Here is a 71,743-nt window from a genome sequence, read left to right as displayed (position 1 = left end):
GACTCAGAATTCATTTGTTGGGCACTTTGAACTACCCAGCCACAGGCGGAGCTATTTTCATTAGTGACAAGGAAAAATGATTAAACACTGCCACCAGCTCAGGTCAGTTTTTGTTGAGGGAGGGTTTGGCCACATGGCCGAGCAAGTAGGCATTTGCTGGGGGATTCCACTTGCTCTTTATTTTCCTTGCCTCTTTAATAGAAGAGAGAAGAAACAGCAAACAGGAAATATGCCCTGCCTGCTTCCAGAAATTCTCCAACCTGGCCTCAAGGGCATGTGATCTGGGTTCATGTGAGAAGTCACTAGATTTTAGATGCAGTGTCTTTCCAGGAAGAGACTGGAATGTGGGCAAGCTGTTGGATGGTGACTGCTGGAAACTGAGTTGCGTCCCCCATGGGCCTCTCCAAAGAAAGACCAGAAGCCTGGACTCAAGGTCCAAGCATGTGCAATGAACTCACACTCAACACAACTGGCAGCACACAGCAGCCAAGCCACACAGGGAAGCCGGGCTGAGCTTGCATTGAGCAGCCAAGCTCAGAGGTGCAGTCCACGTGACCAGACCCCAGCAAGCAACCTGGAAAGGGACTCAGGACCAAGGAAGGCAAACTGGTCACACAGATGGGGTGAGGAAAGGGGCCAGTCTTGGACATTCACACTGAGGATGGAGAGCAAACCACTCTAGAGTCCATATGCTAGTGAGGAAGGAATTCCTTGCATTCTTCCAGTGCTTAGAAAGGGAAGGCTTTTACTGCCCACAGCTCGGGGAAGCAGCTTCAGTCAGGACCCTTGACGTCGCCTCCTGAGTGAGAGGCCCCACTACAAAGTTGTCCAGGCCAGGACTACTCCTGGGACAACATCCCCAAACAAGTGTCCCTGCCCCAAGCCTGGTTTTACCAACCCCTGTGCCCCTGGACACACACACCACAGCCAGAAGATTCCTCCTTGAACTTGTCCTGTTCCTGCTTACAACCTCTGAAAACCCATAAAGTGCTACCTGCCACACACACCAAGAGGTCGGTGTCCCCAGTGGTCCTCATAGGACCTGTTTATGTCACTGCCCAGGACTTCAGAGGGCCCCAGAGCTCCTGGTAAGATCTCAATAACCAGTCAGAAAATGGAAGAGGATGAGAGGACCGACGTGCAACCACAACTGTGAATTATTTATTAATAAATTTAACAGAAAATATGCACAATCTATACATTTTCTAATTACTAAATAGAAGTGAAAAAAATAAAAGAAAACCTAAGAAATGAAGGGACATATCTTATTACTGGATGGAAAGTCTTAATCTCTTTAAAAATCAATCTCTCCAAATTGATCTATATATTTATTTCAATTCCAAGTGAAATCCCAGGACATTTTATGTTTCTGGAAAGACAAATGATTCTTAATTCGCATGGATATGTGAAGACCTAGAGTAGGCAAGTCACCTTGAAAAAAAAGAACAAAGTTTAAGGACTTGCAGGACCAGATCTCAAGACTTACTAGAGAGCTATAGTAATTAGCAGTTCAGGTTTGGGCATAAGAATAAACAAGGGTACCTGAAAGTTTTCAGAAAGGGAAAATAAAAATGGGCCTCAGCCTGGGCAACATGGTGAAACCCTGTCTCTCCAAAACAAAAACAAAAAAAAAATTAGCCAGGCATTGTGGCATGTGCCTGTAGTCCCAGCTACTTGTCTGGGGGCTGTGATGGGACAATCGCTTGAGCCCAGGAGGTAGAGGCTGCAGTGAGCCAACATGATGCCACTACACTCCAGCCTGGGCCACAAAGTAATATCCTGTCTCAAAAAAAATAAAAAATAATAAAAATAAATAAATTTAAAAAAAAAAAAACTGGGTTTCCTAGCAAGGAGGTAAAACCATTCACACTTCTGGCTCTGCATCAACCACACTAACCGCTAAAAGATTATGAAGCAATGCCTTTAAAATCCTGGGAGAAAAATTTATTTTCAACCTGAAATTTCACACCCATACAAACAGTGAAATGTCAGAAAGGAATAAAGGCCATGTTTACAGATGCCAAGGTTTGGAAAGTGACTTGCCTCACACCCTTTCTTATGGTTACTTGAGAATGGACTCCAGCAAAACAAGGGAGGCAACCAAGGCTAAGGAAGACACACTGCACAGGGAGTGCTTGAGCAAGCCCAAGAAAAAAAGGAAGGCAGTGCCCAGTGCCAGCTGCAGACAGTACTGAGAGCCAAAGCCCAGGTCAGAAAGGAGGATGGGGGTTCCAGGATGTAAAAAAAGGAACATGACCATGGTGAATTTTTGGGGTTTTCTTTTTGTTACCATATATTTCAGACTAGGCACCAGTGAGCCTGGAGCCCAGAAGGGCCAACAGGCAAAAAGAAAAACAAAAGAGAAACAAATGAACAAAAAGCCCATCTCTGGCCAAAATACAAGGTGTCGGCAAACCTTCCCACAGCTGTAGCACCAGCAGAGCTGGGAAGAGGAGCAGCCCGCCCGCTGTTTTACACTCAGGAGTAGCAATGAATTCAATGCGCCCATGTGTGGCAAGCAGGGCCAGGGCCAGGCGGGCCCATCCATATCCTGCCTCATACAGGCCAGCAGCATTGGGCCTGATCTGCCTGCAGATGCAGAGCCAGCAGAGCCCAGTGGGAACACCCTCTACTGCTTCACAACAGCCAACAACAGTGGTCCAATCTGCCTGGAGCAGTGTTGACAATGGGGCTGGGGGCCAACCCATTTCCCATATCACACCTATGTATTCAATATCTGTGGCAGCAGATTACCATAAAATTAGTGGCTTGAAATAACACAAATTTATTATCTTACTGTTCTGTAGGTCATAAACTGGTTGTGAGTCTCACTGGGCTAAAATAAGGGTTTTGGTAGAGCTGTGCTCCTTTTTGGAGGCTCTAGGAAGAACCTGTTTCTTGCCTTATCCAGCTTCCAGAGGACACTTGCATTCCTTGGATCCTGGCCCCTTTCATCGTCAAAACCAGCAATGGCCAGTCAGATCTTTCCTATGCTGCCATCTCTTCCAATTCTGCTCCTCTATTAAAGGCTCTGTGATTACATTTGGGCCCACCAGGGTAACTTCCCTATTTTAATGTCAGCTGATTAGCAATCTCAATTCCATCTGCAGCTTTAATTCCCTTTTGCCATACAACATCACATATTCATGGATTCTAAAAATTAGGATGTAAACACCTTTGAGGAGCCATTATTCTTCCTACCACACCACCTACAGTGGCAGGCCTATCTCCCCACATCAGCCATGTCAGCAGAGCAGGGAGGACTGCCAGAACCTGCATGCTAAACCTAAACAGAAAAACATCCTGCTAAAATTGAAGATTCAAATAAAATCAAGAGTGTCCTAACATAATATCCAGAATATAACTGAAAACTACTTATCATACCAGAACCAGGAAAATCATAACTTAAGAAGACAATAAACCAATATCAATAGAGAGATGAATCAGATATTGGAACTATCTGACAAACATTATAAGGCAGTCATCATAAAATTGATTCAACTAATAATTATGAATTCTCTTCAAACAAATGAAAAAATATAAAAGTTCAGCAAGGAAATTCAAGTTACATAAAAACCATAAAACTGAAAAATACAAAAAATTTAAAACTTACTGGAAAGGCTCAATAATAGGGTAGAAATGAGAGAAGATAAGATAAATGAACCTGAGGATAGATAAATAAAATGTATTCAACATAAACGACAGAAAGTAATTAGACTAAAGCAAAAAGCTAACAGAGCCTCAGGCCACATTGGACATTAACAAAAGATCTAAAATTCACATCAATAAAGTTCCCCCAAAACTGGAGAAAGAACAGGTGACTTAAAAGTATTTGAAGAAAGAATGGGTGAAATCTTCCCAAGTATGGTGAGAAACATAAACTTACAGATTCAAGAAGCTAAGCAAACTTCGAATAGGACAAATCAAAAGAAAACCACATCAAGATGCATGACAATTAAACTTCTGAAAATTAAAGACAAAGAACAAAACCTTAAAAGTATCCAGAGAGAATGAAAATGAAACTTTACTTAATTATGGTAGATTTCTTATCTGAAACTATGGAGTCTAGGAGGAAATGGAACATTTTCCATGTGCTAACTGAAAAAGACTGTCAACCTCAAATTCTATATCCAGTGAAACTATCATTCAGGAGAATTTGTAGCACTGAATGCTTACCATAGAAAAAAAGAAAAAGTTTCAAATCAATAATCTAAGTTCCTACCTGAAGAAGCTAATAAAGAAAAACAAATAAGCTTTAAAAAGTGAAAATAATGAAATAATAAAAACAAGAGCAGAAATCAATAAAATTGAACAGGAAAACAATAGAGAAAATCAATAAAAACAAAAACTTACTGCCTAAAAAAATTACTAAAATTGATAAACCTCTACCAGGACTGATAAAGATAAGAAGAGAGAAGACACAAATTACCAATATCAGGTAGAAAAGAAGAGATTTCACTACAGATTCTGCAGCCATTGAAAAGAAATTTTTTTTAAATGCTACAAACAACTTAACACTCATGGATTCAACAACTTAGAAGAAATTTGACCAAGTTCTCAAAAACCACAACTATAAAATTCAACCAAGATGAAATAAATAACCTGAATAGTCCTATAACTATTAAAGAAAATGAATTTGTAATTTTAAAGTTCCCAAGAAATAAATCTCCAAGCCCGATGTCTTCACTGGATAATTTTACCAAACAGAATTATATCAATTTTATACAATTTTGACAAGACAGTGGAAGAGGGAATAATCCTTAATTCATTTTATGAAACAGGTATTGCCTTGATACCAAAACCAGACAAAGATATCACAAGAAAACTATAGACCAAAACCTTATGAAATTGGATGCAAAAACCTTCAACAAAATAACAGCAATTCTAATTCAATGATGAATAAGAATAATTATATACTACAACCAAATGGAGTTTATTTTAGCTGTGTAAGACTTCTTCAGAATTTGAAAATGAATCAATGTAATCCACCATATTAACAGGCTAAAAAGAAAAATCACATGATCCTATCAATTGACACAGGAAAAATATTTGACAAAAGACAACACCCTTTTATGATAATAACAATTAAAAAAAAACTCCCAGCAATTTAGGAATAGAAGAGAATCACCTCAAGATGATAAAGAGTATTTACAAAAAAAAAAAAAAAAAATGTACAGCTAACACTATACTGAATAGTGAAAAAAAGTGAATCCTCTCCCACCAAATCAAGAACAAGGTAAAGGTGTCCGTTCTCATCACTCCTATTCAACAAAGTATCAGAAATTCTAGCCACTGCAATAAGATAAGAAAAATAAATAAAAGGCATACAGATTGGAAACAAAGAAATAAAACTGCCCCTATTTGCAGATGCATAATTGACTACATAGAAAATCCCAAGGAAACTACAAAAAAAATCTAAAACTGGAGAGTTCATGAAGGTGGCAAAATACAAGACCAACACACAAAAATAAATTGCATTGCTACATACACAAATAAATATTCTGAAACTAAGATTAAAAACATGATGTCATTAACAATTGCTCCAAAGAAAATGAAACACTTGGGCATAAAATTGACAGTGTCTATAAGATCTGTATGCTGATCATCATTAAATGTTGAGGAAAGAAATCAAAAAAGACCTAAATAAGGGAGCTACATCATGTTTATGGATTGGAAGACTCGCCATAGTAAAGGTGCCAGTTCTTCCCAAATTAATCTATAGGGTTAATGAAGTTACTATCAAAATTCCAGCAAGTTTTTTGTAGACATAGACAAAGTATTCTAAAATTCATGTATACGAACCTCAAATAAAATAACTCAGACAATCAAGAAAAAACAGAATGAAGGAGGGTTAATCACTCTACTCAATATTAAGTCTTACTCTAGAGTTACAAAATTCAGCCATTGTGGTATTGGTGTGGGATAAATACATAAAACAATGGAATGGAATAGAGAACACAGAAGTGGACCCACATAAAATGTTTGTGTCCATCTTCTAGAAGTGCCATAATAAAACACCATGATGAGATGGCTTAAACAACAGAAATTTGTTTTCTCATAATTCTGGAGTCTGGATATTCAACATCAAGGTATCCACAGAGTTGATTTCTTTTGGTGAACTCTTCTTGGCCTATAGGTGGCTGTCTTCTCCTCATGTCTGTGTCCTCAACTCTTCTTATGAGGACACCAGTCTTACCAGATGAGGACCCACTCTAATGACCTCATTTAACCTTAATCGCCACTTTAAAGACCCTACCACTAAATACAGTCACATTCTGAGATACCAGAGGTGGGGACTTCGATACCTGAATTTCAGAGGGGACAGAATTTAGCCCATAATAAGTCCAGCTGATTTTTGACAAAGGTACAAAAGCCACTCAATGGAAGAAACAGAGTCTTTACGACTGGAGCAATGAGACATCCAAATAAATGTCTACCTAAGTCTCACATCTTATACAAAGATTAACACAAAACAGTGGACTGCAGACTTCAATGTTAAACAAAAAACCCTAAACCTCTTAGAGAAAGACAGGAGTGAATCACTGGGATCTGGAGCTGGACAAAGAATTCTTAGATTTGACCCCAAAAGCACCAGCTATATAAAGAAAAATGATACAATGATACAATGAGCCATGTCAAAATTTAAAACTTACTCTACAAAAGACCTTGGGAGGATAAAAAGACCTGGAGAAGATATTTGCAAATCACAGATCTCACAAAGGACTTATAGCTAAGTACAAAGAGCTTTAAAACTCAAGGGGAACAAAGCAAATAATCAAATTTTAAAATGGACAAAAGACACGAATTTTACCAAAGAGGATACACAGATAAAAAAGAAAACACACAAAAAGATGTTCAGTATCAGTAATCACTAGGAAAGTGCAAATTAAAACTAAGGAGAGCCATCACTACATACCTATCAGATTGGCCTTTTACAATCTTTAAAAAGTGATGCAGAGAAATGGATCACTCACATATTGCTGACAGAAATATAAAATAGTACAGCCACTCTGGAAAACAGTTTGGCAATTTCTTAACCAAGTAAATATGCAATTATCATATGATCTGTCATTGCACTCTTGGCCATTTAGCCCAAAGGAATGGAAATTTATCTTCACACAAAATCCTGTGCCTGTGACAGCCCAAGTCCAAGGCTTGGGAAGTGGTTGGGTAATGTGGAAACTGACCAGTTCCAAAGGAAAGTGACGATGGATGACCGATGGAGAACCCTGTTTAGAAGGAATGTGTGGGTGTGACATTCATGGCATTTGTTTTCAGGAACACCCCTCATTTCATGCTGTTCAACACTTTCTGTGCCCCACTGCCTATCTGTATGTCCAGACCTCTTGGTTTAGTCACTGCTGCCTCAGCCTGTGACAAACTAGCAGTTTTCAACCTACTTCGGGAACAGCATCTTCCTCTCCTGGACCCCATACCTTAGGCCTCTCTCGCTTTCTGCCTCAGACCCTTCCTAATGCCAGAGCATGTGGGGACTCCTGTGGGGATCCACTGTGCATTCACACAGGTACAGTCCCAAAGTGCAGGGGTGTTAATACCCAGGACCACCCTTGGCCTATGGGAGGAGAGGAACCAAAAGATGAAAGACTCCCTACCTGAGCCCCAAGAAGACAGTTCTGAAAGGCATTTCAAAAGGCTTTTCAGAAGATTCCAGCCAGTGGAGTACCAGTTCTCTCCCTTAGCTGTGAGCAACCCTGTTATGAATCCTGGAAATGTCTCTGACTTTTTATCTGCCCAGTCCCCAAGTCCTAGACTTGGCACCCCTGGAACACTTCCGAAATGCACTGCCTGTTTTTGTCTGCTGGGATGACCCAAAATAAGATGCCTAGCAAAGATTTAACAATGGCTGCTGAGTACCACAGCCAAAGAAGCCTACCCTGTCCCTCACTGCCTCTGAGTAGTGTCGGTCCCCTTAAAGCCACTGGTGCCAAGGTTAAGAAGTAACAATGGAGCAGGTCAGACAGGGAGAGAGAGACTGGGTACTGAGTCCAGCCCAGGTGGAGCTAGTTGAGGCCAGAAACCAGGTCGGTGACAAGAGACATCAAGCCTAGATGGAGGAGGGTGGACACCACCTCCAAGGGGCAAGTTCAAGGTCAGAGCCAGCAGATGAGTGACAGGCAAGGCAACAGAATCAGGGGACTCACAGAGAACATTGCACAAGAAATAATCTAGGTGTAGTCAGTCCCCTCTCAAAGGTCTTCTGACCCACCTGACTCCACCCAAGAGCTTCCACTGGTTTTAAAGGACGAGTATCAGACAGAATCCAGCATCTGGCATCCAGGGGCTCCCATGGCACAGGTAAAAAGACGCAGCCTTGAGAGTGCCGGTGGCATTTTTGTCTTGCTGAAAGACCTGGCTTTGAAAGAATGAATACCCTCTGGGAGGTGACCAGCTGGCCTATAGGTGAGGTTGTGAACTGGCCTGAAGATTCTGAGTTACCAGATGGTCACTCCAGAACCAATGGGGCTCCTCACAAGGGCAGGGAGTTTGGTAGGGTGTGGTCCTCCTGATCCAAAAGGCTGAAAACTGATATTGGATGAAGGAGAAACTTGTCCAGAAACCCCAGATATCTTGAAGAACAACCTGTCATATCAAGTGAAGAAAGAGACTTGACAATGTGCTAGCCGATTTTTAAAAACAATGACCCAAGGAAAGAATGGGGTCAGGAACCCACATCACACAGCCTTGTACGCCTGCTTGCAACAGTGAGAGTGTGAGTAAAGTCCAAGATCACAATACTATCCATCTGTCCATTCATCCATCCTACCATTCATCCGTCCATCCACCCATCCATTTGTCCATCCATTCATTCATTCACCTGCCTGTTCATGCACTCATTCATCCATCTATCCACCTACCCACTTATCCATCCATTCATCCATATGTCCATCCACCTATCCATCCATCAACCCGCCCATCTGTCCATGCACCCATTTATCCATCTATCTATTCATTCATCCATCCACCCATCCATCTGTCCATCCCCCCATTTATCCATCTATCTATTCATTCATTCATCCACCCATCCACCTGTCCATCCACCCATTTATCCATCTATCTATTCATTCATTCATCCACCCATCCACCTGTCCATCAACCCATTTATCCATCCATATATCTATCCATTCACTCACCCACCCATCTGTACATCCATCCATCCATCCATCTGTCCATTCATTCATCTATTCATTCATTTATCCATCTGTCTGTCAATCTACCTGTCCATCCTTTCATTCATCTATCCATTCATTCATCCATCTGTCCATCTGTCCATCCATTCATTCATTCATCTGTCCCTCCATCCCCTCACGCACTCATTCATCCATCTGTTCATCCAACCACTCATCTGTCCATCTATCTATTCTTTATTTCATTCATCTATTCATCCATCCATCCATTCATCCATTCATGTATCCATCCACCTTTCCATCCATTCCTTCATTCAGCAGACCTTTGCTACATTCTGGGAGCCCACATGATGCCAGGCCCTGGAAGATATCAATGACTATGACACAGTCCTTGCCCTTGAGCAGTTCATGGCCTCTCCAGGGAGGTGGATGCCACATCCAGTGCCCTTGGCTAACGAGATACCCCTCCTTTTCCTCTCATTGCATCCCACGCTTCCCTCATCAAAGAATGCCACAATTGTTTGTATGACTTCCCCCTGGGCTGTGAGCTGTGTGATAGAAGAAGCTCACCCTCACACAGACGAACACCCATAGCACCATCCTCAGTGCTCTGCATAGATAATTCTTAGCAACCCAAAGAAGCAAGAACTTCACAGCTGAGGAAAATGAAGCCCAGAGGGGTGGAGTGATTGGCCCAAAGTCACAGAGGTAGTTCAATCCAGACACTCTGGCTCCAGAGCCTGTGCCCTGGTGCATGACCTTTAATGTCTGGTAGGAAAGCTGGCTGGGATGCTGTGTTCACTGCAAAATCCCAGAACCTTGTGCAGTGCTTGGCCCCTCGAAAGGCTCAGCAGAGCAGTAAGTACAAGGTGCACAGCAGCACAGGGAAGGGGTGTGGCTGCCTGCTGGGTACCAGAAGGGAGAAGAGGGAAGGGAGAGAGGATGGGGGAGAGAGAGGGGAGGTGGGAGGGAAGGTAGCAGCCTTGAGCAGGGCTCCTGGGACTGGGATGTATGACTTGAAAGAGGATCAGTGACAGTGATATGAGATGCCACGTGAGCAGGGTTGATTCTGAGGGGCTCCTATCCAGCAGGGGTGAGAAATCATTCACACACTTGGGCAGGGAATGTGACAAAATCAGAGCATCAGTGGCAGGGCTGTGTGACATAAGCCAGCAGCAGGGAGCCCGGGGCAGGCAGAGTGGTCAGGATGCGGTTGCAGGGACCTGGGTGAGGCTGCGGGAGCAGGCCAGAGTTGGGTGGCACCTGGGGAGAGGGGAGGGGAAGGGAGGCAGTGGAAATGTCCAAGCTTGTGTGAATGAGTGTGTGATGGTGCCCCCAACCCCCAAAATCAAAACTACCATTTCCTGAGTGCCTACTATGTGCCAGGCCCTGGGGCAGGCCCTGACATAGCATCTAGTTTTGCAATGGCAACAGTGCTACAAGTGTGTTTTTTCCTTCTCATTTTATGGAGGAGAAAACTGCCTGAGCTTCTGGAAGGTCCCATGGGCAACTCACGATGTGGAGGATGGGGCGGGGGGTCTGTGTGACTCCAGGGCACCATGCCCCAGGAGGCCACACTCAGATCATCTTCACTCAGCAAAGAGCATGACACGGGGACAGTTGACCAGGCTTTGTGAGTGGCGTGGTGGCCAAGAGCCAAGCTACAAATCATGCCACGTTGCCACGAATCTATGTGTGGTCTGCTTGCTCCAGCTGTCTCAGCTCAACCGGATCTATTGACGATTCACTAATCCAGCCGATAGCTGGGCAGCTGACCCACAGACTTACGCTGCCTGTTCCAAGGCGCCACCAAGCCTACTCCCAAGCCCTCAGATTAGTGGGTGTTAGTTCATCATTAAAGAGTCGCCTTCAGCATGATTTACCTTGCCCAGGGTGCCCTGGACAGCGCAGCAGCAGGCACCCCGAATGTCTGCTTTCCTCTGTGGCATATCTCTTCCCTCGAGCATCCTGGTTTAACCCATCTGTCCATGGCGGTCTCAGTAAACTTTATTCCTGACAACAAGCTTCAGTGGCCTGAACAGTGGCCCCCAAAAAGATATGTTCAGGTCCAGATCCCCAAAAATATGTGGAGGTGACTTTACTGGGAAAAAGGGTCCTAGTAGGTGCGATTAAGGATCTTGAGATGAGGAGGTCATCCAGTGAGTTCTACATGCAATGACAGGTGTCCTTGCCTAAGAGAAAGAGGGTGTTTGAGACAGACGGAAGAGGCGGAGGCAATGCGACCACAGAGGCAAATATTGGAGTGATACAGCCCCAAACTAAGGAACAAATGCAGCCACCAGAAGCTGGAAGAGGCCAGAAAGGATGTGCATCTAGTGCCTTCAGAGGGTGCCTGCTTCCACCTCGCTCGGACTTCTGGTCTCCAGAACCATGAGAGAATGAAGTTCTGTTGTTTTCAGCTGTGCAGCATGTGGGTAACTGGTGACAGCAGCCACAGGGAAGTAACTCTCACACAAGCTGACTTGGGTTTCTGACTGGAGTGTGAGTTGCTATTTGCAGGAGAATTTGTGATCTCATCCCTCAGGCCCACGAGCTGGTCGGGTCCTGTTCTGCCCTTGGCTGGAAAGGGAATCCCGAGGTTGCATCTGCTGCTTGGGTGTGGAGCTCTGGGCCGGAGCAAGATGAGAAATGGGCCTATTTATAAACGAACAGAGCCAGAGGGCAGGCGTGGGGTCGGCCGAGGGCTTCACCAAGGTCAGAGGCCCAGTCCCAGGGGGACAGGAGCATTACAGAGAAGAGCCATGCCCTGAGAGGAAGGCGGGGGTGGTGCCAGGGCACTCGGGGCCTCTCTGAGTAGCGGGGCTGTGGTCTCTTTCTGAAAGGCCTAACATAGGAATGTCCAGCTGGCTTCCAAGTCATATCTGGTGTCTTGGGCAAAGGGCAGGCCCCAGTGGGTGGGAGCAGATTCTTTCCTGCTGCCTCATTGCAACTCTGAGAAAGGAAGTGTGAGTGCCCAGGGCGGGCGCCCTGCACAAAACCCGCAGCCTGTCTGTGGGCAGTTGAGCCTGCCGTCTCGGGGGGATGCTGTCACGGTGAGTGGGCCTCTGTGCATCTCTAAGTTTCCTGCTCTCTTGGCAAGGCCAGGTTGGAGGGACTTAGTGGGCAATGTCTCAGCCTCGGGCCATCACACAGAGGGCAGGCAGGAAGCACAGTGCCAGGGATGCAGGGGGACAGGGACCCTACTGATGAGTGACTGAGTTGGACCAGGGTCCACCCTCAGCCCGTCTGGTGCTGGGCACAGCTGGGCGAGAGGAAATCCGGGCACACTGGCTGGTTTACTCATCCCCTCCCACAGCTCTGTGCCGGGAGGCGCCTGTGCACCAGGGGCCTGGGAGCTGCAGAAGGCTTTCTCCAGGGCAGGAGTGGCCTCTGGCCCAGCTACCAGTGAGGAGCCCTGGATTCCTTCACATCAGTGACCATATCATGTGTATGCCTGAGTCTTACAGGCCTTCAAGCACCTCTACCTGAAGGAGTCCATCGCTGACTGAGGAGCTTTAGCAGGAAGAAGAATGGTTGCAGCCTTTTACCTGCTCAGGCCTAGAAGGGACAGCTTTAGTAAGCCTCGAATCCCAGCTCCATGCCCTCCTTAGCTGTGTGACATTGGACAAGTCACTCAACCTTACTCAGTCTCGTTTCTCACCTGTGAAATGCAGATAACAGGCCTACTTCGTTGAGCTGCTAGGGAGGTTAAATGAGACAGTAAATGTGACCAAAGTTCTAATCTAATGCAGATGTAATTACACTAAGAATCTTGAAATGAGGAGATTATAATTATCCAGGAGGGCCCTAAATTGAGTGGCAACGTGCCGTTATAAGAAGAGACACACAAAAAGGAGAGAAATGCCTGGACAGGAGAAGCCAGGTGAAGATGGGGACGGAGATTGGGGCAATGCAGCCACAGCCAAGGAAGCCACCAGAAGCTGCAAGAGTCAGGAAAGGATCCTCCCCTGGGACCTTCAGAGGGAGCACGGTCATGCCAAAACCTTGAGTTCAGACTTCTGGCCTCCAGAACCATGAGGAATAAACTTCTGTTGTTCTGAGCCACCTAATTTGTAGTAATTTGTTATGGAAGCCACAGGAAACTAATACAACAACCTGCAAAATGGGCTAGTAATACGTACCTCTTACTTTTGTGGGAGGATTTTTTAAGTGTTCATAAAAGAAAAAACCTAAAGATCCAATCATCAGAGATAGGTATAGATTATCTGCACATTGACACAAAGGAATAGCATGCAGTCATACAAGGAAGAAGTTTGTAGTTAGTAACCAGGCAAATGTTCACATTCTGGTATCACATGGGAAAACAGAACATCAGAATATAAAATTGCAAATGTCTCTGAATCTAATTTTGTTTTTTAAAAATATGCTGACACTTTGGCAGCCTGAGGTGGGTGGATCACCTGAGGTCAGGAGTTCGAGACCTGCCTGCCCAATGTGGCAAAATCCCGTCTCTACTAAAAATACAAAAAATTAGCTGGGCGTGGTGGTGGGCACCTGTAATCCCAGTTGCTTGGGAGACTGAGGCAGGAGAATTGGTTCAACCTGGGAGGCAGAGGTTACTGGGACTGGGATGTATGACCTGAAAGAGATCATGAGATCATGCCATTGCATGCCAGCCTGGGTGGCAGAGTGAGACACTGTCTCAAAAAAAAAGAAAAAGTATGCTGAAAAAGGAAAAAAAATAACACTGACCACCGCTGGGCAATATGATACCATGTTCTTTACTTTCTTTGTTGTTATTTTTTCTCAAATGCTTCTCAATGAATGTGTTACTTTTATTTTGAAAAAAAAAATGGAACTGTTCTAAAATGATTTCTTCCTGCAAATATCACATAATTGTGCAAGAGTCACTGCAAGCCCACTTTCTTTCCACCTGCAATCTCATGAGAGCCTTATAACAGCCCCAAAAGAAGGTCATTATTCCATTATCCTATTCTGCCATTATTCCATTCTGTAGGTGAGAAGGCCAGGCTCTGTGAGGAACTTGTCCAAACACGGAGACAGCCTGTGGCCCAGCCTGAGGGTCAAACGCAGCCTTGTCAGCTCCTGGAGCCCATGTGAGGGAAGCCACATCCCTCATCCCAAAGACAAGGGCTTCTGCCCCAGCCAGGCACTGGCTGCCACCATCGGCCTCCCTCTTTCCCAACCACGCCCAGGACCTGGCTGTGTCCATCAAGTCGGACAGCAAGTAAAAGTCTCAAGTGCCCTCCAGGCAGAGATAAATAATGGAGAGCAAGATCCAGGGATTCTGGTTTCTGATGTTTAAATAGAATGAAGGATAAATCATTTCTGCTAACTGTTTTTACCTGGCTGTGGGAAATGATGCATCGCCATCTTTTAAAAGAAAATTAAGCCTTTAATTCCATGGCACATGTAATAAAATGGTACTTCAGCTCTCTGCGCTGAATATATGGCCCATCCTGTCCTAATTTACTATTTCGACACAGCCTGAAATGTTCTGAAGTTATTAATGTGGCAATATATTCAAGCACAAAACCCAGCCTTCAAAGACTGTTGAAGCACTCAATTAATGCAATGGACGGCTGTGTGGGAGCCAAGGGGGGCAAATGGCAGGAGGCACCATCCTGGGAGCTGGGTGCATGGCTCACTCTGCCACCGAGTGCTGGGGTGAGCTGGAGCCTCCATTTCTTCTTCTGTAAGGCAAAGACTATGGTTCTTAACTCACAAGCGTGAGGTGCCTGGATCTCACCCTTTTCCTCCCTTACCTGCGCACCAGGTTGCACCAGCTAGCTCATTCTCATTCTCCTCCAACACTGATTCAAATGCTATCTTCCTTCTTCAGACTGTTTGACAGCCCACGGGAGGACTGCAAATGCACACATATATGTGGAACTGCCCATCCCAAGGCTCTGAGCTGGCACTTTCACTGTTTTTTGAAGAATAGGCCTTTGTGAACAGAGAGTTGGCCCAATGGTCCATGGAAAAACATACAGGGACAAAGTTTCAGTGTACGGTAAAGGATAGGGGCTTGGTAGATTCTAGCCCCTGAGTACTCTCTCTTCTTCTGCCCTCAGGTGATGCTGACCAGAGTAGCCACCACAGCCGATGGTCAGCAGATCCCACAAGCCCTCCCTGCTCCTTAGCAGTTGAAAGAGCCACTGCTTGGAGACATCTGGATGGGGACACTGTGAGTGGCAGCCCTCTGTCCTGCAGAAACTTCCAAATGGGCTCAAAAATACCACTAGGGTCTCCAGGGTCAGACCCTCTCCTCAGCAGAGGGGCCCGTGCAAAGCAGTCCAGCCACCCCATGCGTTCTCCAGGGCAAAGCTCACCTCCTGTTTAAGGGACAGGATTTGGGGTAGTTAATTTAGCTTTTAGCAACTCATAGGGGAATTACAAACCTATGTTTGAGGGGGGAAAGCACATATCGAATTCTCAATTACAGACCTGATCCTGCAGCAATGGAAGTGAGCGAAGACCCTCAAGCTGGTGACCTGAGGCGAAGACAATGGCCACTGATAAGACTAATTTTCCAAAGGAGCCAGGATGCCCGGGCTCCTGGCCAGGCGACCTTAAGCAAATTATTAGACAATAATAGTACCTCACTCTTAGGATTACTATGATGATTAAAAAGGGTCAATATGTGACAATCACTCAGGGCTGTACCTGGCACATGGGCCCAGTCACCATGTGCTAGCTGTGGAATGTGCCAGCTTCCCAAAATTTCACCAGACCATAAGTGACATCCCCACATTCACAGAGAAAGTAAGGGTTCAGCACTAGGAGTCTCACTCAAGCTCATCTTCCTCATCTCTCCCAGGTAAGCCTTCGGCCAGTAATACATACTCATTGAGAAGAACTGGAAAATATGTAACAAACCTGCACATTGTGAACATGTACCCTAGAACTTAAAATATAATATAAATAAATAAATAAATGAAAAAATAAAAAATTCTGTCCCAAATGACCCCTTCCCTGCCCTCCATGAGCCTCAGGGCCACCTTTCCTCCCACCAGACCCCTGCAGTGGCTTTCTGACTGACTTTCCTGCTCAGTCTCATCCTACAACAGCCTGCTTTCTATTCAGGGCAGTCTTCTTAAAATGTGTAGTAGGTCATATCGGCCCCTGATTGGAGCCACCATTGGCATCCTGTAATCGAATGAAATGCATATCCCATGCCCTCGCCTTTGAGGTTTTATGTGGCCTGGCCCTGTCTGCTCTCTGCTCTCCTCTGGAATCCCTTGCTCCAGCCCCCAAATGCAAATGCCAGAAAGCAAGGACTCTGTCTGTCTTGTGCACTCCTGTATCCCCTATTGTCTGGTTCATGGTGATTACAAAACAAATTCTTCTAGAATAAATGGATGATTCAAATCCATGTGAACAAACTGTACTGCACTGCACCACTGGATACAGGGAATGAATGCTAATAAAAATAAATCACTTCATCTTAGCTCCTTTCAGTCCCTCCCGCTAACCCAGGAGCCAGTGGGCCCAGATGAAGAAGTTTGCATATAGCCAGGTTGTATCTCCAAGGAACAAGGTGGCCCGAGAGGGTCCACTGCATCAGCTGCACAGACTGTGGGCTGCACAAATCCGGGGTGTGCCGTTGGCCCAGAAGAATACTCCTGGAGTTTTAGATGGAGCAGTAAAGTACAGTAGCCCTGGATCTCCCAACCTCTCTACCAGGGAATGCCCCCACTAAGACCCACCCCCTCAGCCCTGCCCAGACCCAGCTGTGCGTCTCTGCCTCAACTGGTTCCTTCCTTGAGAATTCTCAACCAATAAACCAGGGAACACCACAACTGATCATCGCTTTGGAGAGGAGGCAGATTGGGGAGAGGGGAGACTGTGATACTATCAAACGTGCTTTCAGTCCCATTTACATGGGCTGTGCACCGCGAGCTCACCATTTTTCTGAGCTTTGAGCTCTGAGCACATAGAGATCTCAGAACATTTTGACTACACTGAAATGGATCTCTGTGTGGCAGGGCTGATCATAAAGCACATACCTTGTGGCAGACTCAGTATACATGAATTCCACCAGTGTGAGGCTCTTCGGTTCAGCCATAGTGGACTTGGCCTCACTTCCCTTTATGCACTATAACAGCCAGTGTGAAGCTACCGCTACTCCTTCCTGCAGATGAGGTCACTGGTGGCCCAAAGAGTTTCAGCGGCTGCCCAAGATCCCAAGCTGCTGGTGGTAAGACAATGACAATGGGGCTCTGCTGATGTGCCCAACAGCTCCCAGTGGGCAGCAGTGTTGCCCTGAGGCCCATGGGGCATGGGAGTCAGAGACTTTGATCTTCAAGACTCAGTCACATGTGGATCTTGGGGACCAACACTCTCTCCATCCTCTCTCCACTCCCCATCTGCCTTCCAGGCGCTTTCTGGATCTGTCGCTTAGCCTAAAATTGGAGTGGAGGGGAGGTGGGATTCCTCTTGAAAACAAAAGCCCCACCCCATAACTGAGCTTGGCTGTCAAGCTGAAGCCTGAAACTAAGTCTGAAAACCTGGGACAGTGCTGCTGACAGCCTTGATGACAGCCTAGCTGGGAGCCTGGCTATATTTAGCCATTTGCTTGACCTAAGATGCTATCTATGAGCAGCAGAACCATAGCACTAGGGAGCAGGAGGGAGGTGGTAGAGAGTCACCGCCCTCACCTCCATGCCGCCCCAGCTGTGCAGCCTCAGTTGGCTGCTCCGGGCAAGTTTCCATTTTCTGAACACATTTTTGCTTCCAATGTTAGGGACGTTTTGTAATTTGCTTAGTGCTTTTGACCTGAGAGAAATAGGCAGCACAGCAACCTTGTTAAGAGGCAGAAGCTAAAATCAATCAGCTTTGCTTGCAGCCAGAGGAATTTGAGCACAAGGGGATTAATAAACACATCGGCTGTGGGTGGCAAAGCCAGTTTTCCTTCAGCATCCCTGAGTAATTACAGCATTACCAGGTAGTTTGTGTGCATTGGCATTCACAGAGTTGTTTTTTGGGAAGCGAACTTGGGCTATTCAGCAGGATGGACTCAAATCCTAGATAATGATGCCTCCCGCCTCTTAGAATTTTTGGAAAAATCAAATGAAATAGAACAGGAGAAACATGCAGCACAATAAACGCCATGACTTTTTCTCCTCTTCCCTCCATCCTTTTTTTGTCGATTTATCCCCATTCTACAGATGAAGAAACTGAAAGCAACACTCCAAGAAGGTGGTTTGCCTAAGTTCTCAGTCAGGACTCTAGCAATATTTGAGTTACAGATGCATCAGTGTTTCCCATCTCTGGGGTTGACTTGTGCTAAGTGGTTCAAGCAAATCAAGGCAGGGGGCACTAATTTTCCAGAAGCGATCTTACCTCTGCTGTTTGAAGTGTTACAAAATTGGCCTGAGACTACTCCTGTCAGCAGCCCTGCACGAGGCTGCTGAAAGCACTTTTGGCACCTGATTAAAAAGGAGGCTTTATTTTCCTGAGCAATTACCAGACTGCATCTCACGATCTCATCCCAAAGATGAAGAGGAAGAATGACGGCAGGTTTACTACCTGACACTCTCCCAGATTCGAGGCGCTGTCAGAGTTGGAAAGGAAGACACAGCTGTCCCCCACCCCCCACCATGGCAACTCCTACTTGCTACAGAGCTCCCAGCACATAGAGACTTCAGAACCTGGCACAAGCAGGTGAGGCCAGGCCACCCAGTACTTCTTAGGTCCAGCATCTGGGTGTAGGCTGTGACCTGGCTTCTGGGGGACTTGGAAACAAAGCCAAGAAAAGAGCTAGCCTGACTTGCAGTGCTCCTGTGGGAATGTCACCCATTCATTTCCCCAAATAGCTCTGCTTGGGAGCTTTTTAGCCTCACAGTATATTAAAAAAACAGAGACTCAGGAGATGATCTCTTCCCACAATCATATGGCCAGGAGCATAGCAGAGAAGGGATTCAAACCTAGGACTACGCCCTAAGCAGCACGCTGCATTACACATCAATGCCACAGGGCACCCTGTGCTGCCTTCTAAGAGAAGCTCAGGGTCTGTGTCCACCCAGGCTTGTTCCATTTGGTCTCCCTGTCAGTAATCAGGAACCCAGGAAGGGTGCCGTGCCCTGGTGGTGACTAAAAGACCACTTCCCCCAATCTATGTGCCATGTGCTCACCGGAAACCCTACTCAGCACACTGCATCTGGCCTCTGACATCACCAGGGGTGTCTCTGTGGACCTGAGGCTCCGTACTAGCAAGGACTGGTAAAAGGAAAACACCTAATGCTGCCAAAGATGTGCTCAAACAGGAAGGCTTACTCATTGCTGGTGGTGGTAGTGGAAAGCGATTTTGCAATATGTATGCATAGAGAGCTTAATAATGCGTGTCTCTTTGACCCAGTAATTACATGTCTGCAAACATATCTGAAGGTAATAAGTCTAAATAAGTTTACCTATAAACATCTTCATCGTGGCATTTTGTAAAGAGCCACATAACATCAAAACCCCATCACATGAATACTAAGCCATTAAAAAATAGTGTTGGCTGGACGCGGTGGCTCACTCCTGTAATCCCAGCACTTTGGGAGGTTGAGACAGGCGGATCACGAGGTCAGGAGTTCAAGACCAGCCTGATCAATATGGTGAAACCCCATCTCTATTAAAAATACAAAAACTAGCTGGGTATGTTGGTGTGCCCTTCTAGTCCCAGCTACTTGGGAGGCTGAGGCAGGAGAATCGCTTGAATCAGGGAGGCAGAGGTTGCAGTGAGCCAAGATCGCACCACTGTACTCTAGCCTGGGCAACAGAGTGAGACTCCATCTCAAAAAAGAAAAAAAAATGTGTTTCAGAAGAATTCATAGTAACATGATCATGCTTTTATTATAAAGTTTCATGACAAAAAACATTATGAAATTATCCAGATCATAACTATAAGAAAAAAGGAAGTAAAAACTATAAATGAATTGCATTGAAATGGCATACAGGACTATGGGTGGAGTTTTTGCTTGTTTTTTTATCAATAAACTTTATTTTTAGAGCAGTTTTAGATACACAGCAAAGTTGAGCAGAAGGTTCAGAGATGTCCCCATCTATACCCCTGCCCCACACACATAGCCTTCCCCATTAGCAACATCCCTGGGTGCAGATTTTTCCCCACTTTCCCGTTTTTTCCCCCAAAATTGCCTATCATGAGAAAAATACATTTTATCAGAAGGGAGAAAGGAAATGGAAGAAGAGGACTCCTTCAACTCAGAGAAAGACACAGACTTTTAACTTGCCAGTACACATTTTTATTTCACCAGCTGTTGGAATTCCTCACCATTTTAAGTGTGTGACCCAAGTATATTCCCCCAGTGAGGGCAGGTCATGACAATGCTTTCCCAACTCCCCAGACCTCCTGAACCCGCCAAATTCCAGCCCGCATCCTAGGGAAACCTCCTGGCTCCCTCTCCGGCTCCCTGAACCTTAGGCAATCTCTCCCTTGGATGCCGAACCCCTCCCACCTGCAGCCACAACCAGAGAAGACTGCCTGGCCCCAGTGCCCAGGTCTGCAGGGGACAACACAACCTGCAGGGTCGGCCAGCGGCCAGCAGGGGGCAGAGTGCTGAGCCTGGTTGGGGCCGCCTGTGCCTGTGCATCTCAGGGTCCCCGGTACCCAGAATCCGGGGGATGCAGGAACACAGGCTGGATGAGTGGCTGGGTCCGCAGGCTATGTTCAGCACTCAGGAGCTTTAAACTGGGGAGTGCGTTTTTCTGGGCAGTGATGGTGGAGTTCACGTGCATTAGATCACCCCAGAGGAAGAGTGGCCGATATCCACCTGCTTTGGTCTCTTTGTAGGTCATTCTAAGGGCCAGTCCCACTCAATTGTGCTACAGAGAAAAGACGCCTGGCTTGCCCTCCACCTCCAGGTTACATTGGATGGGACTCCTTCGCCTCAGGGCCTCGGTCTCCCGGCGTATGGAGTGACCAGACGCGATGACCTCCTAGAGGCATCCATGAAGCTGCCTATGGCTCCATCTGAGACCCTTGTGTGTACGACGAACTCTCAGTGTTGAAGCATTTCCAAAATACGGGGCATTTTAGAGGACACATTTATTTTTTATGGCATGCATAATGACATCCACAGAGAATTCAGGGTAAAGGCCTCAGAAAAGTACGCCCCAACAGTAGAAATCAGCTTCATATCTTTTTGGTAAGATGACAATGAAAAGTCTAACCCACAAAACTGCCCATGTCACACAAGTGCACACACACACACACACACACTCTCAGACGCACATGCGCACTCACTCTCGCACACTCACACTTTCATACATGCACACACTCACACACACCTGTAAGCATTTCCCTTATCACCACCACTGCTTAAATGACTGAATTGTAAGGGCACATGGAAAACTTCTAGAATGGGATGACCCACAGAATTTTAAAAGGAAAAGATGATGGTCGGGTCTGAATTAGGAGGAAACGACACTAAGAAAATGGAGACAACAAGCTTTGTATTGTGACTTAAACTAGATCAAAGATGGGGCCATCTTCACCTTTCTGTGGAGAGACGCATCAAGAGGCAGTAGTGATGACTTTGGGTCCAGTGGACTCACTGGAGGCAAAGAAGCCTCCTGGCACTGCTGTCTGTTGCTAAACCATCTGCCTGGACCCAGAGAGGCAGGGTCTGTGCAAAAAAGCCTCTTTCAAGGAGCACAAACAACAAATCACTCTCCTAACTGAGCTGTCAACCTCAGATCAAGTATGGAGCTAAAGGTTCCCTACACGTTGTCTATGCTTAATATAACACGAAAATGCCAGGGCCATATTATGCCTGCTTCCTAGACAAGACAACTGAGGTACAGGGTGGATAAATAACTTGCCCACACCCGCACAGCTAGTAAGAGGCCAAACTGGAATTTGAAGCCAGATGCCAGCTCTTCTCTGACTGCCTCTCCGTCCCGCCATCCGGGAGGGTGGGGAGGGAGTGCAGGGGTGGCCAGCATTCCTTAGAGGAGGTGGAAAACATTCCCTGAGGTCACAGCTCTGCTTTAAGTCTTGCTCTCTTTCAAACCCAGCCGCTGTGGAGGTTTCCTCTCCGCTCTGGGCAGGCCCGGCATTTCGACAGCAATGGCTATTAAAATAGTTCCCCAAGGGCGTGGCCTGGGTTTAGTGACTTTATCTTGCTCTAAATTAAAACAATGGTCAATGGCAGTCTCATTTTCTGGCAGATGTCATTCTCCCTGATGCCCTTGGTGGTGGTGACATCACATCCATGTCTGGCCTGCCTAGTGAGGCTATCCTTTAAGAGCTCTTCCTCTTTGGTGTAATCGAGACTCTTACACCCTAGTTAATGGAGGTTTTGTTTGAGGGAGGGGGTGTCCTAGGTGGCAGGTTGTTTATATGGTTTTTGGACAAATCTAGTTTATGTGGAAGGCATACCTGTATGGTATATATGTCATTGCTTTCATTCTTGGCTCCTCATGTCCCTTGCAGTGAAGTCAGAACCAGAGATCAGACCATTCTGGATCCCATCGGCTCCAGGCCCTTGTCTTTATAGACCCCTGTGATCTCCATGGAAGGGGCTCACGGGACATCTGATCTGGAGTCTGGACTTGAGCCTGGGTTCCAGCTCTGTCTCCCATTGGCTGTTTGACTCTGGACAAGCCATGTGGCCCCCCGACCCAGTCTCCCCACCTATGGAGTGTGAGGGTGGCAGGAGGCAATGTGTGAAAATGTTCTGTGAAGACCAAAGGTTGTAGAGAACCCTCTGACTGGTAAAAGCAGAGCTTTCTGGACCCACCCCTAGAATCTCTGATGCAGTGGAGCCTGAGAATCTGCATTTCTAACAAGATGCAAGGTGCTGATGCTGTCAGCCTGGGGCCCACACTGAGAGAACCTCTTGGAACGTCTTAGAATGTAGAACTTAGAGAACTTCTGGTGAAGAGTGAAGTACCATGTGGTGAGAGGCACTTGTTATGGGGTCGCAGGGCAGTGGGTCACCACCCAAGGGAAGCCGAGACCACACTGCCATTCTACACACTTCAGTGCAGTCTTTCCTGACTCCAGATAAGCCGGGTGCTTGCTTAAAAACAAAACAACAGACTGTTGGGCCCCAACACAGACTTACCAAATTCGACATTCCTGGGAGAGACCTGGTCATCTGTTTTGTACCAAGCCTCCAGGCGAGTCATTTCTTCAGAGGCATTTGGGAGATGCTGCAGCTTCATAACTAGCTCCAATCGAAAAAATAGTATAGGAAAGCAAATGTCCAGCCCCCCTCAAGTGGGGACATGGATAACGGTGATAGCTCAGTTTCCGTGAGGAAGAGGCACCCTGCAGCCTGGCAATAGAAACCTCATGAGGCCTGGAACTGGGGTCTCTGTGGAGGGCTTCGGATGGCATCAGGAAGCAGGATCCTAAGTGGACTGCCCAGAGTGGCCTCATTACCAGCACCAGGAGAAACCTGCCCACAGGCAGGGTATTCACCTGCCTTTCCACAGGAGAGCACTTTGGGAGGCCGAGGAGGGTGGATCACCTGAGGTCAGGAATTTGAGACCAGTCTGGCCAACATGGTGAAATCCCATCTCTGCTAAAAATACAAAAATTAGCTGGGCATGGTGGCAGATGCCTGTAATCCCAGCTACTCAGGAGGCTGAGGCAGGAGAATCACTTGAACCTGGGAGGCAGAGGTTTCAGTGAACCAAGATCATGCCACTGAGCGACACGCCTGAGCAACAGAGCAAGACTCCATCTCAACAAATAAAAATAAAATAAATAAAAATGGTTAAGATGGTAGATTTTATGTTACATGTATTTTACTACAATTAAAAAAGAAAATCATAACATTTTTACAAAACTGATATTTTGTAGAAATGACTAAGGCACCTTTCAGGATAAAGTAGACTTTTATCAGGCCTGGTGCGATGGCTCACGCCTGTAATTCCAACATTTAGGGAGGTCCAAGCGAGAGGATCGCTTGATGCCAGCAGTTTGAGCCCCTCCTGGGCAACAAAGTGAGACCCTCCCTCTACAAAAAATAAAAATAATAAAAATAAATGAGCCAGGCATTTAATGATACAGGTGCACCAATAAATGATGTGCACCTGGAATCCTAGCTATCCAGGAGGCTGACGTGGGAGGATCCCCTGAGTCCAGGCATTTGAGGCTGCAGTGAGCTATGATCATGCTAGTGCACTCTGGCCCGAGCAACAGAGTGAGATACTGTCTCTAAAAAAAAAATGTAGATTTTATCTGAACCAAATGCTTGAGTCAGGGCTGGTGCTAAGGGAAGCATGGCATGTCTGTGTCAGTTTTCAAAACATCTCCTTCCAAAGGCACCCAAGAACCTAGGGGACATTCCACTCTCTTCCCAAACACAGAAATAATCTAGGGAACAATTGTGAGCAAAGAACGTTGGTCACAGAAGTTCATGTATCAATGCTGGGTACACATTTACGATTGTGCCTATTCATTGACTCCTTCATGCTTCATTCATTTGTTTATTCTTCACTCTAGTGTAGAATTAAAAAAAAAGTGTCGCCAGGTCAAGGAAAGACAGAGGGAGCAGGGTGCAGGTTGTAGCCGACAGGTCCCTTTTAGGAGAAGTGGCCCAGTGCGGAGGAAGAAGCAAGAAAATAGAGAGAAAGACCAGAAAGAGGAGAGGCCAAGGAAGCCGCCACAGGCTGTGGGGGCACCGGAGGCCTGCAGAGGGAGAAAGGAGGCTGCAGAGCGTCCTGTGGGTAGCTGGTTTCAGGAGGCTCTGGGCTGTGCCTGGCTCTCCTCTGTAGCCCCAGCCCCTGGCACACAGTATGATCCCAGCAAGTGTTAGCTCGCAACATGTCAGAACATGGCTAAGTTTATAAGAAGTACAAAAGAGCAGCCCAATCTTAGCCTGAGGATAAATTTAAAGCTCAGACCTTCACCCAGTTGCCACCCACCTGTGTCTTGGAGGCCTCCATCTTTGGCTGGGGCACTTTGGGGACAGCCCCTCCGCACACCCAGTCCTCTCCTAAGCCAGCGATAGATCGTTTTCATTTCATTCAAATTGAACAGCGAGACTAAACTCAGACCAGTTTCTGATCAGCTTCATTTCTCAGGCTTGCTAGGGGAAGACAAATCCATTAAATTTCCCCTCAGTCCTCTCCACGAGGCGCTGAGCTCCCCTTGGCAGCAAGATGAGAGCTCTTGAGGGTAAAGACTCATTTTATGTGAATCAGTGGCTGGCTTATTGTAGGTGCTTAATAAATATTCAATCATAACAATCTTAATTACTGGATTACATCATGTCTGTCTTAGTGTAGGATATAAATAAATAATGCCATAATAATAATGAGACCCTAACGGAGGGCTGCTCAGTTTGAGTTCCCACTACCTACTACACAGGCAGTCTTAATAAATTTGGGTGGATTTCATATTTCATGAAGACGTATCTGCTCACAGCAGGTAAACGTTTCTGAAGATAAGCCTTATGTAGTATTAATGTGAGCAGAAGAGTTACTGGTTTCCTGTTCTATGTCCTCGTGGAACTTAATTAAAGTCGATGTGGCATCCAGTGCTCCCCGTGTTCGGGGACAGCCACAGGCAGCATCGAGAAGACGACAGGACTAAGTGTCAGGGCATCTGGCACTGCAGTTGGCTCGAGATGAGACCGGGAGACAGGTTAGCTTTGTTGTGATCCAGCGATTGTCTCCAACACAGCAGAAGCCCAAGAATAGAGCCGCAAATGCAGAAGTCTTCTGGCCTGGCAGGTTCTGTAAATGAGTGAAGGTAGCAGGTGGTTAGCAGGAAGGCACAGGCCCTGTCTGAAGGACAGCCCTGCTCAGCTCAGCCCCTGCCCCTATATGAGAATGCCACCCTGTGGTACCTGATCTCCCATTAAAATGAGCCAGAAATGAAGCAATCAACACAAAAATCTCTTGATTTTTAAATGCCGCTTATCAATCCAAATTATTTTAGGACAAAACACACCTGTGGCATTTTGGGCCTCCTCTGGCCCGGGGCTATACTAGGCATGTCTGGAGCTCAGAACCAGGGGTGTGCAAGAAAGGCACGTGCAGGGCCCTCCATGAAGGCCAGGAGTGGGAACCCGTGGGAAAAGCCCCTGGCCAAGGGGCTGGGTGCCCAGCTCTGGGCTCTGGCACCAGCTGCTATTCACTGGACTCACCATGTGACTCCCAATAAGTCTCCAAGCCTGTGCTCCCAAGGCTGGAAAGTGGAGGGTGATGAGGCTGCTGGGGCTGTGCCAAGAACCAGTGCAAGAGAGACAGTGACAGGAAGCCCTCTGCAAAACCGACAGCACCACACCGAGGAACAACGACCAGTGAATGTCCAGAAACTTACATGGAAGCCTCTCGAAGCTTCAAGAAACAGAGCAAGTCTGGAGGAGTTGAGACCTGAATGTCAGACAGCGACCCCAGGGAGGAGACTGTAGCATGCAAACCTGTTCATCAGAGGGGGCAGAGTCTGGCTCTGCCCTGACCTTGCACAGCATGCAAGGCCCATCCTTATGTGAATATCTGTTTCCTACTCTAAAAACTGGCCTGAAGAATGCAAAGGAACCTCCTCTAGTGTGTGAGGGCAGGGGTATTGCCATATTCCTTTCCCCAGCAGGAAGCCCCTCAGCTCTGACAAAGTGGAAGGTGCAGGAGCTGGGCAGCCCATCTGTGGACACAAGCACCTCTGCCTCCCTGCTGGGGCCGAGGTAACCCTTTGAAGCAAAGACAGTGCCATAAAGGAAACTTGGGATCTGCAAGGTTCCAAGAAGCAGCTCCCTGCCCCAGACACAGGTCACCAGGACACAGCACTGGCCCCTGGGGAAAGTCCAGTGACCAGCCCTTGGGAGAAAGTAGATAGCTCTGGGCTTTCTAGAGAAACTCCACCTGCACTGGGGTATTTTTATGCCCACCATCCCATACATCCATTCTAGGGGCATTAACATCACAGGTGAAATTAGCCATTCACCTTCACGTGGGTCCAGCAGGAAAAACCTAGGGACCCTTATGGGATGGGGAAATGGAAAGTGTCCTTCGTCCAAAGACCAGGTGTTCACTCTGCTGCAAGTCACCTCAATGAAAAATGCATTGTTTTTTTAAAGGAGAAATCAACACATACACATATTTTTCTTCACTATTTGTTGTTTTAGGCATTTTTTTCTCTAATGCCTGGTGATACAGTATTTGAGACTATCTTAATGCATAAATACATTTTTGCATGAATACCCATGTTTTTACATTAATATTTGACCTCCATTTTTTACTTGGTTACTTAACAATCTACCATAAATACTTTCTCCTCAAGTTTTTAATTTATAAGGTCAGCCCCAGGCAACCAATCTCTAAAGTTGAATGTTTAATTTTTTCTGATGTTTTGTGTACTTGCCAATGTTTGTAGGGCTGTTGGCCTCCCTGAAGCCACTTTATATCAAATAACCCTAAGTGAGGTGACCAGACAGACTGGAGTCTGCGGGACAGGCCACCTCCTCTGCCATGTGGCCTGAGGGACAGTCTCAGATCTCACCCTGGCTTCCGCAGGGCCCCACCCACATTCTCTGATTCCCTGGCTGCATCTCTCTCCTTCCCGGGAGCTCCCGCCTCCTTGTCAGCTCCTTCTGACCCTCTCTGTCCTCACTGCCCCAGGGAATTTTCCATTTTTTAAATTATGGAGCATTTCAAATGTACACAAAAGTAAAGAGGATAGTACTACAAATGCCCAATTTCAAAAATATTGCTTCAACTATACTTCAAACCACTTCTCCGTACACTGCATTACTTTGAAGAGGTCCCAGGTGTTGACTTTCATTCATAAGTATTAGTGTAGGTCTCTCTGTACAGTAAAGCCTCTTTTATCAACATAATGCTACTATCACTTCTAAACAATTAGCAGCAATTCCTTAATATAATCAAATACCTAGGCAGCCTTCACATATCCCTGGTTGTCTTATAAATTTTTGCTGGAATCAGGACGCAGAGAGGGTCTATATATGGCATGGGGTCAATGTGTCTCTAGCGTCTTTTAATCAATAGATCTCACCTGCCTTATATTCAACGTGTTTGTTATGCAAATTGGCTCTTGTCCTGCAGAATTTTCCACAGATTTTTCCAATTTTCCTGGATCCTGCCAATTACTCCCTTATGGTGTCATTTATCTGTTTCCTCTGTTCCTGTTCTTCCTGTCATCTGGGAGTTAAATCAAGGTTTAGAGGCTTGTTCTGATTGAGACTTGGTGTTTTGGCAAGAACACTTCCTGTGTTTTTTCATAGGTAACCCAGTAGCAATTATTGTATTAAACTGTGATTTCATTAGAGACTTGAAAAATTATAATATTCTAGTTTGCCTTCCATCTTTATCTTTACTTATTAGAGAAACCCTCGTTCATCCATCACTTGGGGGGTTGGACTGTTTGATACAGTTAATACAGCAGTCAGGCTAAGTTCCCAACCCTGGCCCACTTCTCAGGAGAATGAAGCTGCTCCCTGAGTCTTGCTAAGGGACCATGGAATGCTGTCTGAGCTGTTATTTTTCTTAGTAGTGTTATAAACTCATGGGTTGAACACATTGAATGTGTTTTCTATTCATTCCGGTTTTCATCCCTAGTGCTGTACACAGTGTTCCATCGTCTTTCCTAGTGGGAGCCTCCCAAAGTCAGCTCTTTGGCTCTCATCACATGATCCCAGGAGATTTTCACAGCCTGCTTGCCTTTCTGGGGAGGCCAAAGTTCCAGACTCTTCTTACACATTTTCTGTTCTTTTTAATGAGAAATGGTATTTAGAGACAAAAATCTAGGTATAAACGATGTTCACTGCTGTTGTGTTGGTTATGGCTTCCAGATCTTATCAGTTAAGAAATATTTTTTTAAGAGAAAGTAATCAAGACTTCATATTGATACTCAAATATATGCATAGAGTTTTACTTAATATTTTGGTTTTATATTTGCATCTTCTTTCTCTAACACTAAAAAATCTTGCTTTGAATGACATGAACATACTTACCAATTTAAGCTAATCCACCACAATGACTTCTGACAAACCCCTGTTACAGGAAGTTCTCTAAGATTTCCCATTTAACTGTTATTCCTTGAGTTGACTGTAAATCCTGCCCTTAGGTCAAATAACGTTGTTATTATCACACTTCAATTGTCTTACACATCCCTCCTGAGCCACCCCTCCCCTGTGGTATATGAGCCCTGAGTCTGGGGGTAGTGGCACAGGAATCCATCATCTTGTCTTGTCACCACCCAAGACACAGACATGCCTTCTGTTTGTAAGTCCATATTAAATATTTCAAAGAAAAAAAAAAACCATACTTACCTATTTGCTCTATCTGTTATCTATCAATATTTCTAAGAACAGTTTAAGATTTTATTTAAAAGTTAATAATTTTATGTTCGGGTATATTCCCATTATGGGTTAAATCAAATTACTTATTTGAAAAGCATTTGATATAATTTCCTTTTGTGAAATCATGCCACCTATGTATTAAGTTCATTTGTTTCATTTTACTCTCAGTTTTTAGGTGCTTCTTTTCTAAAATTGTTTATTTAATTTAGTTTTAAAATTCTGGAAGGTATGTCATGGGTCCAAGTCAAATCTACCCAAAAAAATGGTAGATTCAGGGAGACCTAGCTCCTTTTCTACATCCCACCAGCCTGTTTTCTTTCTTCCCCATAATCATTTTTTAATTATTCTATGGTTTTCTTTTAATATCAGAAAATCCATATAAATAGGCATACATATATAATCTCTCCTTCAGTGAATGGTAAACACAATGTACCCATGTTTCTCCCCCTTGTCCTGGGAATTACTTCCTGCAAGGATGGAGAGATGGTCTTCATTCCTTTCTACAGCTGCGTAGTGCTGCATGACAGGGAGGTATCCAGCTTCTTGGTCCTCCACTCACCACCTCCTTAGTCCCAAGCTCCCAAGTTCTCAATCATTTCAGACCTGCTATTGCTCTCCAACCCAACCACGAGAGAGCCAAGGCAATCACAATTATGACAAAATGACTTCATTAGCTTATTGTACCTACCCATACTAAGCACTTGCATCATCCCATTTAATATTTGCAACAGTCATATGACGTAGGTACCAAATGCAGGTTTAGAGAAATCAAGTCATATGTCCAAGGTCACACAGCTGGTGTGAGGTAGATCTGAGAGTGCAATGCTTAAGACCCTGCCGCCAAAATTCACAAACTTAGCAGCCCAGCTACAGACTCTCCTGGCCGTACCACCTGGAGTTCTGTGTGGCTCTGCCCAGCAGCACACAGAGAAGTGAAAATAGATGGCTGGACATACCTGGCACCTGTGAGCCATACCCAAAGGCTCCTGGGAGGCCAGACCTCAGAGAGCAACAGGGCAGGATGGGAACCCACCTGAGCTGGGTGCCAGAACCCCCTGCACCCAGCCCAAACCCCATTTATGACTAGTTCTCTGACCTTGAACCATTTATTCAACCGCTTAAGCCTCAGCTCTCTTGCCTGTAAACCACTTCAGAGATGTAGTGAGGAGAAAAGGAGGTTACAAATGAGAAAGCAACCAGATGAGAAAGCAACCAGAAACGCCTGATCCACAGAAAGTGCTCGGTAAATATTTGTTGAGTCAAGTTAAGTAGAAAGCCACTCTTAAACAGCAGCTCCCAGGAAATCATCCACAGCAAGTGTGGAAGAGTCGGTGCAGCCTGTCCAGGAACAGATGCATTTTCTTCTCCAAGGGTGGCCCCTGGACCAGCAGCATCAGCATCACCTGAGGACTTATTAGAAATGCACACGCCCAGGCCCCACAGAGGACCCACTGAAGCAGGAACTCTGAGGGAGGGCCCCAGCAATCGGTGCTTCCTCCTTTGGGGGACTTGAGAACCAATGCTCACACTCATTTATTGCACATGAGGTGCACAGAAGAACATGAGGCAGGCAAAGTAGATGTTGTCTTGGAATTGCTTTCTGGAAGAAGGGAGTGCATAGACAGAGCACAGCCCAGGAACAAAGAAGTGGGATGGTTTCTGTTAGTGATCATGACCATGAAGAATAGAGTGAGGAGTGTGACAGAGGTCAGCTGGGGTAGGGGTGAGGGTCTCTAGATGGGATAGCCAGGAAAAGTCTCTCTGAGGAGGTGACACTTGAGCTGAGGCTTGAACGGTGAGAAGCAAACAGCCATGTCAGGGTCGAGGCAGAGCGCTCGAAGCAGAGGATCCGATAGGCAGGTGCAAAGGCCCTGGGGCAGGGTGGAGCTGCATGCAGAGAGGGGCAAGGAGCCCGTGAGGCTGGAGCTGGTGACTCTTACCTTGGTCCACCTCTGAGACTAAAACAATCCTGCACCAAATCCTGCAGCCACAGTGGGTGTGGGACAGGTAGACAGTGGTCTGCCTCTCCCTGCTCCCTATTCTCTTTACAGGAAAGAGAACAGGTGGCACCTGGGGTGCAGAGTAGCAACAGCACGCTTGGGCTTTGCATTCCAGCCCTGCCTTGAGAGTCTATTTCCCCTCAGCCAGGCTGATCTAGGGAATCCCTCCTCTGCCTCTGCACTGGAGGGGGAAGCACCTCTTTCAGGAAGGCCCTGCTTCCAACAGCATGTTAGTGACATGACACCAAGGAAAAGATGGTCTAAGGAGAAAGGGAACCCTGACTTTGACACCAGCTCTGCTGCCAAGTACATAATTTGGGGTGAGGGACTTCACCTCTTTGACCTCATTCTGCATCTGGAAATGAGGTAAGAATGCCTCCCTCCCAGAATGGTTGTGAAGATCCAATCTGCACTGTGTATGAGACCGCTAACCCAGCATGCAGCTTCTGGAGGTGCTTGGAAAATGGCAATGCTCACCATATTTTTCTTCATGTGCATAAAGTCTCATTTTAAGGCCCAATATTTTAGAGACAATGGTGGAAGCAAATAGGAACAACAATACCTGAGATCCAGGAATACATTTGCAAAAGTTTCTGCTTAACAACTGAACTCAGAGCAATCGCAATGGAGAAATTGAAACTCTTTCACCATGAGCAGCTCAGCCCTGATCCCAAGTCGAGTCTGGCCTAATGGACATACCAGGCAATGAGGGTGAGGGTCCTTGACCAGGAGCAAAGCCCAGCACTGTCCAGTAGAAATATAGCCCACACCACATATGTCATTTCAAATCTTCTAGAGCCACATTCCAAAAGTAGAAATGTGTGAAAGTAAATTTTAACAATATATTTTATTAAATCCAGAATTGCCAAGGTATTGTCATGTCAACATGTAATCAATACAGAATATTGTTGAGATATTTTACAAGGTTTTCTTTGCACTAAGGAAAACGCACACTTTGCACTAAGTGTGCGTTTTACATTCACAGAACATCTGGATTCAGACCAGCCATGTTTCAAGTGCTCATTTGCCACATAGGGTTGGTGGCCACTCAAGTGGACAAAGTGGCTCTAGGGCAGAGGTTGGCAAATTGCCCATGAGCCAAATCCCTGTGCTGTCTGTTCCGAACAGCCCTGTGAGCTAAGAATGGTTGTACACACTTCAATAATTGGAGGGAAAATGTCAAAATAAGAATATTTGTAATACATGGAATTATATGAAAATCAACTTTCTTCTTTTAAACCCTGAAACTGAGTTTTATTTACTGTGTTAGTCATTCCTATTTGTTTAGAGTGTCTCTAATTGATTTCATGCTACCATGGCCTAACTGAGCTCTTTTGACAAAGACCCGATGGCCTGCAAAGCTGAAAATATTTACCATCTGGCCTTTTGCAGAAAAAGTTTGTCAACTCGTGCTCTAGGGAGTAGCTCCTCTTAACACTGGGCTTCCAGATCTCTCTGAGTGTGTAGAAATGAGCAACTGCACCCAGATCCACCAGGAAGCCGACCTCCCAGCTTTGTTGTGACACTTGGTAGCACTTTAATAAACTGGATTTCCTTCAGATTCTGTTTCTTATGTCCAAGCCTTCCACTGTAAAGTCCTAAGCAAAGAATCCTAAAGGAACAGCCTTGAGGAGAGGCCTCAGCCAGGGTGACCTTCAGTTGACTGTGACAGTCGCCATCCCAGCACCAGGCTGGTCAGATGGGGAGAAGGGCAGCCCTGTAGAAGGGGCCTCAGCAACCTGGGCTCTTTCAGGCTGTGAGCTACAAACAGGGCCCTGCCCCCATAATTCTAGCCCCTCTGAGCTACACATTAGCAGGCAACACCCCACCAACCCAGCACTCCTGCAAGAGAGGTCCTCCTGCTCAGGCCCCTCGGCAGGCAGCCAGCGCAGCTGGGCCTGAGCCCCCAAAGCGAGGGCTCCTCCAGTGAGGCACCGTCTTGCTGTCAGCCTTGGAAACACACTCGTGCTGTGCTCACAGTGGGCACAGAATCCCCATAACAAATCAGTAGCTAAGGAGGTGCCTTGCAGGCATTGCCCTCTCTGCAGGGAGAGGCAAGGAGAACAGGTGGGTCAGAGAAGGCGGTGTCCTGCACTTGGGCTGGGAGAGTACTAACTGGATAGGTGGGCAGGTGAGCCCTCATCTGCATCCTCTGTGCTGCTATTAGCTATGGCATCCTGGGACCTCTGCAAGCCTCAGTTTCATCATCCTTAAAAAGGAAACATTAACTGCCATCGTACAGGGAGACTGAGGACTTTGTGGAACAAAGCGCAGAAAGTGTTTTCCTGGCACATAATGAGTGCTCAGGAAATATCAGTTCTCCATATCTCATCCTTCCCTAGCTCCCTGATGGATGGCAATTCATAGGGATGGGACAAAATCATGCAGGGACCTGTGATCAGGAGTGTATACGGTGTGGGTTAATTGATGTGAGGACTTAGAACCACGTGGTGCACAAAGTAAGCATTCTACATGTGCTGGCTAGCATTTTCATTTTGCTATTATTATTATTAAGCCATGGAAATGCACCACCTTCCTGAAGAACTTTACAGAAATGACTACTAAGGAAAGCTGGGTGATAACAAAGAAACGTTCCCCGACAGGAAGTCACATATAACCAGGATGCAAAGTTAAAAGAATCAGTTGAGTGGCTTCCTATCATTTGCAGGGATATGAGTTTCAAATACCCAGAACCAGAAATTGGCCTGAAGGACCCATTCGGCACTGCCCTTATTACCAGCTTTTGAACATTTCTAATTAATACCAATACAGAGCAGATTAAATTTGCTGCAAAATTAAGTTAGCGATCACCACGTGTGGCAAGGCCATAGCTAGATCGTTTTTTACCCACTCTGTTGGGTGGGTGTGCTGCCCTCACAGTGTTCCAGAGGCCTTGCTGAGGGGTGCAGCCAGTGAAGCCACTGCAAGGATGGGCCACCACTGCAAGGATGGGCCACCAGAGCACGCCGCCTGAGGACAGCTTTATTTATGCTCTTGCAGAATGTACAAGTGGCCTTGTTTTTCTGGATGGCTAGGGAGCACACTGGCTCACATAGCATCCATGGTTCCACATTTAGAGTTGTGTCTTCATTCACATTCTTTCCATGCAGCTCACAGCTCCTGGACTGGACAAGAGTGGTCACTTTGCCTGGGCCAGTCCCCTGGACAGATGCCAGCTCTCGGCCATGCAGACCCTGAGCGTTCTTGGTCTGGAGCTTGGGCTCAGTTCTGCAGCTGTGTTTCCAGCTGGGGATGGTCTGCATCAGGATGACCACTGTAACCGACACAGACATGGGGGTCTACTACATGGGGCAGATGGGGGCACTTCCAGGAGAAATCAGATTCTGCAGGTGTCAGCTATGCTCAGGCTTGCTGGATGGAGCCTCCAGCCAAGCTCTGAGGGCTGCCTGCTCCCAGGACAGGCTCTTGCTGGGTCAACTGTGTTTTATTATTCTCTCCCGACCCCTCCTGCTGACGTCATTAACAAAGCTACCCGCCACTGCCCAGCCCCTGGAACATTCCCCAGCCATCCCACGGTGCTCTTTCCTCAATCAGCCACTTCAAGCAAACACCATTCGCTCCTGCTGCAGAGCAAAGCTTGCCGTTCCTAGGATCCTAAACAAGACATGAGGTCATGCTCTCCACCTGTGAAGAATGAAACGTAAGCTGGGGAAGGAAGGTGCTGAGGAGGGGAGGAAAGCAAACTAGGAAGACCAGGGGCCCTGCCGAAGCTTTCAGCTCATGTTACTCACACCCCGAAGCGAACTCCTCCATAAAATGAGATTTAGTAATGCAACATTTTCTAACATCAGATGACATATGAACTGACTGTAAATTTGTTTCAATGTGTAATGGGGGAAGGGAAATTAACAAATATATCAAATCCATGATCTATTAAGTATTGTCATTTTCCATAAACTTCTTCTGTTAAAGACAAAAAGCAAGTCAATTTAAATTTTCTTTAAAGGAAAATAGTAAGTAAATGTTGATACAGATGGTTGAGGTGTAGCAAAAATCATGGGAAAAAATAACAAATAAATGACTAACATTTTGGGAAGCTTTGCAATAGACGAGCATATTCATGTACAGGAACTCCTCTGACCCTGAAGCCCACAGAGCACAGGCATTCTCTCCACTTTAGAGATGGGGAAACTGAGCTTCAGGAAGGGTAAGTATGTGACATGTCAACTGGCTAGGAAATAATGGAGCCAGCACTCAAAATCCTGTGTACTTTTTAAATGTTGGCTCCCATCTCAAGTTGATGGTTTTTATCTGCCCTGTTGGCATGTGTTTGTTTTGGCAAACAGGGGAGGTAGGGAGGTGAGTGGGTAAAATTGAGGGGTTCACTTTGGGCCTCCCTCAAAGCATCTCTGAGTGCGGAGCAGCGAGCAGTCATCCCCACAGCGAGGTTCTGAAGTGCTCATGGCAAAAGGCAAGTCTTGAGGCTCCCAGGAGGAGGCGGGTCTGAATGCTCCTGCTGGTTGGGATCTCACAACTTAGTCTGCAGGGCAAGGAGGAGCTGTTCTTTCTGACTTGGTTTAGACAAAAGTACATAACCTGGGTCCCCATGACCCTGGCTGTCAGCCGGTTCAAGGCTGGAGGTGGTGCCAGGCCCCAACTTGGGGCTGGGACACAGGTTGCTGCCCTTGAAGAGCCCACAGGGGCAGAAGGGACAGTCTGCAAATAGACCCAAAGACACAGCGCACTGCAGACTTGCAGAGGCTTTGAGTGCTACACAGAGCTGGACACCCAGCGGGCGCCAGTCATCTCCGCTTTCTCAGGCCACAGGCAGGGAAGCATAAAAAAGAATCTTGGAAAGAAACGGGGGAAAAAAAACACTCTTGCATTAAATCCTAGTAGCAAACAGACTATCCTGGAGCCAGCTTGGGAGAGTAAGAAAGGCACTCTGGGAGCTGGCATGGCACAAGCCAAAGAAAAGCCAGTGGAAAAAGTTGGGGAGTCTGCGGGAAGTTTGGGGAGCAGGTGACCCCAGGCCGAGACAGAAAGCAGCCATCGGGAAGGCAGGCATGAGCCCACCTCAAGGTTGCGGGGAGGCCAGCCCTTCCCAGAGATGGAGAGGGGATCCCTTGCCTGGCAGAACGGGACTTGTCCACTGGTGCTTGGACTTTGCAAACAACTGGGCTTGCTGTAGCCAAGCTCACCAAGTAGACACTTACCTTGCCTCTTCCCCGATTATTTCATATCCTTCTGTAACTCTCACCCTGAGACCCAGCCTGGCCTTCCCCCAGCTGCATATTATTCTGCTCCAAAAGCACAGCAGAGGACGGCTCCTTACTCGAGGAATGCGGGCGGCGGTCGTCCAGAGCCGATGATGAAACGGGCTATTTCTGCCCCGGGACATCAGCAGGGCTCCGGGTGCTGGCTCCAAGGCACACACTCTCCTGTTTTTAATGTTTCCCTAAACAAATGTTATCCTTCCAACCTTGGGATATTTTTATTTGACTCTAGGTGCTGGAATAGCTTTAGCAATCGTTCTGGGTTGAAGTTGGAATCGTGGTTAGGGTCCGGCTAAGCGGCAAGCAGTTTCTCACTCCCCAAGTGATCTGTTACTCGTGGCTGATCTGGATGTAAAAATAGCAGCTGAGGCTGTTTGTTTAATCTGACTGTTACTTGACACCACGCGGGTGTTGCAGTGTGGACTGTTTGCTTCTTCCCCACCAAGAACACCATTTGGTTTCCCCCGGCTGGGTCTCTATTTAGGTAAGCTTCGGGGACTTCCCGTGTCTGGCCAGCTTCTGGTCACTGATCTTCCTCAGGTGGGTAGGTTTGTGAGCTAGAGGAGGCTTGGGTCCTGAGTCTACTCTCCTATCACCTTTGGGCAGCCTGGCTAAAGAGGAAAGAAGTCTTGGCTGCTGGGCAGAGCCGGGGTTCTCTCCCATTCCCGAGGAGGCCTGAGCAGCTGAACACGCAGAGAGCGGAAGGTACAGCCCAGACACTTGTCTGGCTCCTTAGCGTGGGCAGGGAGGCTCAAGCTCATGGCGGAAGGGACGTTCCCGCTGAGCCGATGCTGTGCTGGGGAAGTAGTTTGGTGCCAGGGTGCTGTGCTGGGGAAGTAGTTTGGTGCCAGGGTGCTGTGCTGGGGAAGTAGTTTGGTGCCACGGTGCTGTGCAGGGTGGTATGTGTGTGCCGAGAGCCCATTGGTGTTGGGGCTGAGGTTCTTGGTGTGCTGGATGGGCCTTGGGGACCACGTACCGGGAACCGTGTACATGCGTGACTTTGTCCTTAGGTGTCATCTGTCAGGGATCTCTGCTCCCACATGGCTGAGTGAGAGCACAGATGTGCCCAGGCCACTGCGTTGTCAAATGGGGGGCTCCCCATGGTCCCAGGTTTTCGGCAGTCAGGGCTGAGGGAGGCTGGCTCTCTTGGCTCCCCCAGCGCTGGGCCAGGCAGGGACACACCAGCTGTAACAAAGAGGAAAACTGGTGACTGAGACGTTCTGGCCTGTGGGCTCTGTGAGCATGTGTGTCCCCAAAACAAAGCATGCCACAGGCTGCCAGTTCTTACACACCCTGGGAGGGCCCCCACCAGACTCCCACAGGGTAGGCTTGACTGAGTCTAAAATTACCTCTTTTTTTTTTTCTGGTGGAGAAGAATTGATCATTGAGAACGGCAGTGGTCAGTGTGTGTGGAAAGCTAGATAGCCTTAAGAAGAATCATTGTGTAGGTCTTTTGGGTAGCTCAATAAGATAGGAACCTATGTGTGTAGTAAATGAGGTCCCATTTTCTAGCATTTGAGTTCCCTTTACAGTAGTGGCTGGTAACTCTGGTCTGTGGTCTGAGCACCTGGTTTTGTAAATAAAGTTTTATTGACACACAGCCACACTCATTGATTTGCATATTGTCTAAGGCTGCTTCTACACTATATCAGCAGAGACCATATGGCCTGCAAAACTGAAAATGCTTACAATGTGGCCCTTTACAGAAAAAGTTTGCTGACCACTGTGTTACAAGAACACTTCTGGAGATGGGTCGATTTAATACAAAAAAAAAAAAAGCAGTGAAAGTTCTTGCTGTTAGAATAGCTTGCAAGCCAGACCCTTCAGGACCAGTGGCTGGCTGGCTTCTGAGCCTCCTGCACCTTCCAGGGCCCACTTTTCAGGCCTGACTGGTACAGGAAATGTCCAGTTTGCTGTCCTGGTGCTGGGAAGGTTAGCTTAGTAGTAGAATCACCAGACACACAGCGTGTCCATGTGGCCTGGGCTGAGCAGGGCAGATTGTGCTTATCGGGGTGATTTATAAATAGCCTTCCCCGGGTGACCCAAGTCCAACACACATCTGCCCCTGGGTCTCTGGGATGGAAACAAGTTTGTCTGCTCTTTGGGAGAAGAAGCTCATTGGGAAGGGAACAGCTGTGTGCAATGGGTAGGAAGGGGGCTGGTAGAATGCTGTGTCCTGGAGCAGAGGGGCTCAGGTCTCCTGGAACCTGGGGAGAGAGAGCTGTTGAAAATAGATAGGAAGGCCAAAGATGGCCTTGTATCCTCCCACCTTGATTCCTTTTTGCCAGGGCAGAAGTAAGTGTCTTTGTCTTTTCCTGACCCTAAGGAAGCCCTGGAGACCCTTACTGAAGAGGGGAAGCCTCATGTCTTGAAATAGCCCTATTCATCCAGTCTCTGCCAGAAATCTCAGGAACCCAAGCCTACTGGTGGCACCGGTACTTCCTCATTGGCTCTCGGGATTTTACTCCATATGCCCTGGGTTACTGGAGGGAAGCAAAGGGCTTCGAGAGAAGGCCATGCTACAGGGGCACACAGGGCTGCTGCTCCCCAACAGGGCCCACTGAGGCTGGAGTGGATTTTGGTTTTATTTCCATTTGAGAGTTTAAATGTCATTTCACAAAATCCAGCCAGTCCATAGTCCATAGTCCTTAACTCAATCATATGCTTCATTTAGTTAATTGGAAAAATCTGACACCCCCCTCATTTCAACTTGGTTTCCAAGGATTGCATGGCATGAGCTGGCGGATGGGACAGAGCGGGAAGGACAAGGGATCAGTGGAGGCCTATCAGGACCTATACATGGAGCATGTAGAGCACATGCTGATGCTCAAATGTGTCACCCCCAGTGTAACTCATCGGTATCACTCTGGAACCTGGAATGGGCTGCCTGTGGGAAGAACACAGTGTGATCAATCCACAGCCTCCTGATGTCGAGGGGAGGCAGAGCAGATTCTCAGCAGACCTGGGTTCTCAGGGGAAAGACTGAAGTCAGCTCAGTGCAAAGTGCATTCCCTTTCAAGCCCAAGTCAGACGGCCTGCAGGGAGTCTGACAGAAAGAAAATCCCAACAACCAGTCAACCATGAATAGCTTCCTCCCCAGACTTAGACACCTCCCTGTCTTAGATGAAGGGGAAAGGGACGTTCTTCTGGGCCATGACAAGTGGCAGATAGGCAGGGCTTCCTTACATCCTCCATTCTCTGCTTGACCAATCCCAGGGGCTCCTTTGCTTCCCCCCCACTCTGGGCTGTCTTCCCTTGCCTCAGTTGGTCCCTTCTTTCACTACAAACGCCCTTCCCAGGTGGGCTTGAGCTGCTGAGCGGCTGCAAGGCTGGCTGGAGGGAAGGATTTAATCTAGGATATCTCCCATCTCAAAGCCTTCACCTGAAGCTTGTGGAGGGCAGGGGGAAGGGGAGCCTCTCCAATTTGCTTGAGAAGCCTCTGAAGCAGTTTCTGAGGCTCTCTCCCTACTCCCCACTGTGTTGGAAGGCTGGTTCCAGACCTGGCAGCACTGAGCCTGCCTGCGAGGGCCAGGTCATGCCAGGTCACATTGGAACTGCCCTCGGCTTGCCCCGTCCCGGGCTGCCAGGCCACAGTAGCACCACCAGCTCATCCTCTCACCTGGCCGTGTCTGCCACCCTCAGAAGCAGATAAGCCCAAAGACTGAAGAGGTCAAGGGGTGACAGCTCAGGCCCCCTGGGCTGCACCCACTAGATGCGAGCCATTTCTTGCCCTCAGTTTGCCCACCATTTCCCCTGTGGAAATCATTGGCTGTGGACCTCCTGTGTGCACAACTTTGGAGTGTCTGGTCTCATTCTCAACCATCCAGCACAGTAGGTCTTGTGAGCCCCCTCGTGGAGGCAGGCGCCGAGGCTTGGAGAGGTTAAGTGACTTGCCTAAGGATGCACAGTGAATGAGGGGCTTGAGATCTGAATGCAATGCCCATGTCTTGTCCTCATTGCTTCCTGATACCTAGAGCTCCCATCACCACCCAACAGATTCTCTAGAAAGGGGGCTGTCCCATCACCAAAGAGTCAAAACCTCCCTTAGGAAAGTCGAGCATGCCTAGAGAGGCACACAGGCTTCACCCCAGCTCCTCAGGACTTCAGGAAGTTGCCCAGGGTGCCGCAGGGATTCCACACTGTGCTGGGAAGCCTGTGGCTCTGAAGGGGCCACAGGACAGGCAAATCTGGGTTCACAGGTCAGCCCTGACACTTCTCAGCAAGGGCCCTAGACCTCAGCTTTCTCCTGTGTAAAATAAGAATAATAACACCTCCCACATCAAACAGTCCTGCGAGCATTAACTGAGCAAATGAATGAAAAGTTCTCAGCATGTGGTAGAAATACAAGAACTGCTCTCCTCACTCCACTGTCCTATTTGGAGATTTTTTTCCTCCCACTTAAACTCTAACTTGGGCCTATACTTTCCAGAGGTCACCAAGGAGAGAGTCCTATGCCTCAGAGTTCAGCTAGTTCATGCTCACAACTCAGTGGGAGAGCAGCTGGCACCACACAGGACTGACCCTAGCCCCACGGTGACCATGCATGGTGATCACCTCCCCTCTTGTGCGGAAGAGGTCATGGATCTGAGCATCTTCAGCATGTGGGGTGGGTGGAAGATCAAGCCTGAGTGGGACAGTAATATTCCCACCTCTGAGCCAGGCTCAGTACAAGGGCAGACACAGCACAAACCACAGCCATTGACAAGCATCAGACCCGAGTGGCCCAAGAGACTATGACTTGTTAGTACAACCTCCCTGAAGCAGGGGAAACCCATCGCTCAAGACCCAGATCAGCTTTCTCCAGGTGTGGTCTCAGGACCATCAGATCTCCTGAGTCCTGAGCAGGACTAAGAGCTGTCTGTTAAGCCAGCCCCCAGGGCATTTTGAAAAGTGTGAGGATGCTTCCTTAAGAAGGGAAAGTGGGGCAAGGGGCTGGCACTGTTCTCAGACACAACAGGAGATGCTCCAAGGAGCCAAGTTTTTCACATAAACACAGCCATAGGTTGAAATAAACATGATTGTTAGAGGAGCATCTTTCAGCTTTAAATTTGAAAAGGAGAACCAGGCTGGCCACATCTGAATGGCTTTCCTTGCCGTGAGGAATTCCATGAAGCAGTTGGGTGTTGGTCAGCTCCTTACACTGCACTGCGGGAGCCTGTTCTCCCCTTTCCTTCTCCTGGCCGAGCCGCCTCAACCCTGCTGTGCTGGTTGGAGAAAGAACAGCGGTCATCTACCAGCTACTTCCCAGCCTCCAGCAGAGACATGAGGAGAAGGTCAGGCACAGCTTCAGACCTATGTGAGAGGTTTAGGAATTCCCAGGGGTGCTCTGTGTGAGGCCCCCTTCTCCTTATCCCAGATGCACACAGCTTCGTGGTTTCCAGGGCAGGGAAGATGACCTCTGCAGGAGAGCCAAGTCCTACACATGCCTTCTCTAGCTTTACTAAAGCAAATGCTCCCTGGTGGGACCAGACTCAGAGAGATAGGTGAGAATTTGCTAGGAGAGAGATTGCTACCCACTCCTCACCCTGCACAAACCTGTGGCAGATGGAAGACCATCTCATCTCTTGACTCTCTGCCTCGATGCATTCTGCAGAGACCTGGCCCTGAATCCTGGCTCTGCTGCTCTCTGGCTGTGTGACCTTAAGCTCCTTCCTCAACTTCTCTGACCTTCAATTTCTCCACCTAAAATTCCTTTGGCATCAGTCCTACTCAATTTGCCAGTTGTTGCACCCATTGAGTGAGGCCATGGAGATAGAGTGAGGGACAGGTGGCAGGAGTTCCATGAACAGGATGGGTGCCTGGGATTGCCAGGGTGCTAACGCTTGGTGACAGCTCTTCCAGCTCTGCTTCTCAGGCTGTGTCATGCAGTCTCATGGCACCAGTTTACATATGGAGGACCTGGTCTGTAGACGATGCGATGGACTCTGTAGAAACCCTGCCCTCCCATGGTTCTCAGGAGTTCTGCCTGAACCTCATCTCTCTACCAAGCCTGGCACTCTCCAGGACTGCTTTCAGGGGGTTCTCTTCCCCATAGTGCCTGGCTCCCTTCCCAGGGGCTGGAGAGAGGATGGTTCCTGAGGGGATACCCCAATCCCAACAAAAACAAATGCCTCTTCCTCCAGGAGCCCTCAAGTGGGCTTCTGTCTAGACAAGGCTCTCCAAGGTGGAATCTTGTCGTAGGTTACAGTTGTCCCTTCACCACCCACTTCCTGATCCATAATGGGTTTCCACAAGCATCAGGCTGCTGGATCTGCCTTTCCATTTGCCCCAAGGTCACCAAAGCGAGACTGAGGCTCACACAAGTTAAGTGGCAAGTCCAAAAGCTGTCTGATTCTGAAGCTTTTAACTGGAGAGCTGTATGCCCCAGTAAGTAAGGGCCAGGGCAGGGTTTCCAGTTCTTTGCTATGGAATATTTCCATATGGAATAATTCCACCCCATGCTATGGAATCCCAGGTGTGATGGGGTATAGAAGGACATCCTATGGTCACAGGTCTCAAGATGAGCTCTAAGGAGACCTGTGGGTAAGAACCAGGAGTATGGAGGCTACAAGGTAGCCAGGGGCAGGTGGGTCCCCAAAGGCACAGTGTGGTGCTGACCAGAGACTCTTAACCTGTAGCTGGCATTCAAGAAGCTGCTACAGGAGGCTCTCTAAAGACAGGTGAAAGGGACCACTTCTCTGGCAGCCCCAGGTTCCAGCCCCACACCACCAGTATTAAATTCTGCACTACACACGTTTCTCCTCTGTAAAGAACAGGAGTAACTTCTGTGTAATGAGGCCGTTGTGAATACTAATTAAATAATAAATATTAATTAATAATACTAGGTTATAAAGTACCTTTATACCAGGTACTCAGTCCCCACTCAGTGGATAAAAGAAATTTCTCTCATCTACTCATTCACTCACTTGTTTAGCAAATAAATGGCCCCATACTAGGCATAGGCACTGTGTGGAGACTGGAAACACAACCTAGAGCAGAAAGGCAAGGCCCAGCCCATGGACTTGCCACCAGGGAGTGGGGGTATCCTCCTCTACCCAAGTGAATCTGATCAGTCACTGAGTTTGGGCCTTAGGTCTCCAATTCTCCATCCAGATGAAAATCTAGCATTACCAGAAACAGGGCACCCATAAGTTGGGTCTAATTAGGGATGCCTAAAATTTCTGGTCTCAGAGAGTTTTTTTAATCACTGTAAATCATAAGTCATTAATGAGTCCTGAAATCACTTACTAAGTTGTGAAGAGGTTTTTTTGATGAAAGAATAGAACAGATTAGATTAGGATGGAGCAGTACATACACGAAGGGTAAGCTTTGCTTCGTCCAGTTTTCCTTGATACATATGTCTCCAGGCATGTTCTGTGCCATGATGTAAATATGTTTCTTACTACATGTAGAAGAGAAACCTCTGCTCTGTGGAGACACGGAGAGGAGGATGTGCCTGCCATTCACTTGCTCCCCGGTGACCTGGCAGGTGAGGTGCGGGGCTGCAATGGTCAGGGATTTCTGAACCTCCTTCTAGTCCAGGCATCCTCCCTGCTGTGGTGGGGACCCAGGACCTGGTGGGTTGGCTGACTCCAACATGGGGAGACTCTCAAGCAGTACCTGCCACAGGGATCGATTTCATGAAAATTCCTGTGTCCAGCATGGGGAGCAACCTTGGGAGTGGTCAGTCCCAGGGGCAGGCACTGTTGGGCTGGTTTTTATTATCCCTTTTTTCCAGGTGTAGCAGTTAAGTGACACCCATGACAACGGCACTTTAGAGCTGGATCTCCGCTCTTCCCACTGCCGGTACTGCCTATTTGATGACTCTCATGTCAGGTCCTGCCATTTCCAGAATCCAGGGCAAGATGTTCCTAGGAAATGTGAAGGGGAAGAGCAAGTGAATACATGAATAAGTGAAGGCTGGAAGAGCCTGGTGCTGGGCTGGTGCTCCCTCCCTGATTCTCTAACAGCGATTCTCAACCAGGGGTGATTTTGCCCAGAGACCTAGGCAGCGCCAGTGATATGGGGCCTTAGAAAGTCTATTGGGAGCCCCTGTGCCAGGTACATGGCATGGGGTCCACTTGCAGATGAGAAAGGCTCTCACATGCCGTGTCCCTTGAGCATGGTTGTACTCAGCAACCATGGCTAAAGGGCACAGAGCAGCACTAGGACCTGTGCCCAGATCCCAGGGGGACCCACCATTTGCATGGCCCCTGTGCTCCTGAAGGAGCCGTGTGTCCATCCTCCAGCAGCTGCCCTGGCTGGCCTGGCAGTCAGGGTGGCCCTGCAGTTTGGATTGGTTACAACAAAGAGGTGCAAGGGTCAGAAGGATGAGCAGCAGAACCATGGCTGCCAGGCTGACCCTGCTTTCTCCCAAAATCTCTGCCCCTCAGGCAACTGCTCCTGGGCAGTAGAGCAGGACTGGCACTCACCTAGCCCTGGGAGAGGAAGACGGGGTGAACAGAGTTGTTTGTGATCAAACATTCTCCCTTCCAGATCTTTCCTGCTCCTACTTTTACCTGTGATGCTGGCATGGCTGCTCCTATAAAGCACCTCTGAGCTCACCAGGAGAAGCCAAGGGTCTTTTGCGCAGGGAGCATCTGGCTGCTGAGGCTGGGCCCCTTGAGGCCTGCAGAGAACACATGAGAGAGTGTCATGGAGCAGCTGGCAGTGCCAGGCCTGAGCTCCTTCCTGGTGGAAGGGACTGTCCAGCAACTGTGTCTGGCTGAGTCTAGCCCATCTGGCCACCAGGAGCTCTAAGGAGTGGTCCTCCATAATGCTCCACCTCCAGAAGTGGTCAGAAACTTCGCGAAGAGGTGCTGCTGACAGCTCGCAGGTTAGCCTTTGTGGAGTGAGACTCTACCTAAGTCTAAGCAGCACAAGTTCCAGAGCCTGCTGGGATTCAGAGGCACACCAGAGCCCCCTGCACCCCGCAAGGCCCACTGAGCACACCTCGTCCCAACTCTGCTTGGGATGTCAGGGGAGCAGCAAGAAATCAGTCAGTGCTACAAATCCAGTGCTTTTTGCCCCAGAGAGCTGGTTATTAAGAATTGCTTGGCCTGCCCTGGTCATCAGGGAACAGGAACCAGGAGGGGACAGGTTGTGGGAGACTGCTTGAACCCAGCCCGATTCTCCTCCTGTCTTCTTTTCTCCTGTGACTTCTTGTTTCTCCTGCCATAGGGTTCTTCCCTGGGTCTGTGATACCAGGTGTTGGGCACCCTCACGTCCTGGGTTAGATCAAACCCAGCCTTCCCTGTGCCTGGTTCCCTGGCCTCTAACCGCAGGCACAGCCCTGGGTCTGAGCAGCATGTGGAAGCTTCCGGGGAATGACCCATCCAGGCACGGAAGACTGGCTACCCAAGCCAGAAGTCAACTTCAGGCTGGGCTGAGCTCACAGAGAAAGCATCTCTCCTCCAGTCTGTCCCCAGAGGGCAGCAGCCCCTGCTACCCATGCTCACCTCCAGTTCTGTGGGTCTGGCAAGCCCAGGCAAGCTGGTTTCTTCAACCACAACCCCTGGGGCATACTTGACTTCTACCTGCTACAGGATTTAGAGGCCCCTGCACGTGTAATGTGGTTGTAGAAGATTCAGATTCCCGCCAGGCCAACACTGCCATCATGGCACCCAACCACATCATGTTCCTGGGGCTGGACAAAGCCAAACTTGTTATCTCCCAGGGCACAGTGGCATCAGAGTCAGTTTGAGAGCCTTTGGCTTTCCCAGTCTACAACCTGAGTTTGGGTCCAGTCAAGCCAGGTCAGGCTGCAGGCTGACACCCCTCTCCCATGTGCCAAATATCAGGCTAGTGGAGCCAAAATGGCCAGGCCAGATGTACAATGACCCTTATGCAAATCAAATCTCTGCTTTACACTCGTAAGAGGCACTGCCCAGTGGAAGTCAATCTAAGGCAATCAGAGGTAATTGCGCTTTTACAAAGCAATAACCTCCCAAGATCCATCCAATTCCGCAAGGAGAGGGCCCAGGTCAGCCCTGCACATGGCTATATCTCCAGCACCAAAACAGGTGACATGAAGCAGGTGTTCAATGAGTAGTTGTTGAATGGATCAATACAAAAATGAGCTTCAAGTCATGCTTGTGAGATCCTACGCTTTCTTCTAGGAGTCTAAATGAACTTATAATTTCTGATTTCCAAAAGTCACAAGGGGTTACAAAGACACAGCAAGTACCACATGGGAGGAGCTGAGGAGGCATCATCCTGGAACCAGAGAGCAGGGCACTGAGGCTGAGGACTGGGTGAGGCCCCACCCAGCACTCCCAGGCTTTAAACAGGGGACCAATGATTGACCAGCCAGTTACAGCTCAGTTTCACCAGCTGTAAGATGATGAGGGGAGCCTATCATGCGGAGTGTTATCAAGGAATAAGTGAGCACAGGCAGGTGCAGGGGTCAACCTACTGCTTCACAGACACTCAACACGTGTCTGCTGCCCTCACCTGAAGGACCTCGACTGAGGAAGTAAATTTTGCCATTTCATTGTTGGCTGCTATGGGCTGAATGTGTGTGCTTCAAAATTCACTGAGATTACCCCAGTGGAATGGTGTTAGGAGGTAGGGCCTATGGGAAGTAATTAGGTCATGAGGGTGGGGTCCCTTGTGATGGGATCAGTGCCCTTATAAGAAGAGACACAAGAGGGCTTGCTTATACACGTGCACGCTCACTCTCTCTCCCTGATGTATGAGAATACAACAAGAAAATGTCCATTTACAATCCAAGAAGAGGGCCCTCACCAGAAACCAGGTCTGCCAGTGCCTCGATCTTGGACTTTCCAGCCTCCAGAACTGTGAGGAGCAAATGTCTATTTTAAGCCTCCCAGCCTATGATATTTTAGTTCAAGCTAAGACATTCTCCTCATAAAGCATAGACCATAGACAAGGACATTCCCCTCTAAAGCAAGAGGGCTGTTAGAATTGCACAGAAAGGTCAAGAGCTTGGCCCAAAACTGACCAGCAAGTTGCAGGTTCAGAGCAAGGCACACTGTGGCATGGGGTGGCGGAGGCTGTGTGTGCTGTGCATCTGCGGGTAGAGGACCATCTGTGAGCAGGGCTCCAGGCTGTGCATAGACAGGGAGGAGCTGTCACACTTCACTCCACTGAACTGCTCCTCAGACATGCCTGAGTCGATGGCTCAGAAAACCAACCCAGAAAAAAGAGCAAGAGGAATCAATTCCAATTTGTTAGAGCCTTCTGGGTGTGATAAAGCCAACCCCTGCCATATCCACTGTCTTCCTGTTTCCCCTTCTCTAAGAAGTGAAAGCACCATTCAATTAAGGTAATTAAATTCACCCGAAGATCTTGGGCTCAGAAACCACACTACCGGCAAGTGGTCAAACCTAGCAACGAAGCAAACCCCAATGGCTTCCTGTGGAAAGATGGGCAGGGATGAGGAGGAAAATGGAATATATCTTCAGTAGCTCAAGGGTGCACCTTGGGCCTGCAGGGGAGCCCCCAGCTCTGCAGAGTCCAGCTGCCTGAGCCTCCCGCAGCACCAGAGCCCTCCACAAACAGGAAGGACTCATGTTTACGGGCTGAATCAAAAGTTTCACTTCTGTGGATGTCTGGGAGAACTCAGCCAAGAAGATCCTTAGGACATATCATAAAAGTGAAATGAAACCCTCGTTTTCTCCCCCAGAGCCACCAATTCTCCCATGAGCCAAGAGTGGGGCTGGCACCACCTCCCAGGACATGCCTATGGGAGCCTGAGTCCACAGGCCAGAGGTTCAGGGTTTCATCCTGGAGAAAGCAGAAGGTGGTAAGGTGGTGAGCCCAGGCTGACTCTCATCTCCAGTTCTTCCCTGTCTTTACATGCTCTGTGGCACTTAGCAACATCCTGCACCTCTCTGTGCCTTTGTTTCTCAACCTAGAAGATGGTGACAACAAGGCCCACTCAACCTGCCTCAGAGGAGTCATGGGAATCAAACAAGATCACGATGCTGAAGTGTGTCATGAACTACAGGGTGATGCATACACTTGAGCCATGACCGTCACTGTGTCATCCCAGTATTGACTCACCGCATTGGCTTCCTCTGATTTGTGATCCACTTTGAGTGCTAAAAGTTGGTGAGACCCTCATGTAGCCAGATGATGATGATGATGATGATGATGATGATGATGATGATGATGAAGTCATCCAGTGGAATTTGAATTTCAGATAATGAATAATTTTGTTAGTATGAATGTATCCCACATATTGCATGGGATACACTTACACTAAAAAAGTATTTATTGTTTATTTGAAATTCACATTTCACTGGGTGTCCTGTATTTTTAATTTGCTCAATCTAGCAGCCTGGCCATGCCAGACCACCAACTGTTCCCTCTGTGCAGTGTCCCCAGGACCACCAAGACCTGGCCCCAAGCCCACTCCGTCACCAGCTGTGAGACACGGAATATCCGGGTCCTCCCTCTGAGGGCTGTTTGTCTCACCTCATGGGTGATTGTGGTCCTAAGCTGGGCCCTCCAGCATCACCAAATGGGGCTGTGGTCCTGTGGACCTGACACGCTCCTCAGTTATGTGGGGGACTCCGGCAATAGGGCTTGGCATGTAGGAGTTGTGAGTCTTCTCTCCTTACACTTCCTGTCCTTACAACCTGGGACACATGAGGGTCCAGGGTAGATCAGCAGAAGGTGGACTGCATGACCTTCTCAGGCCTGGGTTGGCTGCCAGCCAGAAGCCCTGAGGAAGACAAGGGGAACATGGACCTCTGTCCCTCTGCACACCACAGTAAACCTCTGTCATCAGATCCCAGGGTCCAAGATGTGCACTCAGCAACCAGAGCTGAAAACATTTCCCAGTGACCAGGGTGCACCAGGCACGCTGTAGGTAAAAGATGAACCAAGTCAGGGACCTCACACCAAGGATCTCAAAGTCTAGTGGGAGAGATAGATTCACCTCAGTGCAGGAAGAATAAAGCAATGTAAGTGATAAAAAGGGAAGAAAAGATTCTACGAGGAACAGAACAGAGGAGGAAGTTGTCAGCAGTTGCGGCCGAGGACAGGGAGAGATGTTCCAGGCACAGGGACTACTACTTGAGGAATCCGGTCCAGGACACATGGGCCCTGCCCCTCCCTGGCACAGGGCACCACAGGCCTGGAGGAAGGAGGGTGTGGGAGCAGGCAGAGCTCCCCTGCCAACAGGGACTTGAAGGTCATGCATAGGCATTTGTAAAGGATTAGGAGGGAGAGAGAATTGCATCCGCAAAAAGCAGCACATCCCAGTCAATAATAAAAGCATCATGAGGCGTGGCATGGAAAAAAAGCATCATGTGAGAAAACATTTTGGAAGAGTTAGAATTTAGCAATGACTGTGCAAAGGGTATTTCAGTGCTCATCTCACGGAAAAGCTGATTCATGAGGATACATGCTCAAATTGAGTTTGTTTGAAGTATTCTGATTCAAAAAGATGACCCTACAATAAGGAGAAGAAAATACACATCCTTAAGTGTAATTCTTGGGGCTCCAAGGCTGCAGGGCACCACCAGTTCACCCGTGCGCATATTCACAGTGGGCATGGAAGACCCTTTGCTCTTCTCCAGGGGATCAACTGGAGAGTCCATTTTTAAATTCCTGCCGGGGGATCCTGTTTCCCCTAGTGTGCTCTGGTGTTTTGCAGAACCTTCTCCACCTGATGCAAGTTTGGCCTGGGTCGGTGGAGGAAGTGCTGTTGAGTCCTGCACAGTTGCCTGGAGGTAGAGGGCAAAGCCAGCATTTCATCCGCTGACCCTGTAATTTAGATAACGCATCACTTAATGACCATTCACACTGTGGCTGTAAACAGAGCCCCGGGTAATATACTCAACATTATGTGGAAGTTTGCTGGATGCTGGCCCTCCAGAAGGCATCAAAACCACTCCCCAACTTAGAGCACTGAGAGCAGTGTGAGAGACCAACTGGAAAATGGCAAAGTCACGATGAAGTCTCTTTTCATCTCCCCCTGATAGAAATGCAATCCGGACATAAACAGTACATGCCACGCTGCTGAGGGATGCCTTCCCCAGAGCCAGCCTGTCAATAGTCTCCAAGAACAATCCTGTCCACCTGTTTCCATTTCTTACCATGGGGGAATTTTACATATTTGAGGGATATGGAATCAAAAAGTAAATAAAATCCACTTGGATTCAAATTCACTAATTTGAAATTTGTGATAATTCTGCGATTATTGGATTATAATTGACTGTCAATAAAGTAAGTCCTCCTAAGCCTGTCAACAGTGTGAGTAATATCATGACAAGTGGAAGGGTTTTCTCATTTATTTAACAGATATTGCTTGCACTGTACACTGTGCTACATGAAAAAGAAACACAAACGTGGACCCCGCCACCAATAAGCACTCAGGCTAGCAGGAGGGACAAACATTAAACAACAAATCACCCAGTTAAATGCTTAATTATAATTATGGTAAGTGCTGCAAAATAATGGGTATAGCCTATGATAAAGGGGTGTAATGAGCAGACTTGGAATAGCCTGAGGAAGCTGCATCATCAAAGGGACATGTGAACTGGGCTCTGAAGCACATGTTGGAGTTAACCCGGTAATGATGAAAGGATGGAAGTAAAAAAGTCCAGGCAGAGGGAACACCATGTGTAGAAGCCCTGAGGCAGGAAGTAGGATGGCATAAAACTGGAAAAAGACCAGGGTGGTTGGAAAGCCAAGCATGAGGGGAAAGATGGCACAAGGTGTGGATGGAAAGAGAGGATCTGAGTTAAGGAGATTGATCTTCATTCCTTAAAACTGGAAAGCCATCAAGGGATTCTAAGCAAGAGGTTGATATGAACAAGTTTGAGTGTTGAAAGCTGCCTCTTGGTGGAATGGGCTGCTGCAGTGGCCGAGGGATTTGAGACAGCAGCTTGGTCCACACAGTGACTGTGGAGATGGAGACTGGTGTGTAAGGAAGAGACCTTCGGAAATGAAACTCATGGGACTAGGAAATGGATGTCATAGGTGAAGGCACAGGAGGAGGAAATCAAAAGTGACATCAGGTTTCTGAGGTCCCCAGGGAGAAAGTGGGCTTGCAGAAGGCTCATGGACTCTGCTTTAAAAGTGTGGGTTGGAAGGGCTGTGATACAGGGGCACCCAGCTGCCTGGTGGGTGGGCAGAGGCGTGGACTGCAGCCGGGCAAATGGCCTGGCCTGGACGCAGCCTCAGTGTGTGGATGCTTGCAGGGACCATGGTGTGGGGACAATCACCGCATGTAGACTATACAGTGAGGAGAGAAGAGGCTCCAGGACTGGGAGCAGAGGAAATCCAGCAGTCAAGGAGAGGAAGAGACTAAACATCCAGACAGGGAGGGGAGAAGGAAAGAGTCAAAGTGAGAGAGTATCTCAAGTAGACGGTGGCCATTAGGCTAGATTGCAGTCTAGAAGTTCAGTCAGATGAGGAGCAAAAGTGCCATCAGAAGATCCATCAGGGAGGAGTGGGGGCCAGACACTAAAGGCCGAGTGAGACAGGTAAGGAAATAATGGAGGGGGGAGATAAGAAGCATTTAAGAGAACAGTCTTTGAAGGCCACAGACATAAATAGGAATTGACCAGGTCATGATTAAATATTGATGTTTATTTCTATGCATTCATGACGAGGTTCCAAGACCTTGTTTAGAACATGGCCCTGCCATGTGCACTGTATCCTCCATCATGCTGCCTGAAGGGAACACACCCTTTCACTGGCAAAGTGCTGTACCAGCAAGAATTTTCGCCAGTTCAGAGTGGCTTCCTTCAAATGGTTCAAAGTGGTGAGCAAGAGAGTTTTTCCAATGGCATCTGGAAAATTCATTCCAGCAGCAATGTCAGTGAGTCTATGAGGCAACTGCCTAGGGGGAAAGCCTAAGCACAGGGTGAGGGGTGTCCTAACCATTCACAAAATAAATGCCACTATGTCGTTCTGCACCTCCATCTCACCAGTGTGTGACACCAGATGGGTTTCATCCTCATCCCTAAGTCAGATCTCAGTGGAGCTTCAGGCAGGGGAGTGGCCTTATTATTTAGAGATGCAAATGGATCGATCTGAATTTTTTGGAAGACCATAAGACCCAAGACCAGGAGTCTTTCTCAACAAAGTTCATATTATCTTTTCCCTTCTTTTCTGTGCCTCAGTTTGCCCTCCAGGAAAAAAAAAAAATCAGAATAAAGATAACCCAATTCAGAGCATTACCACAAACAGTGATTTAGCTTCTATTTATTGAGCTCAGTATACAAAGGTATACAAGACTCCCTTCCTTGGTTCAAGGAACTTCCTTTCTAGTTGAGGAGAGAAAGCAGCGATCATCAGTTCCTGAAACATATGGGTCATGATGTATGAAGTGACAACACGGCTGAGCTTTGGAAAAGGTAAACCCAGTATGCTTTGGGAACATGAAGGAGGCCCATCTAAGCCAGCCTGGGAAGTCAGGGATAGGGCCTTGCCGTATGGTGGTAGACACAGAGCACCTCTGTGATTCTCCAAAGAAATAGATGCCACAAATTCAAGCTATTATGATTATTAATATTATTAATAAACTACCTTGAACTAGATTAATATCCAGGAGCTACAAGCTGGGAAAGGTCTTACGGAAACCCCAAAGGTCCGCATTTAAAATGTGCAGAGTGGATTTATTTTAATTAGTTCACTCTTCATTCTGAGCATTCTGAAAATCCTCCTGGGCAGCTTTTTGGTTCTTTTAGCTGTCAGAAGTCTCAAGCCTTCTGCCAACAATGAATCCAACACTATGCTGCCACTTGCTGAGTGGACTTGACTTTCACTGCTCCAGTTCTCTTTGCTGCAAAACCCAACTTATCAGTTCAGTGGGAAAAGGGCCTTAGGTCAGATTTTATTAGCAAAAAATAATTCACAACTGGGTCAATCATATTAGAAAACTGAAAAGCTTAAAACAGGTTTCTAAAAATGTCTTGGACCATGGACAAATTAATGGATATTAGGAGGGATATAAATTGACCTTATGGTCAAATATGCCTATTTTTGGAATTTTGTTGAGCTCAAGTATGGATTCTTTTTCATTTTTGAAGGCCAATTACATTGTTGTATAACTGTCATTTAAAGATACTTTGGGTCAGGTGTGATGGTTCACTCCTGTAATCCCAGAACTTTGGGAGGCCAAGGCAGGAAGGATCACTTGAGGTCAGGAGTTCGAGGCCAGCCTGGCCAATATGGTGAAACCCTGTCTCTACTAAAAATACAAAACTTAGCTGGGCATGGTGTTGCACACCTGTAATCCCAGTTACTTGGGTGGCTGAGGCACAAGAATTGCTTGAACCCAGGAGGTAGAAGTTGCAATGGGCCAAAATTACATCACTGCACTCCAGCCTGGGCAATAGAGCAAGACCTTGTCTCAAAAAAATAAAATAAAAGATACTTTTTCCACTGAACTTGTGCTAGGCCCTTTGGTCAGTTGGGTTCCACTGAAATTATTTTTCTTCTTTCTAGATGGGCAGTGATGACACCAAATATAAGCATAAAAAGATGTTTTAAAACTACACATCCTGAAACTCAGCACAGCAGGCACCTGCAGCTTCCAGTACTGTAACAGGTATGGAACTAATCCAAGAGCAGGCATCTAGAAACACCTTTTGTTTTTGGCCATTATGCTGAAAGGTACAATGGGGGCTGGGGGTGGGGGGAGAATGAGGTCAAGTTTCTGACTGTCCCGTCTGACCCCAGGTATATCAAATCAGAATTGAAGAAATTATCTGAATAAAGCTAGCAAGGTGGGAAGGGAGTCTCTCTTTTCCTTGAGGCAGAAGCAATGTAGTTATTTTCTGAATGCTCTGAAAAATCCATGAACATCCTTCACCACTGTTTGGAATGAGGATGTAAACCCAGGATCAGGTAGGGTTCTTCAACCACAAGCAACAGAAGCAGAAACTGAACAAATGAGGTAGAAATGCATATGTATTAAAAGAAAAATGGAGGTCTTGTAGACTCAAGGTGACAGCTAAAGTTCCAGGCTAGGAAACGTCAGGGGTCAGGTATGTCCTTAAGCATAGTGAAAGCTCTACCACCAGCAAGGAAGCCTGAGCATGCTTCCATCCTTGTGTGGCTCCAGGAGAACTGCTACAATCCATGGGCTTGTCCTCGGTCTCACACCTGCTATTGGCCCTGGGGAGCCTCTGCAGGCACCTTGACTTTCAGCCCCACAAAGACTGAAAACCAAGGGGTGAGGAAATTTCCCACAAAGTATCAAGTGCTTTTTCTCAGAGGATGCAAGCTGAGTATTCAAAAACCAAATAGCAAATACCTACTAATACGAGGGTGTGTTTAATTGGTTAGAGGCTTGGTTGACTCTATCTAAGCTTCTAAATTTAGGTCTCCAACTAACCTATTTTCATCTTAATGTAAACTATCTTATTTTCATTCAAAGTGTAGAAACCCCCAATATTACTGAGTTCAGCCATTGCCAAGATCAGAATCCCAGCATTTAGGACATCAGGAGACTCCGGACTGTTTTGATAGGATCTCAGGGTACAGAAAACCTGACTCATAGTGGTCAATGCCACTCAGGTTCCATCAAACCCCACACCAGCCTCAATAACATAAATTCATGTGGGATGGTGCTGCCATGGGCTCACAGCTTAGCAGTGCTGGCCAGGACCTGGGCTCCTCACCTGTCCACCCTGCCATCCTCTGCAGGTTGGCCTTCAGTGGCCATTGCTTGTCTCTCAGGGCTGCAAAGTGAATTCAATGTTACGGTTGAATCATGGCCCCCCTAAAAAAAATCATAACTCTCATTACCTCAGAGTATGACCTTTTGGAAATAAGGCTGTTACAGATGTATTGTACTTAGTTAAGACAAGGTTATTAAGGTGGGCCCTAATCCAGTATGACTGGTGTCCTTATGAAAAGGGAAAATTTGGGCAGGGCGCAGTGGCTTATGACTGTAATCCCAACACTTTGGGAGGCCAAGATGGGCCAATTACTTGAGCCTGGGAGTTCAAGACAAGCCAGAGCAACATGGTGAAACCCCATTTAAACAAAAAATAGAAAAATTAGCCAGGTAGGGTGTAGTGTACCTGTAGTCCCAGCTGCTTGGTAGGCCGAGGCAGGAAGATCACTTGAGTCCAAAATGTCGAGGCTGCAGTAAGTTATGATTACACCACTACACTCCAGCCTGGGTGACAGAATGAAAAACATTTTTTTAATAATTAGAAAATTTTTAAAAGTTTGAAAAAGGAAAACTGTGGACAGAGAGACAAGCATAGAGGGAAGATGATGTGAAGACACAGGGAGAAGATGTGTGTCCTAAAGCCAACGAGAAATGCTAGGATCAATTCTTCCTTACAGCCCTCAAAAGGAACCAACCCTGCGACACCTCGATTTTGGACTTCCAGCCTCCAGAACTGTGTGGCAATACATTTTCAATGTTTAAGCCATCGTTTGTTACAGCAGCCCCAGCAAAGAAATCAAGCAGTTTCTGGCTTCTTGTCTGCATTCAAGGCAGGAAGCAGAGCACTGACAGAGCGGAGACAACAGGAATTGCTCCTTTGATTAGAGAGGCAGGAACTTTCACAGACTGCTGGCTGCTTCCATCCCTGTGATCACAGCCATGTCCTCTGGCCATGCTAACTGCATGGGAGTCTGAAGACCGAGCGTGTGTCTTCTACTGGGGAAGGCGTGAGCTTGGCCAGCCCTCAGAGTCTCCCCTACTCATCACGCGGGCTGATGCTCTCCCCTTGTATGCAGCCTTCTAAAAAGCATATGCTGTCATGAGCATGTACTTTCCAGGGAGCCAGCAGCCTGCCTTTCAAGGTAGGACTGAAGAGCATGTGCAGAGAGGCCTTCCCAGAGCAGGTCATTAGCTCCTCATAAGCTCATTCAGTCCACTAGAACTCAGGTCCCATCCTTTCTCCAGCTTAGTTCTGTCTTTCACAGAAACAAGTCAATCAGCCGATGAATCAGCATTGCTAACTTACCAGAGTGCTGTGGTCAAGACATGGAAACAACAGACCCCAATGAAGCCTGGCTTCCAGGATGAAACACAAACATTACTGACAGCCCAGCGGCTTTGAGCCTATGCCGGGATGCTACTCCCAATCTCCTGGAGCCTTTATCAGATATGCAGTTTGAAAACATTTTCTTCCATTCCGTAGAATACTTTTTCATTTTTGTAATTGTTTCCCTTGCTCTGCAGAAGCTTTTGACTTGATGTAATCCCACTTGTCTATTTTTGTTTGTGTTGCTTGTGAACTCAGCCTTTTTACTCTTAGAGCCTTCAACTAATTAAATGAGGACCACCTGACTTATAGAAGATAAACTGCTTTACTTAAAGTCTACTGATTTTAGTGTTAATCACATCTTAAAAATACCTTCACAGAAACAGCTAGACTGGTCTACAGTCTAGACGTATAGCAAGCTAGCCAAGTTGACACATAAAATTAACCCTCACAGGCACCATTTTCCACCTGGACCAGCACATATTCTTGCGTAGAGCTGTATACCCTGTTCACACCCTGCATCTTTTTCTTTTGCAGAGAAAAAAACAAAAATTCCCCACTTTGCAATTGCATCTGTGAATGAGAAGCTCCAGGTTTGTGGGAAGAGGGAAACACCTAAACTTGCCAGAATCATCACCAGAGACACCTGCCGGCTGACGAGGACAGCTTTCTTGGAGCCGACAGATGATGCAGGGAAACAAGAAGTGCACAGACGGGTTCAGTGACTCCTCCAGCATCGGCAGCGTGTTGGATGATGCAGACAGGGAAGTGAGCAGCCTCACAGACCGGGCATTCCGGAGCTTGTGCATCTCAGAGGATACATCCTTCCATGACTCCTATCTGGCCGTGTCCCCAGATATCACCCGACAGGTATTTGGGACTTTTCACCAGAGAACAGTGAGCCACACCCAGAGGAAAAGTGGCATTTGGAGCCAGTTACCATCACAGGGCACGGAACATTCAGGCTGGGCAGCCACCTTCCGACAGCTACCCAAGTACGTTCAGGGAGAGGAAAAGTACCCCAAAACCAGCCCCCCACCAACGCCAGTCCAGAGGAGACTGGAGGTGCCAGTTTCCGGCCTAAGGAGCAGCAACAAGCCAGTCTCCAAAGTATCAACACTAATTAAATCTTTCGACAGGACCGAGAGCCAACGTTGTGAGAGCAGGCCCACTACCAGCAAGCCTCCGGCTCTGAAAAATCCCCCCAAATTCGCTCCTCTTCCAGAAAGCAGTGTCAATTTCTGCTTTGATTCTGCATTTCTGACAGTCAGGAGGGTGCCCGCTGAAGTTTCCAACACCCATCAGAACAGCCACCAGCCAGGCAGGAAGCACGGAGAACAGGAGTCCTCCAAGAACCCAGAAATGGCCTGTCACAGCTCCAGCAGCTTCCTCCCGGCAGCCGACGACACGGCCACCTCATCTGAGTCAAAATTCCCCTCTCCACACCACAAGCCAGCCACGGGTGAGCCTGGGAGAGGCAAAGGCACCTTTCTGCACAGTGAAAATAGTGCTTTTGAGTCATGGAATGCCCACCAACCAAAGCTGCTGGAGAGAAAGGACGTGGCTGGAACCGTCCCAGAAAGCAAAGCTCCCAAGCACTATGGGGACACGACCTTGCTAAGTGAACCCCGTCCTCCTGAGTGCACAGTCTCTCCCTGCCAGGTTCAGGCCTGCCGCAGTCAGGAAGAGAACAGACTCACAGCAGGGGCTCTGTCCACATCCGTACCCTGGGGGTGCAGGGATCCAGGATCCCAGGTATTTGCTGTGGAAGGAAAAGCTCCCAGCTCACAGCCTGATTCTCAAGAGAAGCCAGCCCAGCCCCCATGGAGGAAGCCAAAGACTGGCAAAAAAGGGAAAGAAAGTCTACAAGATACCTCGGAAGAAAAGACACAGACCAAAAGGAGAGGCCCACCTTTGTATACAAAACACAACCCCCAGGGACAGTTTCCAGAAAATGATGCTCTTGACCTGCCTGTGGAACCCAATGAACATTATGATCCCCCCTTTAACATCAGTAAGCTCCTGACCCCCATCATACCCAGCAAGCACACCCTGGATTCAGCAGAGAGCCAGCCGGCAGAGCAAACCCCATCACCCCCGGGACAGCTAAACGGATACCAAGAGAAGGAGCCCAGTGAATGTCAGTCTCGAGACAGCTACAAGTCCAAAGCCCCTAGCCTGCTGTTTAACCTCAAGGACGTGCGGAAGCGTGTTAAGAGCACATACAGTTCCTCACCTCTCTTGAAAGGGCTTGATGAGAAAACTAGAGGTAAGGTTGATGGAAAGCAAGAACCTGTGAGCAACGGTGTCATCCTACCCAATGGGCTTGAGGAAAGCCCTCCAAACGAGCTTTCTAAGGAGAGACCCGCTGATGACCCCACTGCATCACACATCAATCCCCAGAAGGTCCCTACAGCTGACCCCAGTGAGCCCTCTGCAGACAGCTATCTAACTCTTAGCGCAGCTTCGACTATCACCAAAGTTCCCTTCTATGTTAACGGGGAGGCTGCTGAGAGGAGCAGTTATGAGAATGACGAGGTGGAAGGCGAGTTGGAGATGGGTCCTGCCAGATCCGGCTGGTGTCCAGACTCCAGGGAACACCGCCCCAGGAAGCACCTATCCCTCAGGCTTTGCAGTAGGGATCCTGAGCCTGGAAGGGCTACAGAGAAAACGAAGACTCACCAGCTAGAGAATGAGCTCTCCAGATCTGTGTCCCAAGAGACAGAACCTGAGAGGGAGGCAGGACTTCAGAACACACACTTGAACCAGAAATTATCCCCAGGGCCCCTCTCTCCTGAGGAGGAAGATGTGTTTTACAGTGACAGCCAATCCGATTTTATGCCAAGCCTCAAGGGTAAGGCCAAATTCAGCACCAGCTCTTCAGATCAATCCTTTGCCTCATTTGATGATCAGCAGAAGACGTGGTTTACTGAGAACCAGCGGGAAGACAGGAGGAAGGATGTGAGTGCAGGTGACAGTCAGAAGGATGAGAAGGAGAACGTGGTGGGGAAGGATGAGCCGCAGTACTGCGCCTTAAGCAATGGGCACGCACGCCTGGAAGACGGCAGCCAGGGGGAAGCATTGCAAAGAGAAGGGGAAAGTGTGCCTGGAGGAAGAACCAGGAAGGCATCGGCAGAGGAAGCTAATTTCAGAGGCTCTCGGATTGGGGAAAATAAGAGTACGACCTTTTCACAGGCCAAAGACCTTACTCCCTCACCATCTTCTGCTTCAAACAGGCACATACTGTTTACCATTAAAGACAACACCCTCAGAGCCACCCCTGTAATTAAACCTATCATGCTGCCTCTCCTGAGGACCATGTCCTCGGAGGACTCCCTCAGCAGTGGCCACAAAGAGGAGGAATTGCCAAGGCCAGAATGGGGTGAGGATCCTGGTTTCTGTGCCCCCGAAAACCAGGACATTCTTGGTACATTGACACCCACTAACACGCTGAGCACACGTGTGAAGTGCATGGCCAACGAGGTCATGGAGGACCCCAGGCAGGGGTCCAGCATGGCCAGGATGGAGGCCTCTCAGCCAGCCCCAAAGGGGAATTTCCCATCTATGCCTCTGGTGGGAGAGGGGGACAGGGTGAAGCCACCACCAGATGCTGCACATGGCCTCATGGCAAGCAATTGCAAGAGCAGCTCTGCAGACTCAGGGAAGCCAGCGGCCCCACGGCACATTCCCACCATCACTTTACCCGAGGGCGACACAGAAGACCAGTCACCCCCATGGCAGCCTGAAACCTGTTGGGAAGAGCAGACACCAGGTTTCAAGAGTCACTTTTTGTCCACACCCAGAGCAGGGCCCCCTGGCAGAAGACTGGTCCCCGGTGAAATGGCAAATTCCCCTAACCCCAGCTCCCCGGGGGAGAGCAGTGCCTGCTCCCCTGCTGCCAGCAGCATGTGGGAGGAGGCTTCCCAGGCCCCTGGAGGACCAGAGCTGCTGCCCGAGGAGTCTCCTCAAGCCAGCCCCTGGGCCAGCTCCAGTCCTGCCAGGGTCACCAGGAGGGAGGACCTGACCCACGCCCTCGTGTGGGAGGGTGGCTCTGACCCCCTACTTGAGCTGTCGGCAGAAGACCTCCGAACCCTCTCTCCAAGAGGTTCATTGCTGGATGTGGCTACCAACCCAGCAGGCACCCCTGGGAGACTTGAGCTTCCTGCACAGCTAGAGAGGGCAGCAAGCAAGCCACCTGCAGTCCCACCCAAAACAGAGAAAGCCCTGCGGCGGGCAAAGAAGCTGGCAAGTAAGAGGAGGAAGACCGACCAGGCTCAGGAGAAGCACGGCGAGTCACAAGAGGGAAAACCCTGCCCAGAGGACTTGGAGCAGACACAGCAAAGGCCACTGTGCCCCAGAGAGAGGCTCCGACACAGTTTCCCTGTGGTCCGTTCCCTGCCCCCTCCCGTGCACCGCCACTCCGTGTCCGGCTTCTCGGAGCCTGTCGGGAGGCAGCCCGGAGGCCCCCAGTCCCTCACACCCCTGCCTGCCTACCCCGCCACCCAGAAGGTCCTCCAGGATCCGCAGTCCGGGGAGTACTTTGTCTTCGACTTGCCACTCCAGGTGAAAATCAAGACCTTCTATGACCCAGAGACGGGCAAGTACGTCAAGGTCTCCATCCCGTCCTCCGAGGGGGCCTCCCCAGAGCCGACCCCACCAGATGCCCTGGCCGCTCCCTATGTGCTGTACCCCGGCTTCCAGCCAGTGCCTGTGACGGCCTTGATGCCACTGCGCTGCTCCTCTCAGCTCTCCGCACCCACCTTCCTCAGGCAAGGCCCTCGTGCCTCCACGGCCCGTGCCAGGCCCCAGAGTGTCCACGAGTCTGGACTACAGCCTCATGGTGACTGCACCCCGCACTCTGCAGGCCAGCGCCCCCATGGGCCTCCCCAGAGCCCAGAAGAGGAGGGTGCAGAAGCTCCAGGCCTGGGCATCATCTCCACCGACGACCTAGAGGACTTTGCCACAGAAGGCATTTCTTGAGTTACCACAGGCTGAGCCCCACCCCCAGATGAACCCAGAGGAGCTTACTTCCCCCTCTCCCAAAACAAGCAGCACACACACACACACATATGCAGACACATGCACACGCACACACATACACACAAACACACACACACACACACACGATCGTCAACACATGGCCTTTTTAGATCCGTAAAATCCAGAAGGCAGTAGGGATCCCACCCGAAGGGCTCCCTGTCTCTCCTCTGATGGAGGGGCGCTGCTTGCTTGGCCCAGTCCCCTCCGTGCCAGTTCCCAGGTGCACTCTACTCCAGCCCTTCTCCATCCCTTCCTTCCTCCCTCTCCTGGCCTGCCCTGCTCTTCCCTGGCCCTGCCAACCAGGTGGGTGTGGCAAGGGCACCACCTGGTCCCAAGGGTCCCTCTGCACCTGCACCCACCCACTCACTTGTAGGCTCCTTGATGAGCAAACCCCTGAGGCCCCCAGCTCAGACTCAGCAGCCATTTCAGGTCACCTCAGGCAAACTGGCTAAGGACCAGCGCAGGGCAATTTTGCAGAAATGATCATTTGCATAGAATGGGTTTCCTTCACAGGGAGAAACTTGCCTCTGAAAGCTATTTTCTGATCAAGAAAAGGCCCACTTTTTAAAAAGTGAAACAAGTTTGCAGATACGGTTGTGTCCCTGGACTCCTGTCTTCCTTCTGTGGGCAGTGGGGGTCAGGACTGACAGAGCCACCTCCCTGTCTACCACAGTCTGGTGTCCCACCTTGTCCCTCCAACACCTGTCCATGCCTTTGCAGGGCCAGGCCCTCCAGTAGGTCCTGACTGCCCCAATTTAGTGACCAGTACCTGTGCCCTCCACTTAAAAAGAAAGTGTGTTCACCCCCTCACCCCCTGTCGGTTCCTGACCTTTGGGGATTTGGAGGGAAGTGTCGGGATTCACTCAAGAGTTTGAGTTTTACCTAACGAAACAGGTCCACTGGCCCAGCACAGTAAAGCCAAAATCCACACTGAGGTTTGCAGTGGGAGAAAGGCAGGTGTTTATTTGCAGGGCACCAAGCAAGGAGAATCAGGTAGCTCACGCTTAAAACCTGACCTCCCCCGTGGCTTGCAAGCATGAATTTTTTAATGGCAAGGGAAATTTTCAGGAAAGCCGAAGTAGATGAAATTGTAAATCAACGCATGGAGGGTACACCTTGGTTTGGCGTAAAAAGGCAGGATATCTTGAACCAGGGACTTATGGGTCATAGGATGGAATCAAACATTTTCTGAATTGCAATTGGTTAAGGAAGAGAAGCTTTGTTTTAAAATTTGGGTTAGCAGAAAGGAATGTTAGCTCTAGCTTGTGGGTGGGACTTCCCCCAGGTCCCCCAGGAAGAAATTTAGAACAAAGAGCCGTTCTCAGAGTTCAGTCCTCAGCTCCCTCTTCTCTGAGGTCTCTGTGCTAGTGGATCCGTTTGGTGGGGGTCTAGGTTTCTGAAAAACATCTCAGAGTCACGAGTTCAGATGTTCTCTTTAATTTCCAGAGCGAACCAAACACCCCAGGACTCTGGCTTCCTTGGCTGTTGTTTTAGGTTACTATTACCTTCCTGCTTATCAAGTTGCTCTTTTGCTTCTCAGGGCTAGCTAGGTGCCTGGAATTTCCCTTGAAAGAAGCCAAGATTTTCGTGTATTTCCGTGGTTGGGGAGGGGTCCTTGCTCGATCTTAAGAGCAGGTGCCCTCTGGCAGGCAGCCGGCTAGGAAGCAAAACCAGCACCCAGGGTCCTGATAGGTTTCCACACCATGGCTTCTACAGAAGCCTCTTAATGCTTGTTCTACTGGAAACACAGGGGCAAAACGTGCTTCCCTCTTTGTTTAGAAACCTCAGCAGCTGCCAGGACTGTGCTGCCCAGGGCGCAGGGGACCATGCAAGATGCATCGTCCTTGTCCTGTTGGCAAAGGCACCGTTTCCACACTGGAAGGATGAGGAGGCATTCAGTAAACCAAGTCCCAGACTCACACAAATACAGGGGCTTTGAGCACAGTTCAGGTCATGATTTGGATTCGAGATTTTATATCTTTTTGTTTTCCCAACAAGTGCAGCCACACCTGATTTTCATTGTGAAAATACCACACAATGCCCCCTCCTTTCCCCCCAGCCAATGCCATTCAATTTAGCCACACCTGTTGCCAGCCAGGCAACCAGCCAGGAGTGCAGGCAAACCACTATCCCAAAATCTGGTTCACATGAGTCACTCACTGGGTGCAAGAGACAAGAACAAAGTTGCATTTTGACCCTGGCTCCAAATCACCTCAAGCATCCTCTCCACTTTGTTTTCATCTCACTAAAACATGAGAAGGAATAACTCATTTTGCAATTCTCAGGACCCGAGGAAAAGAATTATCTAACAAAGGAAGAGTCCCTCCATTCAATAAGAACCACACTTATAGTAACTATGTCCCCACAGGAGAAAATATTACTTTGGGGAACTCATTTTGGGGAAGCAATCTTCTTCCTTAGAACCGATATTGGCAAGACTGTGGGTAGAACTGAACACATAAAGACTTGCTCCCAGCAAGTCAGCTAGAAGGACACCTCACTCCCTTACAGCAATGGGCCTGTGTTCCTGAAGCGGATAATGCCTCCAGAGAACACAAGCAGAGAGTCTCCATCCAGTGAAGCCCAACTCACTAGCCAGTGATGTTTTCCTCTTTTCATTTGCTTCTGAGGGAGGTCATGTATGCCTCCTTCCTTCCTCACTCCCTCCTTCTCTTTCTCCCTTCTTTGTTTCCCTCCCTCTCCCCTTCTCTCTCTTCCTTTCTTCTTTCCTCCCTCCTTTTTACAAACATTTGCACTGTGCCAGGCACTTTGATGGGTGCTGATGGTACCATGACAATAAGATCTGGTCTCTGCATTCAAGGAGTTAAAATCTAACAGAGAAGAAAGACAATTACAATCCCACATGTTAAGTAATTTAATAGATTGCTCTGAGGAACACCTAACTTGCTCTGGCTCCAGGAGTTGGCACCTGAGCCAAGCCAAGAAACACAAAGCTGTCCATTAATTTATGAAAAAATTCAGAATATCCCCAGCTTTAATCTATCAAAGATGACATTGATTAAATACTAATAGATTTGTCTTGCCATGTCAAAGTGTATTAATTTAGCTAATTGTTCATCAGCATTTCTAATCAGCACAAAAGCTGAACCAGTGTGGCCTCACAGGATAGACCTTGGTTGATATGTCCTTCAACTTCTGAATTGATATTTCACTCACAGGGGTTGCCCAGCAAAACCACTATTTCTGCCATTGTGTTTAGTAGGACAGTGGTGAGATTTATGAGAACATGTTGTTTGTGAAAATTACCGATGTTGTCTGCATCTTCTGTGTAGTGCCCTGGCCCTTTTCTATGAGTATGACCCCTCTAAATGTCTCCTGGGGAGAGGACATGAGGTGGAGCACCTCCAGGGAACAGTTGAAGGTCCCAGGCTATTCAGCTAAACATGACCAAGGGCTCACATCGTCAAGCATGTACCATGCACTGGCCCATGAGTGGGGAGCTTGAGCCTGGACTCGGTCCTCCCAGCAAACCCATGAGAGATGCCCTCATTAGCCACATTTTACTGTAAAGGAAACAAAGGTGCCAGGATGGGATTTAACTGCCCACGGTCACAGAGCCACTAAGTGAGGGGCCACACCAGGGACTTGGGCCCCTCTTACTTCTAAGTGGACTTTTCAATGCTCAGCCAGTAAGTGTGGTCCCTGGAGCAGCAGCCTCCACATCACCAGGGGCTTGTGAGAAGTCCAGAATCCCTATCTCCATCTTCACAAGCTTCCCTGGGTGGTTGATCCATTTGTGCATTGAATTCTACATGCTGTCAGCCACTGCTTAGCCTGGATAAATTTTAGGGAGGTGCATTGGATGTCTTCATGTCTCCACAGCAGATGTCTTGTGCAAAGAAAGAGAGTAGCACATCTAGGTGGGGGAGTTGCAGGGAGCTGATTGACACTCAATGTGAAGAAGGCATCTCTGAGGACGAGCATCATCTTTTTTTTTTTTTTTTTTTTTTTTTTTTTAAGACAGAGTCTCGCTCTGTTGCCCAGGCTGGAGTACAGTGGCATGATTTCAGCTCACTGCAACCTCCGCCTCCTGGATTCAAGCAATTATCCTGCCTCAGCTTCCTGAGTAGTTGAGATTACAGGTGCGCACTACCGCACCTGGCTAATTTTTGTATTTTTAGAAGTGATGAGGTTTTGCCATATTGCCAAGCTGGTCTTGAACTCCTGACTCAAGTGATCCACCCACATTGGCTGCCCTAAGTACTGGGATTACAAGCATGAGCCACCACATCCAGCCACTAGCATCGTCTTGATATTACGTCAACCACTAGGGAGAGCTGAGCTCCCTACCAATGGAAATGTACAATGGAAGCTGATGACCCCTTTCCTAAGACAAGGATGGATTCAGATATCAGAAGGGACCTAACTATCTTTTGGGACCCCAGGCTACTTTTGGGGCTCCAGTATGCCAGTGGCAAGGATGCAAGGTCTCAACGGGAAGTGGCCATAGGCACACGATGTAAAACATTTGCATACAAAAGGGGACCTCTGTGGCAAAACCTGAACTCTGTGTGTGTAGGAAACATTTTGGCCCAGATACACCATGAAGTTGGATACGCCTGTCTGTACAGGTCTTCCAAATCGTTCAGATGTGAAGTCCAAAGTGAGTGAGCAAACTCGGAGCCACATCCCCGAGCTGTCACCACCAGAGTCTTGTTTAGGCTTCCTCAGTGTCACCTCACAGAGCCACCTGAGCAGTGGGCTCTTCCCCTTCCACCAGGTGGAAGAGTGGGCTCCTCCCTTAGCTGCTGGCTCCCAGCAGAATGCTCCAGCCTACCTAGGCCTCAGAATCATCTGTGCACTTATTAACACTTGTTATTATCCCAGCCCTATTTCCAGTTCACCTCATCAGATTCTCCAAGTGTGGGAAAGAGTCATTGTAGAGGTGCAAGTTCCTGAGAGGTTCTGGTTCACCCAGTCTCACAAATGCCACTCCAGAGCACAGTTCCACACCTGGACCCCACATACTGGCCAGGCACTGCCAGGCCCAGAGTTCTGCCCAGGGGACACCCTCCTGTGGAAGGTTATGTGGAGGAAGGACCTGGGGCAAGAAGAACTCAGAGGCACTACTTTCTCCATGTCGAAGTGGTGAATGGGGAAAGGCATGACAGCCCTCGAGGGCAACCCAGTGCAGCCTCCAGCCCTGCCCAGAGCCACCTGGCCTATCTGCTTCCTGCTGCCACAACTTTCTCTCCTCCTCCAGGTGTGCCCCAAAGCTCTATCGGGGGCTACTCTTCCACAGAAGGGAGGAGGAGCATTGTTAGAAATAAAGACTTTCCTTTGAAGGAAAACTCAAACTTTCCCTCTGTAGGTTCCATAATTGAATCTGCTGATATAAACTGACAATAGACAGATTAACCAGAGAAAAGGCCTACAAATTTATTAACATGCAAGCACAGGGGAGTTGCACAAAGTATGAAACTCTAAGAAGAACCAGATGGTTGAAACTTAAATACCCCCTTCATAGAGGAGAAGGAGTTGGGACTTGCAATTCTGAAGAAGAGTAAATGATTTTTTAGAGAAGATAAATGGTCCCAAAACAGACAACACCCTAGAGCAAAGTTCCCCTGGGTCCTGGATGTAGTATCCACTCCAGTCTTCTTTCCAAGCCTTCTTTCCTATAAGTTCATCTCTGTTTGACAGGCTAGGGAGAGGGGTCCAAGACAATTGCATTCCTTCTGAAGGAACTTCCCTTAGTCAAGAAAGCTCCTCCTTACCCTTCGGGAAAAGCAAAGAGGCAAGGGACAGAGTCGAGAGAAGGTCAGAGGGACCTTGGTTCTGGGGCTGCTTCTTCAGTTCAAAGTATTCAGCATGTCAAGGTGCGACACTTGAGGGTAACACCTTCAACTGGGTGAAGCCTGGGGCTCTGACCAACGCAAGTAGATGTCCGAGGGTGAAGGTGCTCCACTGACCACTATCTCCAAGCGGAGAGTTAACCTTCTTGTGCTCATCATTTGCCAAACTGTGGTTTAGTTTTTAAGTCTTCGCACTGTCTCAGAATTTTTCTCGAGCCTCAGCTTGCTCCAGGCACTGTCACATGGATGCCGTTTCCCTGGGTCCTTGCCTGGCATCAGTCCTGCTCCTGGGTCCCAGCCCCAACTCCCATCCCTTGTGTCCATCCTTCCTGAGCTTTAGAGCCCTCCCTTAGGCCCCTTCATGAGAACATTGTCAGCACCTGCCTTCCTGTCATTCATGATCATTCCTCTATTTTCCTCTGAATATGGAAACCTTTGGCTCGTGTGGTCCTCTTTCCCATTTAGAAAGGTCATATATGTGGTTGGTCTCCTTCAGCATTCCTGTGCTTTCCCAGCCCGTTCCTCCTCACTGATGTAGCCTGAAAGAGTCAGCAGGCCAAGTCAATAGTTAATCGAATGGTTGGCTGCTAGCAGAGACTGCCAGCCACTGCTGACAGAAGTGGAGACTTCGTTACTGCTTTCTTGCACTTGTAGTCCTCATGTATTTGTGTGAGGAGTGACCCCTGCACAGGGCAAGGTAATCTCAGTGCCCCTGCCCCCCATCTGTCCTGACTCACACACAATTACTACATCTCCATGCACAGGGCAAGGTGATAGTGGGTCTCCCCAGCTGTCCTGACTCACACAGAGTTACTATGTCTCTACGCACAGGGCAAGGTGATCTCAGTGGCTCTCCAATCTGTTCTGACCCACACACAGTTACCACATCTCCACTGTCCAATGTGCTAGTTTCCCAAAAGGTGGATACCTCTTGATTGAAACCTTTTGACCAATGCTCCACATCACTAGTCATTAGGGAAATGCAAATCAAAACCACAATAAGATACCACCTCACACCCAATGGATGACTACTATCAAAAAGAAAATGGAAAATAGCAAGTGTTGGCAAGGGTGTAGAGAAATTGTACACTGCCTGGTGGTCCAAGCCATAGTCCTGGTTGCCATCCCCCCTGTTCCCAATCTCTTGCCCCCAATTCAGTCAGGCCCCAAACCTGTCAATTATGCCTCCAGGTATTTATCAGTCCATCATCCATCTGCACCCACCATCATCCCTCACAGGACTGGCATCTCTTCACTGCTCCCACTTCTATTATGACCTCCCTCCCAACTGCTCCCACAGGGTAGCCTGAGGTCCTGATTAATGCACCTTCCTGATCCAGGAAGTACCAAAATATTCCTACTCACCTCAGGATAGAGCCGGGCTCCAGGGCACAGCATGCAAAGTCATCATGCATTGGAGTCCCATCTTCTTCAGCCTCATCACCTGCCTGTCCCTAGAGCTTCTTTACACCTCAGCTTCCCTGAGCTTCTCCAAGATGACCAAACAGACTATTTCTAGCCCTTTCCGCATGCCCTTTCTTCTGTGGCTGTGTTAAAACCCCCCTGCCTCAGAAGGTGAGAAACTTTGACCCCCTCCCTCAAAGGTGGGAAAACAACATGCCACTTCCGCTGGTCTTCTGGGATACACACTCCTGAAGTCCCAGTGGCCACAGAGACAGTCTGTATATCCTAGGTCACTCCACCATAAGGAAAGCCTTATCAGCCCATATGGAAAGATGGTCTGGAGGTGCCCTGGGACCACATGTACGAGAGGCTGTACTAGGCAGGTTTTGTGTGTGTGTGTGTTTGCTTTGGGGTTTATTTTTTTGTTTGTTTGTTTGTTTGTTTGTTTGTTTTTGAGAAGGAGTCTCACTCTGTTGCCCAGACTGGAGTGCAGTGGCACAATCTCGGCTTATTGCAACCTCCACCTCCTGGGTTCAAGTGATTCTCCTGCCTGAGCCTCCCAAGTAGCTGGGACTACAGGCAGGAGCCACAATGACCAGCTAAGTTTTGTATCTTTAGTAGAGACAGGGTTTCACCATGTTGGCCAAGCTGGTCTCTAACTCCTGATCTCAAGTGATCCGCCCGCTTCACCCTCCCAAAATGCTGGGATTACAGGTGTGATCATTGCTATAAAGAAATACCTGGGACTGGGTCATTTATAAAGAAAAGAGGTTTAATTGGCTCACAGTTCTGCAGGCTGTACAGGAAGCATAGTATATCTACTTCTGGGCAGCAGGGTGGGGGATCTCAGGAAGCTTCCAATCATGGCAGAAAGCAAGGCATGGGCAGGCACATCACATGGCAAAGGCAGAAGCAAGAGAGAGAGTGGAGGGGGAGATGCCACACACATTTAAGTGGCAAGATCTCACAAGACCTCACTATCATGAAGACAACACCAAGCCATGAGGGATCTGCCCCCATGACCCAAACACTTCCCACCAGGCCCCACCTCCACCACTGAGGATTACAATTCAATATGAGATTTGGGTGGGGACACATATTCAAACCATATCAGAAGGAGAGGTGGCCAGCCAGTTTGGCATGCTCATCCACACTGTTTCAGCTCCATCCATGGGCTGACAGAGACCAGGTTCCTGACTCGCAAAGCTGTGAAAGGCAATGAAGATTGTTGTTATTTTAAGCCACTAGGTTTTGGAGTGCTTTATAACACAGCAACAGATAACCAGAGCCCTCTCTTTTTCCCAGTCTCCTTTCCCTCTCTACCCTCACACAATCCCTGAAACCTCACACTCTTCCCTGTGGGTCCTGACCTACAGCCTTCTCTTGTCTACTTCCTGTGGGTCCTGACCTGCAGCCTTCTCTTGTCCATTTCCTGTAAGTCCTGACCTACAACCTTCTCTTGACTACTTCCTGTGGGTCCTCACCTACAGCATTCTCTTGACTACTTCCTGTGGGTCCTGACCTACATACAGCCTTCTCTTGACTACTTCCCTTGGGTCCTGACCTACATATACAGCCTTCTCTTGACCTCTTCCTGTGGGTCCTGACCTACCTACAGCCTTCTCTTGACTACTTCCTGTGGGTCCTGACCTACAGCCTTCTCTTGTTCACTTCTTGTAGGTTCTAACGCACAGCCTTCTCTTGTCTGTTCCCTGTGGATTCTAATCTACGGCCTTCTTTTGCCTAAATTCTATGGATCCTAATCTTACACTTTCTCCTATTTACTTCCTAAGGATCCTAACTTTATAGCCCTCTCTTTTCTACCTCCTGTGGATCCTAACCCTACAGCTTCCTTTTGTGAAATTTCTGCACATCCTAACCTTACAGTCTTTAATGTCTTATTTCTACAGATCCTAATCTTACAGCCCTCTCCTGCCTAATTCTTACAGATCCCAACCTTATAACCTTCTCTTGTCTAATTCCTCTAGAGTTTAACCTTGCAGTCTTTTCTAATTTCTAGAGACCCAAAACAGATAACCTTCTCTTGTATATCTATTATGTACCTTAAAATACCCTAATTAGATACCATGTCCCTCTAGGAGGCTGTCCCTGATGCCCTAACTCCTAATCACACACCTCACTTTCTTAGTCCACCAGCACTGTGTACTCCTCCCATCATTGGACATATTGTCATTGCCTATTTAACTGTTTGTCTTCCTAACCCAGGCAATGGTCAGTTTTGGAGGGAGAAATCTTGCCTATCCACATCATGTTGTATCCCCAGAGGCTAACGCAGTGCCAGGTACAAGGCAGGCAACTAGTAAACATCTTTTAACTCTTATGTTGAGTTCTTATTTTCTTATTTTAAATTGTTGGGTTGAAACCAGTAAAACAAATTTTTTGGAAGAGCAACCAATGCCATGTTGACTGTGTTTCTTCACTTTTCCCAACTAGCTGTTGGACACCATGTAGATGAGCTCCAGTTCCAAGTCACGGTGAGTGCTTTCCCCCCAACCCCCATGTGGTCGCTAGACTGAACCCCACAGATGGGATCTCAGATATCCAAGAACAGGGGTCCTGCAATGTAACACTTACGTACGTAAGTACTTACATCTAACTAATGTTCTTTGATGAGAAATCTCATGCCTGCCAACAAAAGGAGGCCAAAAGCCTTGCCCAGCACTCACAACAACATCCAAAGCTCAAATTAGAACTGAAGTATTATTTGGTTTTGTAATGACGAGGACATTAGGCAAATTGTATTAAGTGAAAGTGGTGGATATGCCTGAATTCTGTGTTTATTACCACAGGGATAATTCAGCTGCAGACTACAGTCTTCATTGTGTTTGTTTACCAAGTGGGAAGGCCAAGTTAGTACAGATGTGCTTTTAACTTTTAAGTCACCTAAGAAAAAACAGGGGTG

General features: G+C 48.0%; 1 protein-coding gene across 4 annotated transcripts; it reads left to right on the top strand.

The window, feature by feature from the left end:
* The first annotated feature begins 34,957 nt into the window (after window positions 1–34,957).
* Window positions 34,958–61,739, top strand: C9H10orf71 (chromosome 9 C10orf71 homolog). 4 transcript variants are annotated; one of them, XM_050805294.1, is made up of 3 exons: window positions 34,958–35,071; window positions 54,057–54,159; window positions 57,098–61,739. In XM_050805294.1, the coding sequence occupies exon 3, from the start codon at window positions 57,245–57,247 to the stop codon at window positions 61,538–61,540; it is 4,296 nt and encodes a 1,431-aa protein (XP_050661251.1). In that variant the 5' UTR covers window positions 34,958–35,071; window positions 54,057–54,159; window positions 57,098–57,244; the 3' UTR covers window positions 61,541–61,739. The 4 variants fall into 4 exon arrangements, with proteins under 4 accessions (XP_050661251.1, XP_050661249.1, XP_050661252.1 ...); XM_050805292.1 differs by lacking the exon at window positions 34,958–35,071 and adding an exon at window positions 36,949–37,131; XM_050805295.1 differs by lacking the exon at window positions 34,958–35,071 and adding an exon at window positions 37,136–37,187.
* Window positions 61,740–71,743: the final 10,004 nt, after the last annotated feature.

This window comes from Macaca thibetana, chromosome 9 (assembly GCF_024542745.1).
Source record: "Macaca thibetana thibetana isolate TM-01 chromosome 9, ASM2454274v1, whole genome shotgun sequence".
NCBI lineage: Eukaryota > Metazoa > Chordata > Mammalia > Primates > Cercopithecidae > Macaca > Macaca thibetana.
This window is presented reverse-complemented; position numbering and strand designations above follow the sequence as displayed.

What these genes read in the sequence shown, in the direction of transcription:
- C9H10orf71 (XM_050805294.1), top strand. Translation starts at nt 57,245, where the DNA reads ATGATGCAGGGAAACAAGAAGTGCACAGACGGGTTCAGTGACTCCTCC.